Source organism: Melanostigma gelatinosum, assembly GCF_949748355.1.
Source record: "Melanostigma gelatinosum genome assembly, chromosome: 5".
Taxonomy (NCBI): domain Eukaryota; kingdom Metazoa; phylum Chordata; class Actinopteri; order Perciformes; family Zoarcidae; genus Melanostigma; species Melanostigma gelatinosum.
Genome location: NC_136638.1, coordinates 26,998,326 through 27,070,414, shown reverse-complemented (window position 1 = coordinate 27,070,414; position 72,089 = coordinate 26,998,326). Strand labels below are relative to the sequence as shown.

General features: G+C 40.5%; 4 protein-coding genes and 1 long non-coding RNA gene across 7 annotated transcripts in view; 3 read left to right on the top strand and 2 right to left on the bottom strand.

The window, feature by feature from the left end:
- Positions 1–4,488, top strand: part of LOC306777275 (NLR family CARD domain-containing protein 3-like) — a 41,196-nt gene extending 36,708 nt beyond the window's left edge. The window contains exons 7-8 of the mRNA XM_079268326.1: positions 871–1,044; positions 2,969–4,488. Coding sequence (XP_079124452.1) covers positions 871–1,044; positions 2,969–3,152 — 358 coding nt within the window. The 3' untranslated portion in view covers positions 3,153–4,488. The remainder of the gene's footprint in view (positions 1–870; positions 1,045–2,968) is intronic.
- A 2,735-nt stretch (positions 4,489–7,223) lies between these two features.
- LOC306777278 (vesicular integral-membrane protein VIP36-like) lies at positions 7,224–11,553 on the bottom strand. Of its 2 annotated transcripts, none has more exons than XM_079268331.1 (7): positions 11,269–11,553; positions 10,758–10,875; positions 9,907–9,986; positions 9,027–9,188; positions 8,749–8,863; positions 8,373–8,492; positions 7,224–7,983 (listed from the first exon to the last, which is right to left on the bottom strand). In XM_079268331.1, the coding sequence occupies exons 2-7, from the start codon at positions 10,849–10,851 to the stop codon at positions 7,823–7,825; spliced, it is 732 nt and encodes a 243-aa protein (XP_079124457.1). In that variant the 5' UTR covers positions 10,852–10,875; positions 11,269–11,553; the 3' UTR covers positions 7,224–7,822. The 2 variants fall into 2 exon arrangements, with proteins under 2 accessions (XP_079124457.1, XP_079124456.1); XM_079268330.1 differs by lacking the exon at positions 9,907–9,986 and adding an exon at positions 10,056–10,138 and having other exon boundaries at positions 11,269–11,551.
- A 1,809-nt stretch (positions 11,554–13,362) lies between these two features.
- Positions 13,363–57,889, top strand: LOC306777930 (uncharacterized protein; the record flags this gene model as incomplete). The annotated part of the gene is made up of 18 exons (XM_079269236.1): positions 13,363–13,447; positions 20,806–20,966; positions 23,174–23,948; positions 24,442–26,239; positions 26,340–26,513; positions 27,457–27,630; positions 29,405–29,564; positions 30,378–30,491; positions 34,707–34,822; positions 35,563–35,722; positions 39,274–39,381; positions 43,026–43,160; positions 45,599–45,733; positions 48,462–48,596; positions 50,577–50,690; positions 51,476–51,610; positions 53,570–53,712; positions 57,781–57,889. The coding sequence occupies exons 3-18, from the start codon at positions 23,183–23,185 to the stop codon at positions 57,887–57,889; spliced, it is 4,476 nt and encodes a 1,491-aa protein (XP_079125362.1). The 5' UTR covers positions 13,363–13,447; positions 20,806–20,966; positions 23,174–23,182.
- A 2,050-nt stretch (positions 57,890–59,939) lies between these two features.
- LOC306777282 lies at positions 59,940–63,735 on the top strand. The gene is made up of 3 exons (XR_013771973.1): positions 59,940–59,990; positions 61,910–62,083; positions 63,015–63,735. It is a non-coding gene; the product is annotated as an uncharacterized lncRNA (long non-coding RNA).
- A 1,790-nt stretch (positions 63,736–65,525) lies between these two features.
- LOC306777281 (vesicular integral-membrane protein VIP36-like) lies at positions 65,526–70,749 on the bottom strand. 2 transcript variants are annotated; one of them, XM_079268337.1, is made up of 7 exons: positions 70,502–70,749; positions 69,995–70,112; positions 69,146–69,225; positions 68,206–68,367; positions 67,928–68,042; positions 67,552–67,671; positions 65,526–67,162 (listed from the first exon to the last, which is right to left on the bottom strand). In XM_079268337.1, exons 2-7 carry the CDS (start codon positions 70,086–70,088, stop codon positions 67,002–67,004), a joined length of 732 nt encoding a protein of 243 aa, XP_079124463.1. In that variant the 5' UTR covers positions 70,089–70,112; positions 70,502–70,749; the 3' UTR covers positions 65,526–67,001. The 2 variants fall into 2 exon arrangements, with proteins under 2 accessions (XP_079124463.1, XP_079124462.1); XM_079268336.1 differs by lacking the exon at positions 69,146–69,225 and adding an exon at positions 69,293–69,375 and having other exon boundaries at positions 70,502–70,748.
- Positions 70,750–72,089: the final 1,340 nt, after the last annotated feature.

The window sequence follows — 72,089 nt, the reverse complement described above, 5'->3', positions numbered from 1 at the left end:
CTGAAGTCAAACCCCTCCCATCTGAGAGAACTGGATCTGAGTGGAAACAAGCTGAAGGATTCAGGAGTGAAGCTGCTGAGTGGTTTTCTGGAGAGTCCACATTGTAGACTGGAGACTCTGAGGTGGGTTCACTGTCTGCTGCTAGTGCAGCACCTTCATGTTTCATCAATAACTCTATTTGATTTATCTACGTATAGATCCATGAAGTGAGACATTTTCTGGTAATATGTTCCACTTCACATCAGCTGCCTCGTTGTCTGCATGTCATCCTCTACAATCATGAAATGTACAACTTGTCTGGCTTCATCCTGCTGTTGGATGGATTACTGAACAGGCCTACCGGGCACAGGCCCAGGGGCCCAAAGTGTCAGGGGCCCCCTGACCTTTACCTACTAAATGTCACTCAAAGAGACACAAAAAGACACAAACTGACTACAAAGAGACACTAAAAGTTACTTGGATATACTACACTATACTTGATAAATATACTACTTGAGAGACTCAATGTTCATCATTAAAAAAAGAAAGTTTAATTGAATCACACTTAAAGAACCAAACCTTTTATGAATTTTTAGGAAAATAACTGCTAAAGACTTTTTTTTTAACATTTCTGATGCTGACTTTTTCAGAGCATTTGGAATTTTTCAATATATTTTATGAATAATATTTTATTTTCTGATCCGCTCTGAAGAATCTGGATCAATACTGATCAATGGTTTTAAATGTCTTTACAGTGACAGGATTTTCACAAAATGTCTGTTTACAAAAGAAGATGAAACCAAAATGAAAGCCACTCATGTTCATGATGAAAATAATGATTCATTGTGTATCGATATAAGAAACTCTGTGTGTTGTTTTGTGTGTTTGCAGTCTGTCAGAGTGTGAGATCACAGAGGAAGGCTGTTCTTCTCTGGACTCAGCTCTGAAGTCAAACCCCTCCCATCTGAGAAAACTGGATCTGAGCTTCAACAAGCTGAAGGATTCAGGAGTGAAGCTGCTGAGTGGTTTTCTGGAGAGTCCACATTGTAGACTGGAGACTCTGAGGTGGGTTCACTGTCTGCTGCTAGTGCAGCACCTTCATGTTTCATCAATAACTCTATTTGATTTATCTACGTATAGATAGATAGAAAGACTTTATTTCAGACTCGGGGTCCATAGAAACAGATACATAAAAGTACAGACACAAACAATAAAAGTACAGAGGCCTAGCAATGCCTTATGAAGAGACAGCTGTACCAATGTCTCCACAGCTGGGACTGGCAGCGTGTGGTGCTAAACCTTATGTTGGTTAAAACAACTATGATCACATTTCAGAGTCATTCAGTCTACAGATGAATTTGTACATGAGATTTCTTGAAACAGTTTGGAAAGTGTTGACTCGTGCAGCCACAAACATTTCACCAGCACTACTCCATCTCGCTCTCTTGAACAGTATTCTCATGGCGTCATTGTACGCTACTTGAAGTCTCTGCAAACTCTTTGTTCTGTAGTTTGACCACAAGTGTGCAGTGTAGAGTGGAGTACAATATGCTCTGAACAGAGACATCTTCACTCCATCTGTACACACACCAAACTTGCGTGAGACGGTGTTTGCTTGTGCAGACATCATACCACATTGCCTGGAAATGTCGTTATCATCGGTCATGTGTTCTGTTAAAAAATGACCAAGATATTTGACTTCACTACAGACACCAAGATTATTGTCAGACAATTTGAAGTCAGGGAAGTTTAGACATTTGTCCTCTTTAGTTGGACAGATCAGGATAGCACTCTTACTGGCGTTGTATTTGATGTCATGTTCCACACCGTACACAGTACATATAGTGAGGAGCTGCTGAAGACCAGCGCTAGAAGGACCAAAGATCACCAGATCATCTGCATACATGATGTGATTAACCAGAGTATTACCCATCATGCACCAGTAGTACAGGCTTTCAGTTGCTTGGACAGATCATCAATATACAGATTAAACAGAACTTGTCTGACACCATTGCTAACCCCAAATGGGGCTGAGACACTTTCACCCCATTTTACTTGCATAGTCTGGTGCTCATACCAGTAAGCCAGAATTCTCACAATGTATGTGGGGACACCTCTTTGGCTCAGTTTAAAAAATCATTGACTGTGATTAACACGATCAAAAGCTTTGGAGGCATCAATAAAACACATAAGAAGTGATGAGTTTTGACCTCTGTATTTGTTTACAATGTCCTTTAAGGCATATACCGGTATACACAAGTCAGTGCCATGTTTGGCTTTAAAGCCCAACTGGTTATCTGTGGAGGTGATGAAGTCCTGTATTCTGTCCAGCAGAATTCTTTCCAGGACTTTTGACAGGACGCTGGCCAAAGCAATGGGCCTGTAATTCTCTAGGCTACATACTTTACCAGCTTTGTTTTTAATGACTGGCACTGAGAGAACAGACAGCATTGAGTCTGGTAACAAGCCGTGAACCATGAAGCCAGTAAAACAAACAGCGAGGAGAGGAGCTAACCTCGGACTAGCATATTGAAGGTGTTCAGCAGTAATATGGTCTGAACCACTTGCTCTGCCTTCAGACAGTTTATTGATAGCTTGGTGCAGCTCATATGATGTAAGTGCCATTGACTCATTACTCTCAGAACTGTCCACGCTATGCAAATCACTTTTGATGCAGTTAAATAAGGTGCTATAATGCTGTCGCCATAACTCAGCAACATATAGTATAGATCCATAAAGTGAGACATTTTCTGGTAATATGTTCCACTTCACATCAGCTGCCTCGTTTTACTATTAACTATTAAAGAAAGTAATATTTAAAAAAACATTTCTGATACAAACGTTTTTCAAAACATTTTGCTTTTCTTTTATATTGTTTTGTACAAAAGAAGATGAAACCAAAATGAAAGCCACTCATGTTTATGATGAAAATAATGATTCATTGTGTATCGATATAAGAAACTCTGTGTGTTGTTTTGTGTGTTTGCAGTCTGTCACGCTGTAAGATCACAAAGGAAGGCTGTTCTTCTCTGGACTCAGCTCTGAAGTCAAACCCCTCCCATCTGAGAGAACTGCATCTGAGCTGGAACAGATGCAGATGCTGTTGGGGTTCATATTTGTTGTCTGCCGCTTCAGCTCAAACTCCCGTGAGCTGGAATGAGGTAGAAAAATGAAACTTGGAACAATAACTGGAAATGATGTTCATGTGCTTCTCAAGACATATAACTCCGATCGGCCACATGGTGGCGCTGTAATTAACGTCTCAAAATGTGATTTTTGAAAAGCCACGCCCCTCACACCAGAAGTCATTGACTGGATATTTGATTTGTTTCATGATAATGTTCAACCACATTTGTAAAACTATTGTGAAAACGCTCAACAGGGGCACCACCAGTAGTAATGATGTGCACGCTGCTTTCAGCTATTTTAAGTACGTAGTAAAGTTAAACTGTCACTAAAATTCTGTTGAAATACGTTCACTATACAGTGTATAGTATGGTGAACGTATTCTACCGTCATTTTGAACAGAATTCAGCTGTTCACAGAGTCACAGGGTTAAAGAACTCCTACTCACAAAAAGAGGTTTTATTGTGAGCAGCAGGAGACTTGACTGTAATGTTGGTGTAGCCCCGCCCACCTATCAACTCGTATAAAAGCACCGCCTACTGACCAATCAGAGCTCAGTACGTGGATCGTTAGGAAATATTGAACCAATAAGAAGAAGTTAAGTCATAAAAGTAACAAAGTTCAAACTGCTGAATGCAGAAAGAACAGCTGGCAATAAATCACAGACTGTGAATGATGACATGAACAGATTCACAACATCACTGTCTCATCTAGAGCACAACATCTACTACATGTGTGTATTCTGCTACGTTAATGTGCTGCAGATGTATTCTGATGACATGAATGACGATATTTGAGTCTTATTCTTTCAGTTGTAACCCCGGCGCTGTGAAACAGACTTGGCTTGTTTTCTTTCGTTCTATTTCAGACTCATGAAGTCTTGATGCATTTAAGTTTTATTCTACTCTGTTGGCCAGCATTCGTTGGGTTTTAAAGAAGAGCTTCTCTTGTATTTTGAAGGTTGTTCAAAATGAATGCAGAAAAACCTGATTGACTATTTTATTCCACATTTTTATTTCTATTTTGAAATAATATCATGGTCATGAAGTCACAAAAGCTTTTTTGATTTTGATGATCAGGGGGTGTTCAGATGGTAGGCGCATTGTGTACTATTTAGGTCTATACTGTATTGTTTTGGGGAATTTATACTCTGAATAAATTGGAAAATGAATACAGAGTTATAAATTAAAAACATCTCTCACACACACACACACGCACACGCACACACACACACACACACACACACACACACACACACACACACACACACACGTTTCATTGCACTGGTTCGGCAGAGGATGAACATCAACCCTATGTCACCATCTTGTGGTTAAAAAAGACAGAACGTCATCGATAATCTCAATTTGTGCGATGATAGAAATATTATGTGAATACTGTAACACAAGTTGAAATAAAGTCCATGAAATATGTCAAGCTTTGTATAATAGTAATAATAATAATAACAGTTAATTATACTGAATTTGTATCATTAAAAGTGACTAAACTGAAGTATTGTTAATATCAAGAATAACAAGATATTGCATTATTTCTGATGAATGATATTGAATTCAAGAAAAACATCTGTGGACAGGATAACAACACAGTAATCTACCGTTAAATACTTTTAAATGAGACAACTCACATGGAACATATTTATTTACGTGAACACAAATCATAAATCTCACATTATTTCCCTCATAGAGGAAAAGGAGAGCTCGTGAAAGGAGACAGATCTAATCCACCAAACCACTTGACACACAGCAGCAGCTGAAGCACAAATGAAACATAATTAAACTCACAAAACGATCCTGAGCTCAGCAGTCTGAAGACTCATAAATCAGGTCACTTGTTTTTGATATTTCCCATGAAGACAATACTACAGGTCATTAAATATATGAACACAACAGTCATGTGTCCACCAATCACCTTGAACTAGACACCAACACGAGTCAACACGCTGATTAAACACCTGAAGAATATTAATGTTAATATACAAATAACAACACCAATAGTCCTACTGCAAACATGGATAGAGCACTTTTTAGAGGAGTGGGCGGGGCCTAAACAGCTGGAAAAATCACGACATAATGAAGCAGATTTGTAAAAAATAAAATAATTAATGCGTTTTCTGCAAAATGATCAGCAAACAATTTTTAAAAATGCTTGTTTTCTGAATAGAGTTGTTATTGATCAGGGCTATGCTATGCTAACAGTGTAGCTGCTACACCAACACTCAAAATAACTCAAGTTATTGTTTATACACATTTATATACATTGAGTTTCATCTGTTATACTAGAGTGGGTTGTTACGTATTTACTTTCAACCACCGGTGAAAACAAAGAAATAAACATTGTTCAACTAATGTGAATTAATACTTACTGTAGTATTTTCATTATGCTGTATATTTATACTGCAATACACTTCAGAGGAAAACAAGTTATTTACCTGACAGCTATGTGCAGACGTCATGTGATCTTATGAAATATTACATTGTTTTTGATAAACCCAACAGCTACATCAGAACACTGTTTACGTCATATTATGGCAATAAAAACCCATAAATATAACTTGTATTAGTTGCAGCACTTTAAAAAGGGGGCTCTCATCATCCTGACTTCTGATTTTGTCACTGAGGTATTTGTACCTGATAATACTTCAATAATCCAGTGTCTGTCATCATGAAAACAATTCACATTCAAATGGTTTCTTCATTTATTTTAATACATTATTTCTGCTGAGACGAGCTGTTTTAAGTCCCATCACCAAAAACAACCGACGTGGCAGAAAACAAATACAGAACGGCCTGAAGAACGCTGACTCAAGCTAAAAGAGTACGCTGCATTTCACCAACAATGAAAGCACAAGTGTGCCATCAAATCCTTACATTTACTTTTAGCATTTCTGAACCAAACGGGAACATTGTGGAAATAGAAGAACGAAACAACCCAAACACACTTAGAAAAACAACAAAGGCATATTCTGGATAAAAACGCTGCTCGAAAGACCCCAAAGAGAAAAGAAATAAAGAAGCATCAAACAATTCATATATATATATATATATATATATATATATATATATATATATATATATATATATATATATATATATATATATATATATATATATATATATATATATATATATATATTTATTAAGGAGAAGTTGTGCTCGTTAGTAAGAGCTTCACGAGTCGGCGTTCATATTTAACTGGTTTTAATCGATATATAATTACGTGACGGGAATTTGTTAAATTGATCCGTTTGCAGATCAATGCAGATTCACAACCTCTGTAACTCTGACGTCACAGTCTGTGAAGCGCTACACTCTCTGGCCATGTGGTGTCTGAGATTTACTCAGTTCAACTAAACAACCAGAGGATCTTTCAGGGCTGAGCAGAGGTGATGAATCACACAGATCCAGACGCATCACGACCTGAACTCATGAACTATAATGTGATCTGCTGTGTGATGTAGCGCCTCGGCTCCTTGCGCCCCAACGTCAATGTTTCATTTCATGAAACTATATGAAAACTACTTTGATGATGAATTATCATTAAATCGATCATCATCTGGTTCCAGCTACTCGAATGTGAATATTTTTCTCTGAGATGCAACGAAACCTCCGTCAGTTCGACAAAACAAGCACTTGGGTTCTTTGTACCGTATATATGTATATTTATATTTTATAATTTCTTGACATTTTCTGGACCAAATCATGAAGTGAGAAGCAGACGGTGGTCGGTTGCAGCAGTGGTGGTCTGTCTGTGCTCAGAGGTGACCTGAGTGAATAAACAGAAGAACTGTAGCATGAACAGAGAGCGTGAACACGGCGGAGACCAAGAACACAAAGATCTAACTCCATGAGTAGAACATAAGGGACAAAGACATCATAGCGCCGACGTGTGACTCAGGTGGTTCAATGAGAAACTCAGCTTCATGAGAATACGTCATTTAAAACCCTACAGAGCAAAGCATTCATTCTGTTCTATCGGCCATGTCTTACAGCAGAGCAGCAACTTGAATCCATTCTGTCATTTTAAAGTCACTGACAGACCAAATTGTGTTTTTTTTAAATGTCAAAATGAGAGCGACGGTAACACAGAAAGAGAAATAAACGTGTTTGGGAGGCGGCGATGGAGACCACAGGGGACGCAAACCCCCCAAAAAACAAGGCGGCCTGCAGCGACAAGTTCTATCATCATTTTCTTGGAGAAACGCTACGTTAGCCAATCACGTAACCGACAATCAGACCTGAAGACGCAACAGGAAGAAGTTATGTTTCACGTGTAGTCACTCAATAAGGCCTCCAGCTCAACGCGTCACACGCTAACGTGGACGTTTCCTGTTCCCACGACCTTTTCATCCGATGTTGTGTGTGAAGGTAAAACAGCCGAATTCACCATGTTGTAGCGTCACGTCTGCAGCAGAGGAACCAATAGAAACTCTTTAAAGTTTGTTTCGGACAGCAGGTCTATACTCTGACCCTGGAACTAAAGAAAACATGGAGGACAAAGACAGCATCATGACGGGCGCCACTAGTTCTTTGCACCTTCTCACCGACGTCACAAGTTACCACATCTCGCTCCACAACGCAGTGCTTCAAAAGATAGAAACATTTTGTACAATCTTCAGGAAAGAATTCACATTGAATGTGCCGTCGTCTGGAAACACTTCGTTCCCCGACAAACACCTCTCTGGGTGAGGTTCTCCTCTCCTCTAGTAGAACCTCTTGTTCCTCTCCTGTCTCTTCTGGAAAACCACGGCTCCCACCACGGCGCACACCACGATGCCCAGCAGAGCGCACAGCAGGAGCAGGAAGACCTTCCAGCCGGTGAGCGGCGTGCCGCGGAAGTTTCCGGTGGGATCGTCGATGTTGTCTACGAAGGACAAAAAGAAGAGTCCGTGTTCATTTTCATGTTCAATTCAGAAATGCTGCTCGTCTTCTTCTTTTAAATAAGTCCCAGAAACGTGTTTCAAAGAGTGTAATGAGCAGAAACATGATAATGAAACCTCGTACCAACATGAACTAAGATTCCTCCTTGTTGTTTCTTTCACTAACTTCTATCATTGTTTCCTGGTTGAGGCGCTGTGTTTTAAAGGGACAGTGCAGATGTTTCTACAGACAGCAGCACCAGCAAAGTACTGCTGTGGCCGCACGTTAGACACCTACAAATACCAACATCTGTTCAAGAGTACGCTATATTTACAACGTTTTCACTTCTGTATTTTGCTGTCAGAGAGAGAAGATCGGGGAACTTGAATCTACCTTTAGGGGACTTGAGGAGGCTGACGCTGGGCTCGATCTTGGTCCAGTCCAGGTTCTCCTCCTCGGGGGTGTGTTCCACCATCAGCTGGTAGAGCTTCATCGAGATGATGTCGTGGTTATCTGGAAAATAACAAACGATCAGTTTAGAAAATCGATATAAATGTCGAGACTTTATCATCTCAGATCATATTCAAGTGAATGTCTTTGTGAGTTTCTACTCGTAAATGTAAGAATGTACTCTCCTCCCCGAGCTCTTCATATAGATCGTGTTTTACCTACAATGGCCCTCAACAAACCTCTGCTTCAGAACTTCAGCCGTGGATATCATGACTTCTCTACTTCGGTTGTTCGTTGGTGTGCGAGTGTGTAAACTCACCAGACAGATCTCCCGTAGCTGCCGAGGCACCGAAGAAATATCCGGTAGGAAGACGAACGCCTCCGATGTCGATGCACTCCTTCCATTCGTTCTTGTCCTCCACATCAATCATCACCTGCAGGACAAAGACGGGACGTAAGAGACTTAAAGCTGCTGAGAATAGTCAGGAAAATGCTCCTTATGTGGAAAAAGGAGAAGCTGTCCTCGTTTGTGTCTGGATCACATGTTCTTGATTGGACTAAAGGAAGAGGAGCTCCTCATCGAGTGTCTCTACGTACCGTGAGTCTTCCTTTGGAGTAGCGGATGGCGAGGTACGTGTCGTGCTCTCGGTTCCGGATCTCAGCCGAGCAGCCTCCGAGCTCCGACGAGCGGCCGTCTTTGCCGTGGTCGTAGTTCACCGAGCCGTTGTTCACCATGGCCGAGATGAACGGGAAGGAGCGCTGGAGACGGGGAGCAAAGAGTCAACGCGTGTGGAAATAAAAGGCATCGTATGAACTCTTGAATGAAGAAGATGCACAAATGAATACAGGAAACAAAATATAAGAAGCCCACATGATACATGTCAGGACACACACACACACACACACACACACACACACACACACACACACACACACACACAGCAGGCTTTTTAAAGTCATATCTGAAGTTTTGGACGTCTGTTTGTATTTACTAAAAACAAAAACTCTGACATCACTACAATTTGACCTGACAGGTCTGAATTACTGTATTTTCTAAGTTACCAAAGAGACTTGTAATAAAGCAAACTACTTGTTCTGTCGGTATTAAGTCTCACTGTTCCTCCTACTTGACAAGCTTTGACTTGTGCATGTTAAAGTAAATCAGATGGGGATCTGTGCCGTGTGAGTGTAGATTATTAATCTGAGGATATGTCTCCCATGAGAGGTTAGACAGAACTGGACACGTTCAGCTGCAATGTGAAAGTATAAAGCATAATTCACAAGACAAAGTTCTGGTGAAACAGAAACAACCTCCTTTAAACACAATAACTTGTGTCATTAAAGTCGAGACAAACACGTGAAAATATGGCAAATGAATTCTGAGGGGTTTGCAAATGTTAACATGCTTAAAACGTTGTGACGACATGCCGATTCAAAGTTCAAGAACAACAGCGTGCTGACGAGTAAAACCACTCACATCCGTGGCGTCATCGTTAGAGTAAGTGTCTATAAAAACAGCCAGCCCGTGGAAGAGAGCATTGTTGGAAAACACAGGCCCTGAAAAGAAACAAGCCGGTCAATCGCCTCGAGCCGCACACACACACACACACACACACACACACTTACATCCATCCCATGGAGGTCATTGCGGAAGGTATCCACAAACAAAGCCAGGCCAAGAAACTGATCTTGGTTTCCAAACACAGGGCCTAGGATGGAGGCAGAGATGAGGCGACACATGAGCAGACGACAAGAGACACTTTCCTGTGGTCAGCAGTGAAGCTGAGAGGGTCGACACAAACATCTGGACGTGAAAGAATAAAACAGCTTTCTGATGGAGTGAGCACGATGAGCGTTCATTTTCACTTTAGATTTACTTTTCTCAGAGTTGCAGCGCTCTCACCTTTACCTCGTCATCATGCAGGTGAGCCGAGAGAACGCCGTCTCACTACATTAAGCTTTTAGTACTTCAGTAAATATGTATTACACGGTTTAGACTTTGTTCTAGAAGTTTCTTACATTGATCCGACAGAGAGCAGCCTCTTTGTTTTGATACACTTCGCTTTGCTGTAAATTATGATGTGACAGATTTCAACCAATGAGCTTCTTGAAGTCTTTTATTGTGGCGCAGCAGCAGGAAGTGCAATCCGACTTGTTTTTAATCTAAATATGACACGGGTAAGAAAAGGGGAACTGGGTCTGTGAAGAGCTGCAGGTGACAGGTGAGAATTGCATTTTGGGTAAATGCAAACTCTGACTCGTTGCTGCAAGAAGGACCAGCGTGACCTGAAGTGAGATCAAGCTGGGTGGGTTTAAGGTGAACGTTACCTGGATGAAGTCTGTCCTTCGTGTACCAGACAGCGAGGCCGTCGCCGTGGAGGTTCTTCTTTCCTGACCCATGAACTTTAAACTGCACGTGCATCTCCCAGTCCTTCAGGTAGCACGGCTGTAGACCAGAACCACAACAGGTTTCAGAGAGTATTGGATTTTATATTCCAGGACCCTGTCTGAATATAATATGCAAATGTGTATCAGGTATAAAATTAAACATATTTAATTACTGGGTTGCATATTTTTCACCTTCATCCACCAAACGTTAATGTCAGGTAACATATAACCTTTTATATTGTAATTATACATTATATTCTATTAGTTTTTTGTACATATCTTCCATTCAAAGAAAGAGAAAATATAAACATGAGACTGAATGTAGGTTGATGAAGAGAGCGTGGCTTAAACATGTGCTCTCAACCAAAGGCTGGAGTAGCTTGGACTTGTGTACAAATAAACACATCAGAGTCAGACGGGGACAGCAGCCATGTTTGTAGTCTTTCCTCACCACAGTGTTCCAGATGGATCCCTGCTTGCTCTTCTCATCCGGAGTGAGTCGGACGTACGAGCTCGTCACCAACGTGCTTCCCCAGAAGTCCCACTGACTGCTGGGGCTGCTGCCGACACCTGAGAGACCAACGCGTGAGAGGACCGGACACGATCAGAGGATTCCATGTTTCATCAAGTTGTTTCTGTTTGTTGAACAGATCCGGTACATAAACCGTGCTCAGTGTCCCACCTAACAAGGCCACAGGCCGGTGCATCCCTAGTTGTGAGTCTGATCTGCAGACGCTGAATTAAACAGACACACCTCCCTCCACGTGCACTTCTAAGGACACGTCCTGACAAACACTTCCGTATGCTGAAGGCGCTCTGCACGTGTTGTCATCAACACATATTTACACGATAATGCAATTCTTGCCTCGCCCTGAATAACTGAAACAGTTCAGCCCCCTGCAGCACACGGTGAGAGGAGTGCAGTGATAAAGCGGCTTCCGTTACAAACAACTTCCTGCTGAGACTCACCACAGAAGCACGAGCTGCCTCGTGGATCAGAGGTCTGCAAATGTAGTCGAATAATTGTAATGTGCACCTTTGCTCTGCCTGCACGCATACATTGCAAAATGACCACTGATATAGCAATTTAGAATTCACACTGTTACATTTCCACGTGTCAAAGTAATTGTACTATGTGCTCCTTTGCTCTGTTCACACGCTTACATTGCAGATTACCTACTGATAGAGCAATTTTCCCATCAACTGGAAATGTGACACCCATGTTCAGCTCAGTCTGCTCTACAAAACAGCCTTTTGGACCGTATACATCCTTAATGTACTACATCTCAGAGGTACATGTTGTACTTTATACTGTCCTACATCTCAGAGGTACATATTGTACTTTATACTGTCCTACATCTCAGAGGTACATGTTGTACTTTATACTGTCCTACATCTCAGAGGTACATATTGTACTTTATACTGTCCTACATCTCAGAGGTACATGTTGTACTTTATACTGTCCTACATCTCAGAGGTACATATTGTACTTTATACTGTACTACATCTCAGAGGTACATATTGTACTTTATACTGTACTACATCTCAGAGGTACATATTGTACTTTATACTGTACTACATCTCAGAGGTACATATTGTACTTTATACTGTACTACATCTCAGAGGTACATGTTGTACTTTATACTGTCCTACATCTCAGAGGTACATATTGTACTTTATACTGTACTACATCTCAGAGGTACATATTGTACTTTATACTGTACTACATCTCAGAGGTACATATTGTACTTTATACTGTCCTACATCTCAGAGGTACATATTGTACTTTATACTGTACTACATCTCAGAGGTACATATTGTACTTTATACTGTCCTACATCTCAGAGGTACATATTGTACTTTATACTGTACTACATCTCAGAGGTACAAGTTGTACTTTATACTGTACTACATCTCAGAGGTACATATTGTACTTTATACTGTACTAGATCTCAGAGGTACATATTGTACTTTATACTGTCCTACATCTCAGAGGTACATATTGTACTTTATACTGTCCTACATCTCAGAGGTACATATTGTACTTTATACTGTCCTACATCTCAGAGGTACATATTGTACTTTATACTGTCCTACATCTCAGAGGTACATATTGTACTTTATACTGTACTACATCTCAGAGTTACATATTGTACTTTATACTGTACTACATCTCAGAGGTACATATTGTACTTTATACTGTCCTACATCTCAGAAGTACATATTGTACTTTATACTGTACTACATCTCAGAGGTACATATTGTACTTCTTACTGTACTACATCTCAAAAGTACATATTGTACTTTTTACTGTACTACATCTCAGAGGTAATTATTGTACTTTGTACTTAGTGTGGTAAAGGATCTGAATACTTCTTACACCACTGAGTACAAGTCGCTCTTGTACTCAAGTGCAGTCCTCGAGAAAATATCCTTTAAATGTTACTTTTCTTTTGAAGAAAACGTTTGACAAAATATAACAGGTGTTTAAGTTTGAAAGAAAGGAACAGAGTGAGAGTTCCTCGTGGCTCCGCCCCGCTCAGCAGCAGCAGCAGCAGCAGCAGCAGCACGGAGGAATGTGACGGGTCTGTCGGTGCTCCAGGCCTCTCCTCTGCGGATCAAATCACAAGGTAAAGGTAAAGTGTGTTTCTGTGAGTTTAAATGAAGGTAAAGTGTGTTTCTGTGAGTTTAAATGAAGGTAAAGTGTGTTTCTGTGAGTATTAATGAAGGTAAAGTGTGTTTCTGTGAGTATTAATGAAGGTAAAGTGTGTTTCTGTGAGTTTAAATGAAGGTAAAGTGTGTTTCTGTGAGTTTAAATGAAGGTAAAGTGTGTTTCTGTGAGTATTAATGAAGGTAAAGTGTGTTTCTGTGAGTATTAATGAAGGTAAAGTGTGTTTCTGTGAGTTTAAATGAAGGTAAAGTGTGTTTCTGTGAGTATTAATGAAGGTAAAGTGTGTTGCTGTGAGTATAAATGAAGGTAAAGTGTGTTTCTGTGAGTATAAATGAAGGTAAAGTGTGTTTCTGTGAGTATTAATGAAGGTAAAGTGTGTTTCTGTGAGTATTAATGAAGGTAAAGTGTGTTTCTGTGAGTATTAATGAAGGTAAAGTGTGTTGCTGTGAGTATAAATGAAGGTAAAGTGTGTTTCTGTGAGTATAAATGAAGGTAAAGTGTGTTTCTGTGAGTATTAATGAAGGTAAAGTGTGTTTCTGTGAGTATTAATGAAGGTAAAGTGTGTTGCTGTGAGTATAAATGAAGGTAAAGTGTGTTTCTGTGAGTATAAATGAAGGTAAAGTGTGTTTCTGTGAGTATTAATGAAGGTAAAGTGTGTTTCTGTGAGTATAAATGAAGGTAAAGTGTGTTTCTGTGAGTATAAATGAAGGTAAAGTGTGTTTCTGTGACTTCTTCACATTTCCAGGCAGTGTAAATCTGTTTTTCAGTGAAAAGAGGAACAGAGAGAAACACTTCCTGGTGGTGAAACAGTTGAATCTTCTGCTGCTCAACATTTTGTAAGAGTTCAGAGCTGCTTCCGTCTCTGTTTCGTAACACAGCGATGATCGTGCATGTTTGTGAACTGAACGGATATGAGGAACTGCAGTGAGCGGTGAAAGACAAGACTGAGCATATGATCAATACAACAACAACAAAAACGCAACTCAAACTCGTTAAACTAAAAGAAGTCTGCCGGGTTTTTGCATTTAGATTCCTGAAGTTTTGTCTGAAACACAAACTGTTTCTGCTCAAACATTTCATTTAACTTAATTTATTTAACTGTTGTTGAAGCATTGAAATGATTTTTAACTTGTTTATCAACTCAAATATCTTCTGGTTTGTGATGTTATTTATTTTGTACATATTCTATGAACTTGGTCACTTTTATTCAGGAGGCCTTTGACCTCTCAATGTCTCCACTTCACTATTTAACACAAAATCAAATTACATTTAACATCTTCCTCACTATTATTCAGATCATCCTCCTCAGGTTGTACATTGTTGTTGTTTATTTTATTTTTGATTTGTCTGATTTTCTGATGGCTCATCACTGCAGCAGTCGAGTCTCAAGTCTCAGATTGAGAATGAAGGTAAAGTGTGTTTCTGTGAGTTTAAATGAAGGTAAAGTGTGTTTCTGTGAGTATAAATGAAGGTAAAGTGTGTTTCTGTGAGTATAAATGAAGGTAAAGTGTGTTTCTGTGAGTATAAATGAAGGTAAAGTGTGTTTATGTGAGTATAAATGAAGGTAAAGTGTGTTTCTGTGAGTATAAATGAAGGTAAAGTGTGTTGCTGTGAGTATAAATGAAGGTAAAGTGTGTTTCTGTGAGTATTAATGAAGGTAAAGTGTGTTTCTGTGAGTTTAAATGAAGGTAAAGTGTGTTTCTGTGAGTTTAAATGAAGGTAAAGTGTGTTTCTGTGAGTATTAATGAAGGTAAAGTGTGTTTCTGTGAGTATTAATGAAGGTAAAGTGTGTTTCTGTGAGTTTAAATGAAGGTAAAGTGTGTTTCTGTGAGTTTAAATGAAGGTAAAGTGTGTTTCTGTGAGTATTAATGAAGGTAAAGTGTGTTGCTGTGAGTATAAATGAAGGTAAAGTGTGTTTCTGTGAGTATAAATGAAGGTAAAGTGTGTTTCTGTGAGTATTAATGAAGGTAAAGTGTGTTTCTGTGAGTATTAATGAAGGTAAAGTGTGTTTCTGTGAGTATTAATGAAGGTAAAGTGTGTTGCTGTGAGTATAAATGAAGGTAAAGTGTGTTTCTGTGAGTATAAATGAAGGTAAAGTGTGTTTCTGTGAGTATTAATGAAGGTAAAGTGTGTTTCTGTGAGTATTAATGAAGGTAAAGTGTGTTGCTGTGAGTATAAATGAAGGTAAAGTGTGTTTCTGTGAGTATAAATGAAGGTAAAGTGTGTTTATGTGAGTATAAATGAAGGTAAAGTGTGTTTCTGTGAGTATAAATGAAGGTAAAGTGTGTTGCTGTGAGTATAAATGAAGGTAAAGTGTGTTTCTGTGAGTATTAATGAAGGTAAAGTGTGTTTCTGTGAGTTTAAATGAAGGTAAAGTGTGTTTCTGTGAGTTTAAATGAAGGTAAAGTGTGTTTCTGTGAGTATTAATGAAGGTAAAGTGTGTTTCTGTGAGTATTAATGAAGGTAAAGTGTGTTTCTGTGAGTTTAAATGAAGGTAAAGTGTGTTTCTGTGAGTTTAAATGAAGGTAAAGTGTGTTTCTGTGAGTATTAATGAAGGTAAAGTGTGTTGCTGTGAGTATAAATGAAGGTAAAGTGTGTTTCTGTGAGTATAAATGAAGGTAAAGTGTGTTTCTGTGAGTATTAATGAAGGTAAAGTGTGTTTCTGTGAGTATTAATGAAGGTAAAGTGTGTTTCTGTGAGTATTAATGAAGGTAAAGTGTGTTGCTGTGAGTATAAATGAAGGTAAAGTGTGTTTCTGTGAGTATAAATGAAGGTAAAGTGTGTTTCTGTGAGTATTAATGAAGGTAAAGTGTGTTTCTGTGAGTATTAATGAAGGTAAAGTGTGTTGCTGTGAGTATAAATGAAGGTAAAGTGTGTTTCTGTGAGTATAAATGAAGGTAAAGTGTGTTTCTGTGAGTATTAATGAAGGTAAAGTGTGTTTCTGTGAGTATAAATGAAGGTAAAGTGTGTTTCTGTGAGTATAAATGAAGGTAAAGTGTGTTTCTGTGACTTCTTCACATTTCCAGGCAGTGTAAATCTGTTTTTCAGTGAAAAGAGGAACAGAGAGAAACACTTCCTGGTGGTGAAACAGTTGAATCTTCTGCTGCTCAACATTTTGTAAGAGTTCAGAGCTGCTTCCGTCTCTGTTTCGTAACACAGCGATGATCGTGCATGTTTGTGAACTGAACGGATATGAGGAACTGCAGTGAGCGGTGAAAGACAAGACTGAGCATATGATCAATACAACAACAACAAAAACGCAACTCAAACTCGTTAAACTAAAAGAAGTCTGCCGGGTTTTTGCATTTAGATTCCTGAAGTTTTGTCTGAAACACAAACTGTTTCTGCTCAAACATTTCATTTAACTTAATTTATTTAACTGTTGTTGAAGCATTGAAATGATTTTTAACTTGTTTATCAACTCAAATATCTTCTGGTTTGTGATGTTATTTATTTTGTACATATTCTATGAACTTGGTCACTTTTATTCAGGAGGCCTTTGACCTCTCAATGTCTCCACTTCACTATTTAACACAAAATCAAATTACATTTAACATCTTCCTCACTATTATTCAGATCATCCTCCTCAGGTTGTACATTGTTGTTGTTTATTTTATTTTTGATTTGTCTGATTTTCTGATGGCTCATCACTGCAGCAGTCGAGTCTCAAGTCTCAGATTGAGAATGAAGGTAAAGTGTGTTTCTGTGAGTTTAAATGAAGGTAAAGTGTGTTTCTGTGAGTATAAATGAAGGTAAAATGTGTTTCTGTGAGTATAAATGAAGGTAAAGTGTGTTTCTGTGAGTATAAATGAAGGTAAAGTGTGTTTATGTGAGTATAAATGAAGGTAAAGTGTGTTTCTGTGAGTATAAATGAAGGTAAAGTGTGTTTCTGTGAGTATAAATGAAGGTAAAGTGTGTTTCTGTGAGTATTAATGAAGGTAAAGTGTGTTTCTGTGAGTATAAATGAAGGTAAAGTGTGTTTCTGTGAGTATTAATGAAGGTAAAGTGTGTTTCTGTGAGTATAAATGAAGGTAAAGTGTGTTTCTGTGAGTATAAATGAAGGTAAAGTGTGTTTCTGTGAGTATAAATGAAGGTAAAGTGTGTTTCTGTGAGTATAAATGAAGGTAAAGTGTGTTTATGTGAGTATAAATGAAGGTAAAGTGTGTTTCTGTGAGTATAAATGAAGGTAAAGTGTGTTTCTGTGAGTATAAATGAAGGTAAAGTGTGTTTCTGTGAGTATAAATGAAGGTAAAGTGTGTTTCTGTGAGTATTAATGAAGGTAAAGTGTGTTTCTGTGAGTATAAATGAAGGTAAAGTGTGTTTCTGTGAGTATAAATGAAGGTAAAGTGTGTTTCTGTGACTTCTTCACATTTCCAGGCAGTGTAAATCTGTTTTTCAGTGAAAAGAGGAACAGAGAGAAACACTTCCTGGTGGTGAAACATTTTGTAAGAGTTCAGAGCTGCTTCCGTCTCTGTTTCGTAACACAGCGATGATCGTGCATGTTTGTGAACTGAACGGATATGAGGAACTGCAGTGAGCGGTGAAAGACAAGACTGAGCATATGATCAATACAACAACAACAAAAACGCAACTCAAACTCGTTAAACTAAAAGAAGTCTGCCGGGTTTTTGCATTTAGATTCCTGAAGTTTTGTCTGAAACACAAACTGTTTCTGCTCAAACATTTCATTTAACTTAATTTATTGAACTGTTGTTGAAGCATTGAAATGATTTTAACTTGTTTATCAACTCAAATATCTTCTGGTTTGTGATGTTATTTATTTTGTACATATTCTATGAACTTGGTCACTTTTATACAGGAGGCCTTTGACCTCTCAATGTCTCCACTTCACTATTTAACACAAAATCAAATTACATTTAACATCTTCCTCACTATTATTCAGATCATCCTCCTCAGGTTGTACATTGTTGTTGTTTATTTTATTTTTGATTTGTCTGATTTTCTGATGGCTCATCACTGCAGCAGTCGAGTCTCAAGTCTCAGATTGTCTTTGAATGTATCGCAAAGAAGAAAATAGTTTGTGAAGAAAAGATAAGATATAACTTTATTAATCCAGAAGTATATTCTTTCATTAAAGATTACAGCAGAAGAAAAACAGTGGAATAAACAATAGAGTAACAATTATTAAGTGTAGAAGAAGTCATTCTGACACCTTTGGGAAAGAAGTAAAATACAAGAACAAAGGCAAGGCAAGTTTATTTGTGTAGCACATTTCAACAACAAGGTAATTCAAAGTGCTTCACATAAAACCATTAAAAGCATCAAAACACAAGGCAAAAGAAAAGGAGATTTCAAAAACAATTAAAAAACAGTGTAAGAAATAAAATGCAGGAGTAAAATGCAGAAATGCAGGAAATTGATGAATATATTAATTGAATGTGGTTCAATTAAAGGCAGCAGCAAACAGAAAAGTCTTCAATTTTGATTTAAATGAGCTGAGGGTCTCAGCAGACCTGCAGCTTTCTGGACTTTGTTCCAGATATGTGGAGCAGAACAACTGAACGCTGCTTCTCCATGTTTAGTTCTGACTCTGGGAACAGGAAGTAGACCGGTCCCAGACGACCTGAGGGGTCGGGATGGTTCACGATGTAACCAAGTGGAACTGACGGTGTAACTAGTGGGTCCGTCGTGAGTCCACCTGCTTTCTCTCCCACAACAAGCGGAGCCGTATGGTGAGGCCGCATACGTTGCGTCAGTAGCGCAGTGTCGGAGAGGCGTCAGTTACGGAGGGGACAGCGTGTGTTTGGGGGATGGCTGTTTCAGGTATATTCATTTTATGTATTTCATGTGCTGGGGAAATTCAGTATAATTAAGGGATATGTAAAGGTGTATTTGTGTTATTTTAGAGTTTCCTGAGCAGTGCACCCAACGGTAGCTGGGGGGGAATCCAAGTGGGGGTGGCTGGGTTGCTGAACAGGTGGGTGGAAGGATAATCTTTTGGGTTGGTTTTCTGGTTATTGGCAGTTATTGGTGAGTACTTATGTTTTTGTTTTCATTTCTTTTCTAGTTAGTGGGACGCTGCCTTGGTCTTTTTGTTTTGTTTATTTGGCTTTAAATTGTTTATCTATCTTATCGCCTGGTCTGTGGACTCCTCCTGCCTGCTAACCCAGCTGTCACTGGTTACTCCACATAGGTTGGACCAATAAAGCATTTATATTTTTATAACACTGCTTCCTGTGTGTATGTGCCTTTACGGTGTTGTGAACCGGATCTCTGTGGTAACTAGGTGCTACAATAAGGTAGCAGCAGATCAGAGATGTATTTTGGCCCTAAACCATTCAGTGCTTTGTAAACCAGCAGCAGGATTTTAAAGTCAATTCTTTGTTGGACAGGAAGCCAGTGCAAAGATTAAATGCAAGAGTAAAAATACAAAGTGCATCAGAAGTGATACTAACAGCAGTAACTAATGGAAACTAAAATAGAGAAGTCAGACTGAGCGAGATATTCAGAAAGTTATGTTGCTCATCGAAAGAAAAACAGCCAGTTCAGACACTCACAGACCTTCATCATCATCAACATGTTTAAAGATATTTATGCATTCAAACAAAACTAAAACTGAAGCTGAGTTCAGTTTCTGCAGACTGAAAGTCAGGAAATGAGTTTGGAAACTGATGTTTGAATGTTGTGAAAAAACACTGAATGATTCTTTACAAGTTGTTTTTAACGCTGAGGCGTCTCTGCTGGTCCCGTCTCTGCTGGTCCCGTCTCTGCTGGTTCTGACTCTGCTGGTCCAGACTCTGCTGGTCCTGACTCTGCTGGTCCTGACTCAGTTGGTCCTGACTCAGTTGGTCCCGACTCTGCTGGTTCTGACTCTGCTGGTCCTGACTCAGCTGTTTCTATCTTTGCTGGTCTTGAACATGATGCATACTGCTGATCCATTGATATGCATGTATATTCACATGAAAATGTCGCTGTGGATATTGACACAGATTTCAATATGTTCTAATCATTATTAGTAGTCGGGTGAGATCAATAACAAGACTAATAAATACATAAAGATTTGATCAACAGATACATTTCTCCAGAGAATAATATCCTCACATCCACCGTGTGAATAAAAGATTAAAGTCATATCTTCAATGACACTGCTCCAGGATCAGATCCAACATCCAGAGTGGTAGGCTGACATCTACCACCTCTGATAGGCTGACATCTACCACCTCTGATAGGCTGACATCTACCACCTCTGATAGGCTGACATCTACCACCTCTGACAGGCTGACATCTACCACCTCTGATAGGCTGACATCTACCACCTGTTGGACAGGTTTTGACGTTTCACTGGTTTTATTTTAGACTTGGACTCTGAAGTGATGAGGGTGTGACGGCGTCCTCAGATCAAATGGACACAGACACCAGGACTGACAGGAGGACATGAGCAGCTTCTTCTCTCCAGTGTTTCCTCCACACATGAAGGTGCAACGTGTCTGTAAACTGACCTGAAGTGAGTTCAGCAGGTGAGAATCCTACCAGAGGAATCTGTACATGTTTGATCATCAGGATCACTTTGATCTCTTTGTGTTGTTTCTCTGTTTAACTGAGAATAGAACGATGTTTCTAAAGATAGATTTGTTATCTGCAGTAGAACTTCTCTCTGAGATAAAGAACAATGAGTTTTAGAAATATAATGTTCATGTTTCTCAAGTAGTTTCAACAGAAGTTTGTAATCTGAGTGTCTGAACTGGTCTGACAGGTTGGATCAAGCTGAGTTTTTTTTAACTGTTAACACTCTGAATGTTCACAACACAACCATCTTAACAACCCTGACACACACTTGGTTTCACTAGTGGAGTCCTGTTTGCTCACTTCATGTCTCAACTGTCCCAGAGGACAGAACCCGTCCTCGAGGACCTGTGTGTGTGATGGTGTCGTAACAGTGGAAATGCTATAATAACCTGTAACATGTATGTAATAGACTGTAAATAAGTCACAGCATGTTAGCCGTCTTATGATCCTCCTGTTATACCTCAGAAAACATCCACAGGCCTGTAATTAATCCTCACATGTGCATTACGCAATCAAGCAACCTCCTTCATGCTCTCCTGAGAGAAACTCATTCCTATAAGCATCACTTCCTGTCACAGACCCTCTGCAGCACGCTCTATGTCAAACCCCTCTGGTGCTAACCACAGCTATTTACTGACAGTCCCTCTGAACCTCTGCTACCTCCTGCTCCTGACTATCAGCCGGTTCATTTGGGACTTTTAAACATCACATCTCTAAATAATGACTCGTTTTTATCTCAGTTTTACTTCATTTGAACATCTTGATTTGATGGTAAACTCTAAAGATCCAGTGATCACTTTAATAATCTACAGACTGTCCAGGCCTAACAGTGTTGTTATCAGAGTTACTGTCCCATGTTACATCAGCTGCTGTCACTTATTGTCTGATGAACAGCAGGACAACCTGGACTATCTCTGAAACCACAGGCACCACTTTCTTCTGTCACTCATCAAGTGTGTTTCTGTCTCATTCCATTGATTGAACTAAACTAGCAAAAGCTTCAATGCGTTTTAATTCAGTGTTCTATGTCTCATCTTGAACTCTTCAGTATTTGTTGTAATTAAAATAAATAATCAGATGTGAGCATTCTGACTGCATCAAACACTTTAACTCTTTGAGCGCTGCAGCGCGGTGGTAAAGCCCCCTGAGGTGAACTTGTGCTCTGTGACTTTGAGCTCCATCATTTCAATAGACTGAACACGATGCACACTGCTGATCCATTGATCTGCATGTAGAGCGCGTGTCTGAGAGCTTCATGTCATGTCTTTACTGACACTGCTCCAGGATCAGATCCAACATCCAGAGTGTCTCCAGTGTCTCATGTGAGCTGCACTTTGTATCTGAAACAGGAGCACTGAGTTTGATCCGAGTCCTTCAGTTTGATGGTCTGTTGGTGATAACATGAGATGTTCACGTGTTTCTTCTGCTTCTTCATCGTCATGTGATCTTCTGCTTATTTGACGGCTTCACACTGATTCTTTTGACTGTAAACTTTTAGAAGCTGCTGCTCAGAAATGTTACAACATGTAGGTTATAAATCAATATAGAAGAATGTGATTGAGGAACATGTTTCACCAAATCTTCATTCACAATAACACTTTTATAGATAAATACATGTAAACGTCACATTGTGTCTCATCAGTGAGACGTGCATGTGATCCAAGTTGCTGCTGCTTCATTGAATCTTTCTGAACTGAGCTGATCTTCATCTCTTTAGATGGTTAGTTAGCATCATCTAGTGGACAGAGAGGAGAACTACATCAGCTCACCTGTGATGTGTCTGATTGGCTCGCTGTGAGGACGTGTTATAAAGGAAAGGAAGGACTCAGTGAACACTTGATTTGATTTAAGAAAGCATAACACAGATTACAATAACCGTCTCCAACACTCAACAACACAACATGAGTCAGCTGCAGGTGAGGGAGAGGAATGAGGAAATACAAACACCTCTGATAGGCTGACATCTACCACCTGTTGGACAGGTTTTGACGCACTGTCCTCACATGTGCATTACGCAATCAATCAACCTCCTTCATGCTCTCCTTTAAGTGGCTGATTGTCAGTAAATATGTACAGCATGATCATTATTCTTTCATCACATGACTTTAAAATGTAAGAATAATAGTATTTTGAAACAATGTCTTTTGTATCTTGACAGAGAGGACAGATGGAGACACCTAAAGAGGTCCTCTTGGACACTTTGCAGAAGTTAGAAGACGTCCAGTTTAAAAAATTCAAGTGGTTTTTGGAGGCGGTCATAGAAGACTTCCCAGCAATCCCAAAGAGTCGACTGGAGAATGCAGACCGGATGGACACAGTGGATCAGATGGTCAACAACTACTGCATAGACAATATTATTAAAGTGGCCCGAATAGTTTTAGTGAAGATTGGTGAGAATGATCTCGTGACGAGTTTATCAAGTTTATCTAAAGAGCTCTTGGACACTTTGGAGGCGTTAGGAGAAGTCCAGTTTAAAAAATTCAAGTGGTTTTTGCAGAAGCAAGAGTACCTAGAAGACTTCCCAACAATCCCAAAGAGTCAACTGGAGAATGCAGACCGGATGGACACAGTGGATCAGATGGTCAAGAAATACAGCAGAGACACTATGAAAGTGACCCGAATAGTTTTAGTGAAGATGCGTGAGAATGATCTCGTGAAGAGTTTATCAAGTTTATCTAAAGAGCTCTTGGACACTTTGGAGGAGTTAGGAGACGTCCAGTTTAAAGAATTCAAGTGGTTTTTGGAGGAGGTCATAGAAGACTTCCCAGCAATCCCAAAGAGTCAACTGGAGAATGCAGACCGGATGGACACAGTGGATCAGATGGTCAAGAAATACAGCAGAGACACTATGAAAGTGACCCAAATAGTTTTAGTGAAGATGCGTGAGAATGTTCTAGAGAAGAGTTTATCAAAAACCAAATCAGAACCCAAAGGTAAGTCATGGTATGAACACAAAGATCAAACTTACATCTCACAAAGACTTTAAACGTAAAACAGCGAGTTGCACTTTGGCTTTCAGAAGAAGCTACCAAACACACGTCCACCGGAGAAAATACATTGAAAATTTCAGAAAAGTCAACGAAATAAAGGCAGACAATCCTGTTTCTGTTGCCTCTAATGTTTAGAAGTAGCACACTGGTGTGACTGTAAGATGCTGTTTGGACGTCATTAATTCCCTCTGTAATGAAGTAATAAACCTTCTGGTTATTTGCGGACCACAGAGTTCATGCACACATGAAGCACAACATGTCAGTTGATGTTAAATGATACAAAGTCATTCTACAATCGTTGACCTATTCAGAGCCTTTAGTTATCAAATGAGATAAATATATTTCATTGATACAGAAATGTGTACACTTGTTAGAAATGACTCACATTCACTGAAACAACCCCTCATTGATTTTTATCTTTGTTTTATTCATCCAGATGTTCTGGAGTGTCAGCAGAAACTCAAATCCAACTTTCAAAAGAAGTTCCAGAGTGTGTTTGAGGGAATCGCTAAATTAGAAAAGAAAACCCTTCTGAATGAGATCTACACAGAGCTCTACATCACAGAGGGAGGGACTGCAGGGGTCAATGATGAACATGAGGTCAGACAGATTGAAACAGCATCCAGCAAACCAGACAGACCAGAAACAACCATCAGACAAGAAGACCTCTTTAAAGCCTCACCTGGAGGAGAGGAACCAATCAGAACAGTGATGACAAAGGGAGTGGCTGGCGTTGGGAAAACAGTCTTAACACAGAAGTTCACTCTGGACTGGGCTGAAGGCAAAGCCAACCAGGACATAGAGTTCATCTTTCCATTCACTTTCAGAGAGCTGAATGTGCTGAAACAGAAAAAGTACAGCTTGGTGGAACTTGTTCATCACTTCTTCAGTGGAACCAAAGAAGCAGGAATCTGCAGCTTTGAAAAGTTCCTGGTTCTGTTCATCTTTGACGGTCTGGATGAGTTTCGACTTCCTCTGGACTTCAACAACACTGACATCCTGACTGATGTTACAGAGTCCACCTCAGTGGATGTGCTGCTGACAAACCTCATCAGGGGGAAACTGCTTCCCTCTGCTCGCCTCTGGATAACCACACGACCTGCAGCAGCCAATCAGATCCCGACTGAGTGTGTTGACATGACTACAGAGGTCAGAGGGTTCACTGACCCACAGAAGGAGGAGTACTTCAGGAAGAGATTCAGTGATGAGGAGAAGGCCAGCAGGATCATCTCCCACATCAAGACCTCACGAAGCCTCCACATCATGTGCCACATCCCAGTCTTCTGCTGGATCACTGCTGGAGTTCTGAAGAAGGTGTTGAAGACCAGAGAGGGAGGAGAGCTGCCCAAGACCCTGACTGAGATGTACATCCACTTCCTGGTGGTTCAGTCCAAACGGAAGAAGGTCAAGTATGATGGAGGAGCTGAGACAGATCCACACTGGAGTCCAGAGAGCAGGAAGATGACTGAGTCTCTGGGGAAACTGGCTTTTGAACAGCTGCAGAAAGGCAAACTGATCTTCTATGAATCCGACCTGACAGAGTGTGGCATCGATATCGCAGCAGCCTCAAAGTGCTCAGGAGTGTTCACACAGATCTTTAGGGAGGAGAGTGGACTGTACCAGGACACGGTGTTCTGCTTCGTCCATCTGAGTGTTCAGGAGTTTCTGGCTGCTCTTCATGTCCATCTGACCTTCATCAACTCTGGTGTCAACCTGATGGCAAAAACACAACCAAGAACCCATTGGCCTAAAGTATTGAGAGCAAAACCTAAGCTAACACATCTCTACCAGAGTGCTGTGGACAAGGCCTTACAGAGTCCAAATGGACACCTGGACTTGTTCCTCCGCTTCCTCCTGGGTCTTTCACTGGAGACCAATCAGAAACTCCTACAAGGTCTGCTGACACAGACAGGAAGTAGCTCACAGACCAATCAGCAAACAGTCCAGTACATCAAGAAGAAGATCAGCGAGAATGTGTCTCCAGAGAAAAGCATCAATCTGTTCCACTGTCTGAATGAACTGAATGATGGTTCTCTAGTGGAGGAGATCCAACAGTCCCTGAGTTCAGGACGTCTCTCCACAGATGAACTGTCTCCTGCTCAGTGGTCAGCTCTGGTCTTCATCTTACTGTCATCACAAAAAGATCTGGACGAGTTTGACCTGAAGAAATACTCTGCTTCAGAGAAGGCTCTTCTGAGGCTGCTGCCAGTGATAAAAGCCTCCAACAAAGCTCTGTATGCGGATACACTACGGATACATTACCATTACTAAATATGTTTGATATTTGACTTTGATTAAACATTATGTTTGTGTTGATCCCTGTTCCTCCCCTAGGCTGAGTGACTGTAACCTCTCACAGAGAAGCTGTGGAGCTCTGTCCTCCATCCTCAGCTCCCAGTCCTCTAGTCTGAAAGAGCTGGACCTGAGTAACAACAACCTGCAGGACTCAGGAGTGAAGCAGCTCTCTGCTGGACTGGCGAGTCCACATTGTACACTTGAAACTCTCAGGTCAGGATCAGGTGATTTACTACAAAGATGAGGAAGTGGTCTAAGTGTCAGATCTACTAAGTTCATGGTGGTGTTACCAACATGTTACTGTGGGATAACAATGTCTGCTAGTGTCTCTGCTAATATGCTGTTACGTTCCCCTTTTTGGCATCTAAGGGATGCGGGGAGTAACGGTGTTTATTTCCCGGGGAAAGAGACTGAGCAATGATGACGGTTTAACAAAAAGAGTATTTATTGTAAAAAGGCTAGCTGCTTGCACAGCAGCAAAAGAAAACTACTTCCTGATAGAAAGAAAGCGACACTATACACACAACAGCCCACACGGCTGGAACAAAGGTGCAACACACACGCAGCTCCACCACTACGCGTTGCCCAAGGGTTGTCAGCTCACACGCACAGCCTCACTACTGTGGTCTGCCCAAGAGGTTGTTCTTCAGGAGTTCCTCTCCTCTTATCCAACGCTGATCGCGATTGTCCGCAGCCGCGTCCAATCAGCCGCTGCAGCTTGCATCCGGGACAGAGGGTGGCACTCGAGAAGACAGAGGGAAAACAGAGGGAGAGCACAAGCACAACACGGCACGTAACATATGCGTTAGGAAATAATGGTGTAAACTGAATGGTGAACTGGTCACTATCCTGCTCGGGATCAAAGTGTTGGATGACTTGTCCAACCAACATGAACATCCTTTGGCCCACCTGCTTTCAGGGAACCAGGACGGTTTAAGTCGTGCTTTTAGTTTGTTAGAGCGATCTACTACACTGGAATAACTTATTTCACTGTAATGATGATTTTAAATGTCTTTATAGTGACAGGATTTTCACAAAATGTCTGTTTACAAAAGAAGATGAAACCAAAATGAAAGCCACTCATGTTCATGATGAAAATAATGATTCATTGTGTATCGATATAAGAAACTCTGTGTGTTGTTTTGTGTGTTTGCAGTCTGTCAGACTGTGAGATCACAGAGGAAGGCTGTTCTTCTCTGGGCTCAGCTCTGAAGTCAAACCCCTCCCATCTGAGAAAACTGGATCTGAGTGGAAACAACCTGAAGGATTCAGGAGTGAAGCTGCTGAGTGGTTTTCTGGAGAGTCCACATTGTAGACTGAAGACTCTGAGGTGGGTTCACTGTCTGCTGCTAGTGCAGCACCTTCATGTTTCATCAATAACTCTATTTGATTTATCTACGTATAGATCCATGAAGTGAGACATTTCCTGGTAATATGTTCCACTTCACATCAGCTGCCTCGTTGTCTGCATGTCATCCTCTACAATCATGAAATGTACAACTTGTCTGGCTTCATCCTGCTGTTGGATGGATTACTGAACAGGCCTACCGGGCACAGGCCCAGGGGCCCAAAGTGTCAGGGGCCCCTGACCTTTACCTACTAAATGTCACGCAAAGAGACACAAAAAGACACAAACTGACTACAAAGAGACACGAAAAGTTACTTGGATATACTACACTATACTTGATAAATATACTACTTGAGACTCAATCAGGGTTCCCACGCTTGCCTTGAAAATAATTTCCATGCTACCTCCTGATTTTCCAGGTACCATATTAAGTGATGATCTATAGGCCCCTGAAGCTTTCCGCCCCCATCCGCGCCCCCCTCCCCTCACACACACAACCCCCTAGGACACCTGACTACTTACTTGATTTAAAAGATGTGCCAGTCAAGTCTACATTGTAAATGCTTAGAGATTATGTCTTATTGATAATATCAATGCATGAAATAATGCAACAAGCTGTAGATGAACAACAAACTTGTTTTGTAGACCCAGACAGCCAGAACCTCACTGCACCGACTGTCTCCTAAAAATTACGTTCCCCCAAAACTAAAATGCATTCTCAATTACGTTTGACCAAAAACATATTTTCTCCCTGATTACGTTTATGTTTGATTTATTACATTGACGTATTACAAATACGTTTCTAATCAACATTTTAACACCACCGCCGCCTCTCCTTCTCCCGATTACGCGGTCAGAATACGACCACAACACGCCGCCTGTCTCCGGCAGAAACGCGCTCATCAGGCCGAGCAACGATGAACATTACGCGGCTACAATACCTCCACAAAGGCCCGCGTGTAAAATCCGGGAGTATTTGTAACACGTCAAACACAAACGTAATCAGGGAGAAAATACGTTTGTAGTCCAACGTAATTGAGAATGAATTTTAGTTTTGGGGGAACGTAATTTTTAGGAGACAGGACTGCACCATTACATTTTTCCTCTCGCGCACCCCACTTTGGGAATCCCTGCTCTACAACATGGGATCATCCATTTCTATCTACAGTAAAAGCTGTTGACATGTAAAGGGTTTTTATAAACTCATCTTAATTCTGTGCTCAATAGTTTCATTTTATTACTATTTTACAAATCATCCAATTCAGGACAACTGTTTCAATTTCCATGTAAGTGTTAACTTTTGCTCAGTTTCGATGACTTTTCCAAACCTGGAAAATGAAAAAATAAATTCCATGTTTTCCATGTTTTCCAGGTACCGTGGGAACCCTGTCAATGTTCATCATTAAAAAAAGAAAGTTTAATTGAATCACACTTAAAGAACAAAACCTTTTTTGAATTTTTAGGAAAATAACTGCTAAAGACTTTTTTTAACATTTCTGATGCTGATTTTTTCAGAGCATTTGGTATTTTTCAACATATTTTATGAATAATATTTCATTTTCTGATCCGCTCTGAAGAATCTGGATCAATACTGATCAATGGTTTTAAATGTCTTCACAGTGACAGGATTTTCACAAAATGTCTGTTTACAAAAGAAGATGAAACCAAAATGAAAGCCACTCATGTTTATGATGAAAATAATGATTCATTGTGTATCGATATAAGAAACTCTGTGTGTTGTTTTGTGTGTTTGCAGTCTGTCATGCTGTGAGATCACAGAGGAAGGCTGTTCTTCTCTGGACTCAGCTCTGAAGTCAAACCCCTCCCATCTGAGAAAACTGGATCTGAGTGGAAACAACCTGAAGGATTCAGGAGTGAAGCTGCTGAGTGGTTTTCTGGAGAGTCCACATTGTAGACTGGAGACTCTGAGGTGGGTTCACTGTCTGCTGCTAGTGCAGCACCTTCATGTTTCATCAATAACTCTATTTGATTTATCTACGTATAGATCCATGAAGTGAGACATTTTCTGGTAATATGTTCCACTTCACATCAGCTGCCTCGTTGTCTGCATGTCATCCTCTACAATCATGAAATGTACAACTTGTCTGGCTTCATCCTGCTGTTGGATGGATTACTGAACAGGCCTACCGGGCACAGGCCCAGGGGCCCAAAGTGTCAGGGGCCCCCCTGACCTTTACCTACTAAATGTCACTCAAAGAGAACAAAAAGTGAATTGAATATACGAGACTGTACTATACTTGATGAATATACTTTATATACTATACTTGAGAGACTCAATGGTAATCATTAAAAAAATAATGTTTAATTTAATCACACTTAAAGAACCAAACCTTTTTTAATTTTAGGAAAATAACTGATGAAGTAATTTAAAAAAATAACATTTCTGATGCTGACTTTTTTCACAGCATTTTATATTTTTCAATATATTTTCTTGATAATACTAATAATAATAATTTATTTTCTGATCCGCTCTGAAGAATCTGGATCAATACTGATCAATGGTTTTAAATGTCTTTACAGTGACAGGATTTTCACAAAATGTCTGTTAACAAAAGAAGATGAAACCAAAATGAAAGCCACTCATGTTCATGATGAAAATAATGATTCATTGTGTATCGATATAAGAAACTCTGTGTGTTGTTTTGTGTGTTTGCAGTCTGTCAGACTGTGAGATCACAGAGGAAGGCTGTTCTTCTCTGGGCTCAGCTCTGAAGTCAAACCCCTCCCATCTGAGAAAACTGCATCTGAGTAGAAACAAGCTGAAGGATTCAGGAGTGAAGCTGCTGAGTGGTTTTCTGGAGAGTCCACATTGTAGACTGGAGACTCTGAGGTGGGTTCACTGTCTGCTGCTAGTGCAGCACCTTCATGTTTCATCAATAACTCTATTTGATTTGTCTACGTATAGATAGATAGAAAGACTTTATTTCAGACTCGGGGTCCATAGAAACAGATACATAAAAGTACAGACACAAACAATAAAAGTACAGAGGCCTAGCAATGCCTTATGAAGAGACAGCTGTACCAATGTCTCCACAGCTGGGACTGGCAGCGTGTGGTGCTAAACCTTATGTTGGTTAAAACAACTATGATCACATTTCAGAGTCATTCAGTCTACAGATGAATTTGTACATGAGATTTCTTGAAAGAGTTTGGAAAGTGTTGACTCGTGCAGCCACAAACATTTCACCAGCACTACTCCATCTCGCTCTCTTGAACAGTATTCTCATGGCGTCATTGTACGCTACTTGAAGTCTCTGCAAACTCTTTGTTCTGTAGTTTGACCACAAGTGTGCAGTGTAGAGTGGAGTACAATATGCTCTGAACAGAGACATCTTCACTCCATCTGTACACACACCAAACTTGCGTGAGACGGTGTTTGCTTGTGCAGACATCATACCACATTGCCTGGAAATGTCGTTATCATCGGTCATGTGTTCTGTTAAAAAATGACCAAGATATTTGACTTCACTACAGACACCAAGATTATTGTCACACAATTTGAAGTCAGGGAAGTTTAGACATTTGTCCTGTTTAGTTGGACAGATCAGGATAGCACTCTTACTGGCGTTGTGTTTGATGTCATGTTCCACACCGTACACAGTACATATAGTGAGGAGCTGCTGAAGACCAGCGCTAGAAGGACTAAAGATCACCAGATCATCTGCAGACATGATGTGATTAACCAGAGTATTACCCATCATGCACCAGGATTACAGGCTTTCAGTTGCTTGGACAGATCATCAATATACAGATGAAACAGAACTTGTCTGACACCATTGCTAACCCCAAATGGGGCTGAGACACTTTCACCCCATTTTACTTGCATAGTCTGGTGCTCATACCAGTAAGCCAGAATTCTCACAATGTATGTGGGGACACCTCTTTGGCTCCGTTTATAAAATAATTGGCTGTGATTAACACGATCAAAAGCTTTGGAGGCATCAATAAAACACATAAGAAGTGATGAGTTTTGACCTCTGTATTTGTTTACAATGTCCTTTAAGGCATATACCGGTATACACAAGTCAGTGCCATGTTTGGCTTTAAAGCCCAACTGGTTATCTGTGGAGGTGATGAAGTCCTGTATTCTGTCCAGCAGAATTCTTTCCAGGACTTTTGACAGGACGCTGGCCAAAGCAATGGGCCTGTAATTCTCTAGGCTACATACTTTACCAGCTTTGTTTTTAATGACTGGCACTGAGAGAACAGACAGCATTGAGTCTGGTAACAAGCCGTGAACCATGAAGCCAGTAAAACAAACAGCGAGGAGAGGAGCTAACCTCGGACTAGCATATTGAAGGTGTTCAGCAGTAATATGGTCTGAACCACTTGCTCTGCCTTCAGACAGTTTATTGATAGCTTGGTGCAGCTCATATGATGTAAGTGCCATTGACTCATTACTCTCAGAACTGTCCACGCTATGCAAATCACTTTTGATGCAGTTAAATAAGGTGCTATAATGCTGTCGCCATAACTCAGCAACATATAGTATAGATCCATAAAGTGATACATTTTCTGGTAATATGTTCCACTTCACATCAGCTGCCTCGTTTTACTATTAACTATTAAAGAAAGTAATATTTAAAAAAACATTTCTGATACAAACGTTTTTCAAAACATTTTGCTTTTCTTTTATATTGTTTTGTACAAAAGAAGATGAAACCAAAATGAAAGCCACTCATGTTCATGATGAAAATAATGATTCATTGTGTATCGATATAAGAAACTCTGTGTGTTGTTTTGTGTGTTTGCAGTCTGTTACGCTGTGAGATCACAGAGGAAGGCTGTTCTTCTCTGGACTCAGCTCTGAAGTCAAACCCCTCCCATCTGAGAAAACTGCATCTGAGCTTCAACAAGCTGAAGGATTCAGGAGTGAAGCTGCTGAGAGGTTTTCTGGAGAGTCCACATTGTAGACTGGAGACTCTGAGGTGGGTTCACTGTCTGCTGCTAGTGCAGCACCTTCATGTTTCATCAATAACTCTATTTGATTTATCTACGTATAGATCCATGAAGTGAGACATTTTCTGGTAAGTTTTAGGAAAATAACGATTAAAGTAATATTTAAATAAAACTATTTCTGATACTAACTTTTTTCAAAACATTTAACTTCCTACTCTACACATAATGGGGTAATGATCACTTCCAACAGTAGAATGCTTCCATACCTCCCACACAAATACCTGCAATGACCGTGATGCCATTGTCAGGTCTAAACTTGACTCATTACCTGACTTGTAATTCATTCTTGTGAACCTCCCATCATTTAAACATACAAGTTCCAAGGAGTCCATCACCTCCTCTCCTATCAATCCATTCCTATCAGTCTTATCCACTCCCCAGAGAGTGCTATGTGCATTCAAATCACCACACCAAATGACCCTTCTTCTGTCTGGTCCCTTTATTGCCTCTCATGCTTCTAATTCCAATCGTTGACACAGATTGTAGAAATTCACCTCTAACCACACTTCAACAACTACATATTCCAGGTCTTTCCCTTTTTCTGTTTCTCTGTAATGAATTCCTTTCCTAACAAAGGTAGCACATCCTCCCCATTACCCCGTTCTCTATCCCTTCTTATGCACACACATCCCTGAATCACTAAATCTGAGTTTAGTTTAAGCCATGTCTCTTCAACACATATTATATCTGGTTTATATTCTAACCCATGAAGAAAAGCTTTCAATTCTTGGCCATTTGCCAACAGACTGCTTGCATTCCACTGCAGAATTAACATCACGACTAGTCCTGTGAACGTGTTTCTTTGTTTAACTGTTCCTGTTTTTTAAGCTCTTCCTGAACAGCCATCCCAGTTATCCCATGAATATTTAGATATCTTGCTGCACTCTTTACTGTTGTTTCAATCTTCTCAGATCTCCCTTTTGCTTGGAATGTGCAGTTAAATACTTCAGCCATGAAATACACAAAGCTCTCCTTATTTACTATCAATATATTCCCATCTCCCCTTTGACTCTTTGTCACAAGTTGTTCATTTGACTGTTGAGACGGTTCCTTCCTTGATATATCTCCCCCCCCCTCCACTCTACTCTCCCTCTGAACCATCTTTGCTGCTTCTGCATATGATATGTTCATTTTCACGTTCAGCTGCTGCACTTCCACTGCCTTCTTTCTCACTTCACACCCACCATAGGCCGCACCATGTGCACCTCCGCAATTTGCACATTTGAGCTCTGTCCCGTCCTCACATTTCCCATACTCATGTTCCCCTCCACATTTTCCACACTTTTGTTTCCCTTTGCACGCTGCTGCAATATGTCCATATTTTTGCCATTTGAAACACCTCAAAGGTGGACATAAGCTCTTACATTATAACTCATATATCCCACAGTGACTATCAGGCAAGTCTTAGAGTCTGCATGTCATCCTCTACAATCATGAAATGTACAACTTGTCTGGCTTCATCCTGCTGTTGGATGGATTACTGAACAGGCCTACCGGGCACAGGCCCAGGGGCCCAAAGTGTCAGGGGCCCCCCTGACCTTTACCTACTAAATGTCACTCAAAGACACACAAAGTGAATTGAATATACGAGACTGTACTATACTTGATGAATATACTTTATATACTATACTTGAGAGACTCAATGGTAATCATTAAAAAAATAATGTTTAATTTAATCACACTTAAAGAACCAAACCTTTTTTAATTTTAGGAAAATAACTGATGAAGTAATTTAAAAAAATAACATTTCTGATGCTGACTTTTTTCACAGCATTTTATATTTTTCAATATATTTTATTGATAATACTAATAATAATAATTTATTTTCTGATCCGCTCTGAAGAATCTGGATCAATACTGATCAATGGTTTTAAATGTCTTTACAGTGACAGGATTTCCACAAAATGTCTGTTTACAAAAGAAGATGAAACCAAAGTGAAAGCCACTCATGTTCATGATGAAAATAATGATTCATTGTGTATCGATATAAGAAACTGTGTGTTGTTTTGTGTGTTTGCAGTCTGTCAGACTGTGAGATCACAGAGGAAGGCTGTTCTTCTCTGGGCTCAGCTCTGAAGTCAAACCCCTCCCATCTGAGAGAACTGTATCTGAGAGGAAACTACCTGAAGGATTCAGGAGTGAAGCTGCTGAGTGGTTTTCTGGAGAGTCCACATTGTGGACTGGAGACTCTGAGGTGGGTTCACTGTCTGCTGCTAGTGCAGCACCTTCATGTTTCATCAATAACTCTATTTGATTTATCTACGTATAGATCCATGAAGTGAGACATTTTCTGGTAATATGTTCCACTTCACATCAGCTGCCTCGTTGTCTGCATGTCATCCTCTACAATCATGAAATGTACAACTTGTCTGGCTTCATCCTGCTGTTGGATGGATTACTGAACAGGCCTACCGGCCACAGGCCCAGGGGCCCAAAGTGTCAGGGGCCCCCTGACCTTTACCTACTAAATGTCACTCAAAGAGAACAAAAAGACACAAACTGACTACAAAGAGACACTAAAAGTTACTTGGATATACTCCACTATACTTGATGAATATACTACTTGAGAGACTCAATGTTCATCATTAAAAAAAGAAAGTTTAATTGAATCACACTTAAAGAACCAAACCTTTTTTGAATTTTTAGGAAAATAACTGCTAGACTTTTTTTTAACATTTCTGATGCTGACTTTTCAGAGCATTTGATATTTTTCAATATATTTTATTAATAATTAATTTTCTGATCCGCTCTGAAGAATCTGGATCAATACTGATCAATGGTTTTAAATGTCTTTACAGTGACAGGATTTTCACAAAATGTCTGTTTACAAAAGAAGATGAAACCAAAATGAAAGCCACTCATGTTCATGATGAAAATAATGATTCATTGTGTATCGATATAAGAAACTCTGTGTGTTGTTTTGTGTGTTTGCAGTCTGTCACGCTGTGAGATCACAGAGGAAGGCTGTTCTTCTCTGGGCTCAGCTCTGAAGTCAAACCCCTCCCATCTGAGAGAACTGAATCTGAGCTTCAACAAGCTGAAGGATTCAGGAGTGAAGCTGCTGAGTGGTTTTCTGGAGAGTCCACATTGTAGACTGGAGACTCTGAGGTGGGTTCACTGTCTGCTGCTAGTGCAGCACCTTCATGTTTCATCAATAACTATTTGATTTATCTACGTATAGATCCATGAAGTGAGACATTTTCTGGTAATATGTTCCACTTCACATCAGCTGCCTCGTTGTCTGCATGTCATCCTCTACAATCATGAAATGTACAACTTGTCTGGCTTCATCCTGCTGTTGGATGGATTACTGAACAGGCCTACCGGGCACAGGCCCAGGGGCCCAAAGTGTCAGGGGCCCCCTGACCTTTACCTACTAAATGTCACTCAAAGAGACACAAAGTCTACTGTGGTAGTGGGCGTGGTCTGTGCTCGGCTGCAGGGGAGAGATCTGTGGAGTGGTTCAGGCGCCAGTGTAGCCGACTCCGTGTTACTCGCGGGTCCTCAACACACCACACCGTCTTCAGCAGTTGAGGTTTACTCAAACGTATTTTATTTACAAACTTAAACAAAACTTCACACTGCCGTGTGCGCTCTCCTGCTGCCCGGCTCCTCGGAGCGCACACAGGCCAGTGTGCATCAATCAGTCTGACTCTCGTGGGCTGGTGTTCCTCTTCCTCTGTGTCTCACCGGCCACCAGAGCTCCAGCCTGCTGCTGCTGAAGAGGAATGAGGGATAATTAGCAACCGGTTACAGCTGTGCCAATTAACCCTGGCACTGTTCCCCTGAACCACTCCCACAGATCTCTTCCCTGCAGCTGAGCACATACCACGCCCACTACACAACTACAAAGAGACACTAAAAGACTACAAAGAGACACTAAAAGACTACAAAGAGACACTAAAAGACTACAAAGAGACACTAAAAGACTACAAAGAGACACTGGAAGACTACAAAGAGACACTAAAAGACTACAAAGAGACACGAAAAGACTACGAAGAGACACTGAAAGACTACAAAGAGACACTAAAAGACTACAAAGAGACACTAAAAGACTACAAAGAGACACTAAATGACTACAAAGAGACACTAAAAGACTACAAAGAGACACTGAAAGACTACAAAGAGACACTAAAAGACTACAAAGAGACACGGAAAGACTACGAAGAGACACTGAAAGACTACAAAGAGACACTAAAAGACTACAAAGAGACACTAAACGACTACAAAGAGACACGAAAAGACTACGAAGAGACACTAAAAGACTACAAAGAGACACTAAAAGACTACAAAGAGACACTAAAAGACTACAAAGAGACACTAAAAGACTACAAAGAGACACTGAAAGACTACAAAGAGACACTAAAAGACTACAAAGAGACACTAAAAGACTAAAAAGAGACACTAAATGACTACAAAGAGACACTAAAAGACTACAAAGAGACACTAAAAGACTACAAAGAGACACTAAAAGACTACAGATAGATACTGAAAGACTACAAAGAGACACTAAAAGACTACAAAGAGACACTAAAAGACTACAGATAGACACTGAAAGACTACAAAGAGACACTAAATGACTACAAAGAGACACTAAAAGACTACAAAGAGACACTAAATGACTACAAAGAGACACTAAATGACTACAAAGAGACACTAAATGACTACAAAGAGACACTAAATGACTACAAAGAGACACTAAAAGACTACAAAGATACACTAAATGACTACAAAGAGACACTAAATGACTACAAAGAGACACTAAAAGACTACAAAGATACACTAAATGACTACAAAGAGACACTAAATGACTACAAAGAGACACTAAAAGACTACAAAGAGACACTAAAGACTACAAAGAGACACTAAAAGACTACAAAGAGACACTAAAAGACTACAAAGAGACACTAAAAGACTACAAAGAGACACTAAAAGACCACAAAGAGACACGAAAAGACCACAAAGAGACACTAAAAGACTACAAAGAGACACTAAAAGACCACAAAGAGACACGAAAAGACCACAAAGAGACACTAAAAGACTACAAAGAGACACTAAAAGACCACAAAGAGACACGAAAAGACCACAAAGAGACACTAAAAGACTACAAAGAGACACTAAAAGACCACAAAGAGACACGAAAAGACCACAAAGAGACACTAAATGACTACAAAGAGACACTAAATGACTACAAAGAGACACTGAAAGACTACAAAGAGACACTAAATGACTACAAAGAGACACTAAATGACTACAAAGAAACACTAAACGACTACAAAGAGAAACTAAAAGACTACAAAGAGACACTAAAAGACTACAAAGAGACACTAAATGACTACAAAGAGACACTAAAAGACTACAAAGAGACACTAAATGACTACAAAGAGACACTAAATGACTGTTGTTAGGGTTTTAAACAGAAGGATGCGAGGCTTCAGCAGGCTGCAGGGAGATTTCGGCTTCAAGCTTCCTACTGCACACGCGCATCAGAAAAACGGAACTGGATCCGGTTTCAAAATTAAACAATATTTAATGTACTACACAAAGTTCACTTACAAACGGAATGAACTATCAATAGTAATGTTCTCGAGAACAGAGACCACACGCACGCATCTCACTCACAGGTCTGAATCCAGGTGCTGAAAAACGAGAGCAGATGTGGTCTGAGGAATTCTCTCCAGAACAGTCTCTTATGTGCCCCGACAGTTGGAAATGTCAAACAGTCATAAAACATCTGAATGATCCTCCGTGGCGATTAGTGATTGGCTCCATTTGACTTCTGTCTCCTCCCATTATCGATACATCTTCTCTCCTCGCAAAACATCTGTCTTGACTCCACCTCTGGTCAGCTTGTCCTCCCCACTGACCACATCCTCCATTTGCTGCATGTCTCATTCAGAATCCCTGTCTGACCCTCAAACTATTCTTAGTGCTTTAATACCTTTAGTGACTCTACTTTTATGATTTAATACATTCAATGAGTTAATACACTGTAACACATAATATCTTCTATGAGCAAGAATATTGTAAACATATTGTGACTGACATATTATTATTGTGACACTTCTACTCATCACTAGGGGGTTATTGAATCGTACTTATAATGCGTTTAATACTGAAATTCTCCACACTACAAAGAGACACTAAAGAGACTAAGAGACAAAAAAAGTCCACAAAGTGGCACAAAAAGACGACAAAGAGACAAAAGTTACTTGAATATACTACAATACACTTGATAAATATACTATGTATACTATACTTGATAGACTCAATGTTCATCATTAAAATAAAGTTAAATTGAATCACACCAAACCTTTTTTTTATAATGTTTTGGAAAAAATTTCAGAGCATTTGGTATTTTTCAATATATTTTATTAATAATAATTTATTTTCTGATCCGCTCTGAAGAATCTGGATCAATACTGATCAATGGTTTTAAATGTCTTTACAGTGACAGGATTTTCACAAAATGTCTGTTTACAAAAGAAGATGAAACCAAAATGAAAGCCACTCATGTTCATGATGAAAATAATGATTCATTGTGTATCGATATAAGAAACTCTGTGTGTTGTTTTGTGTGTTTGCAGTCTGTCAGAGTGTGAGATCACAGAGGAAGGCTGTTCTTCTCTGGGCTCAGCTCTGAAGTCAAACCCCTCCCATCTGAGAAAACTGCATCTGAGCTTCAACAAGCTGAAGGATTCAGGAGTGAAGCTGCTGAGTGGTTTTCTGGAGAGTCCACATTGTAGACTGGAGACTCTGAGGTGGGTTCACTGTCTGCTGCTAGTGCAGCACCTTCATGTTTCATCAATAACTCTATTTGATTTATCTACGTATAGATCCATGAAGTGAGACATTTTCTGGTAATATGTTCCACTTCACATCAGCTGCCTCGTTGTCTGCATGTCATCCTCTACAATCATGAAATGTACAACTTGTCTGGCTTCATCCTGCTGTTGGATGGATTACTGAACAGGCCTACCGGGCACAGGCCCAGGGGCCCAAAGTGTCAGGGGCCCCCCTGACCTTTACCTACTAAATGTCACTCAAAGAGACAAAGTCTACTGTGGTAGTGGGCATGGTCTGTGCTCGGCTGCAGGGGAGAGATCTGTGGAGTGGTTCAGGCGCCAGTGTAGCCGACTCCGTGTTACTCGCGGGTCCTCAACACACCACACCGTCTTCAGCAGTTGAGGTTTACTCAAACGTATTTTATTTACAAACTTAAACAAAACTTCACACTGCCGTGTGCTCTCTCCTGCTGCCCGGCTCCTCGGAGCGCACACAGGCCAGTGTGCATCAATCAGTCTGACTCTCGTGGGCTGGTGTTCCTCTTCCTCTGTGTCTCACCGGCCACCAGAGCTCCAGCCTGCTGCTGCTGAAGAGGAATGAGGGATAATTAGCAACCGGTTACAGCTGTGCCAATTAACCCTGGCACTGTTCCCCTGAACCACTCCCACAGATCTCTTCCCTGCAGCTGAGCACAGACCACGCCCACTACACAACTACAAAGAGACACTAAAAGACTACAAAGAGACACTAAAAGACTACAAAGAGACACTAAAAGACTACAAAGAGACACTGGAAGACTACAAAGAGACACTAAAAGACTACAAAGAGACACGAAAAGACTACGAAGAGACACTGAAAGACTACAAAGAGACACTAAAAGACTACAAAGAGACACTAAAAGACTACAAAGAGACACTAAATGACTACAAAGAGACACTAAAAGACTACAAAGAGACACTAAAAGACTACAAAGAGACACTGAAAGACTACAAAGAGACACTAAAAGACTACAAAGAGACACGAAAAGACTACGAAGAGACACTGAAAGACTACAAAGAGACACTAAAAGACTACAAAGAGACACTAAAAGACTACAAAGAGACACTAAAAGACTACAAAGAGACACTAAAAGACTACAAAGAGACACTGAAAGACTACAAAGAGACACTAAAAGACTACAAAGAGACACTAAAAGACTAAAAAGAGACACTAAATGACTACAAAGAGACACTAAATGACTACAAAAAGACACTAAAAGACTACAAAGAGACACTAAATGACTACAAAGAGACACTAAAAGACTACAAAGAGACACTAAAGACTACAAAGAGACACTAAAAGACTACAAAGAGACACTAAAAGACTACAAAGAGACACTAAAAGACTACAGATAGACACTGAAAGACTACAAAGAGACACTAAAAGACTACAAAGAGACATTAAAAGACTACAGATAGACACTGAAAGACTACAAAGAGACACTAAAAGACTACAAAGAGACACTAAAAGACTACAGATAGACACTGAAAGACTACAAAGAGACACTAAATGACTACAAAGAGACACTAAAAGACTACAAAGAGACACTAAATGACTACAGATAGACACTGAAAGACTACAAAGAGACACTAAAAGACTACAAAGAGACACTAAAAGACTACAGATAGATACTGAAAGACTACAAAGAGACACTAAAAGACTACAAAGAGACACTAAAAGACTACAGATAGACACTGAAAGACTACAAAGAGACACTAAATGACTACAAAGAGACACTAAAAGACTACAAAGAGACACTAAATGACTACAAAGAGACACTAAATGACTACAAAGAGACACTAAATGACTACAAAGAGACACTAAAAGACTACAAAGATACACTAAATGACTACAAAGAGACACTAAATGACTACAAAGAGACACTAAAGACTACAAAGAGACACTAAAAGACTACAAAGAGACACTAAAAGACTACAAAGAGACACTAAAAGACTACAAAGAGACACTAAAAGACCACAAAGAGACACGAAAAGACCACAAAGAGACACTAAAAGACTACAAAGAGACACTAAAAGACCACAAAGAGACACGAAAAGACCACAAAGAGACACTAAAAGACTACAAAGAGACACTAAAAGACCACAAAGAGACACTAAAAGACTACAAAGAGACACTAAAAGACCACAAAGAGACACGAAAAGACCACAAAGAGACACTAAATGACTACAAAGAGACACTAAATGACTACAAAGAGACACTGAAAGACTACAAAGAGACACTAAATGACTACAAAGAGACACTAAATGACTACAAAGAGACACTAAATGACTACAAAGAGACACTAAAAGACTACAAAGAGACACTAAATGACTACAAAGAGACACTAAATGACTGTTGTTAGGGTTTTAAACAGAAGGATGCGAGGCTTCAGCAGGCTGCAGGGAGATTTCGGCTTCAAGCTTCCTACTGCACACGCGCATCAGAAAAACGGAACTGGATCCGGTTTCAAAATTAAACAATATTTAATGTACTACACAAAGTTCACTTACAAACGGAATGAACTGTCAATAGTAATGTTCTCGAGAACAGAGACCACACGCACGCATCTCACTCACAGGTCTGAATCCAGGTGCTGAAAAACGAGAGCAGATGTGGTCTGAGGAATTCTCTCCAGAACAGTCTCTTATGTGCCCCGACAGTTGGAAATGTCAAACAGTCATAAAACATCTGAATGACCCTCCGTGGCGATTAGTGATTGGCTCCATTTGACTTCTGTCTCCTCCCATTATCGATACATCTTCTCTCCTCGCAAAACATCTGTCTTGACTCCACCTCTGGTCAGCTTGTCCTCCCCACTGACCACATCCTCCATTTGCTGCATGTCTCATTCAGAATCCCTGTCTGACCCTCAAACTATTCTTAGTGCTTTAATACCTTTAGTGACTCTACTTTTATGATTTAATACATTCAATGAGTTAATATACTGTAACACATAATATCTTCTATTAGCAAGAATATTGTAAACATATTGTGACTGACATATTATTATTGTGACACTTCTACTCATCACTAGGGGGTTATTGAATCGTACTTATAATGCGTTTAATACTGAAATTCTCCACACTACAAAGAGACACTAAAGAGACTAAGAGACAAAAAAAGTCCACAAAGTGGCACAAAAAGACGACAAAGAGACAAAAGTTACTTGAATATACTACAATACACTTGATAAATATACTATGTATACTATACTTGATAGACTCAATGTTCATCATTAAAATAAAGTTAAATTGAATCACACCAAACCTTTTTTTTATAATGTTTTGGAAAAAATTTCAGAGCATTTGGTATTTTTCAATATATTTTATTAATAATAATTTATTTTCTGATCCGCTCTGAAGAATCTGGATCAATACTGATCAATGGTTTTAAATGTCTTTACAGTGACAGGATTTTCACAAAATGTCTGTTAACAAAAGAAGATGAAACCAAAATGAAAGCCACTCATGTTCATGATGAAAATAATGATTCATTGTGTATCGATATAAGAAACTCTGTGTGTTGTTTTGTGTGTTTGCAGTCTGTCAGAGTGTGAGATCACAGAGGAAGGCTGTTCTTCTCTGGGCTCAGCTCTGAAGTCAAACCCCTCCCATCTGAGAAAACTGGATCTGAGCTTCAACAAGCTGAAGGATTCAGGAGTGAAGCTGCTGAGTGGTTTTCTGGAGAGTCCACATTGTAGACTGGAGACTCTGAGGTGGGTTCACTGTCTGCTGCTAGTGCAGCACCTTCATGTTTCATCAATAACTCTATTTGATTTATCTACGTATAGATCCATGAAGTGAGACATTTTCTGGTAATATGTTCCACTTCACATCAGCTGCCTCGTTGTCTGCATGTCATCCTCTACAATCATGAAATGTACAACTTGTCTGGCTTCATCCTGCTGTTGGATGGATTACTGAACAGGCCTACCGGGCACAGGCCCAGGGGCCCAAAGTGTCAGGGGCCCCCTGACCTTTACCTACTAAATGTCACTCAAAGAGACACAAAGTCTACTGTGGTAGTGGGCGTGGTCTGTGCTCGGCTGCAGGGGAGAGATCTGTGGAGTGGTTCAGGCGCCAGTGTAGCCGACTCCGTGTTACTCGCGGGTCCTCAACACACCACACCGTCTTCAGCAGTTGAGGTTTACTCAAACGTATTTTATTTACAAACTTAAACAAAACTTCACACTGCCGTGTGCTCTCTCCTGCTGCCCGGCTCCTCGGAGCGCACACAGGCCAGTGTGCATCAATCAGTCTGACTCTCGTGGGCTGGTGTTCCTCTTCCTCTGTGTCTCACCGGCCACCAGAGCTCCAGCCTGCTGCTGCTGAAGAGGAATGAGGGATAATTAGCAACCGGTTACAGCTGTGCCAATTAACCCTGGCACTGTTCCCCTGAACCACTCCCACAGATCTCTTCCCTGCAGCTGAGCACAGACCACGCCCACTACACAACGACAAAGAGACACTAAAAGACTACAAAGAGACACTGAAAGACTACAAAGAGACACTGAAAGACTACAAAGAGACACTAAAAGACTACAAAGAGACACTAAAAGACTACAAAGAGACACTAAAAGACTACAAAGAGACACTGAAAGACTACAAAGAGACAATAAAAGACTACAAAGAGACACTAAAAGACTACAAAGAGACACTAAAAGACTAGAAAGATACACTAAAAGACTACAAAGAGACACTAAAAGACTACAAAGAGACACTAAAAGACTACAAAGAGACACTGAAAGACTACAAAGAGACACTGAAAGACTACAAAGAGACACTAAAAGACTACAAAGAGACACTAAAAGACTACAAAGAGACACTAAAAGACTACAAAGAGACACTAAATGACTACAAAGAGACACTAAATGACTGTTGTTAGGGTTTTAAACAGAAGGATGTGAGGCTTCAGCAGGCTGCAGGGAGATTTCGGCTTCAAGCTTCCTACTGCACACGCGCATCAGAAAAACGGAACTGGATCCGGTTTCAAAATTAAACAATATTTAATGTACTACACAAAGTTCACTTACAAACGGAATGAACTATCAATAGTAATGTTCTCGAGAACAGAGACCACACGCACGCATCTCACTCACAGGTCTGAATCCAGGTGCTGAAAAACGAGAGCAGATGTGGTCTGAGGAATTCTCTCCAGAACAGTCTCTTATGTGCCCCGACAGTTGGAAATGTCAAACAGTCATAAAACATCTGAATGACCCTCCGTGGCGATTAGTGATTGGCTCCATTTGACTTCTGTCTCCTCCCATTATCGATACATCTTCTCTCCTCGCAAAACATCTGTCTTGACTCCACCTCTGGTCAGCTTGTCCTCCCCACTGACCACATCCTCCATTTGCTGCATGTCTCATTCAGAATCCCTGTCTGACCCTCAAACTATTCTTAGTGCTTTAATACCTTTAGTGACTCTACTTTTATGATTTAATACATTCAATGAGTTAATACACTGTAACACATAATATCTTCTATAAGCAAGAATATTGTAAACATATTGTGACTGACATATTATTATTGTGACACTTCTACTCATCACTAGGGGGTTATTGAATCGTACTTATAATGCGTTTAATACTGAAATTCTCCACACTACAAAGAGACACTAAAGAGACTAAGAGACAAAAAAAGTCCACAAAGTGGCACAAAAAGACGACAAAGAGACAAAAGTTACTTGAATATACTACAATACACTTGATAAATATACCATGTATACTATACTTGATAGACTCAATGTTCATCATTAAAATAAAGTTAAATTGAATCACACTTAAAGAACCAAACCTTTTTTGAATTTTTAGGAACATAACTGCTAAAGACTTTTTTTAACATTTCTGATGCTGACTTTTTCAGAGCATTTGGTATTTTTCAATATATTTTATTAATAATAATAATAATTTATTTTCTGATCCACTCTGAAGAATCTGGATCAATACTGATCAATGGTTTTAAATGTCTTTACAGTGACAGGATTTTCACAAAATGTCTGTTTACAAAAGAAGATGAAACCAAAATGAAAGCCACTCATGTTCATGATGAAAATAATGATTCATTGTGTATCGATATAAGAAACTCTGTGTGTTGTTTTGTGTGTTTGCAGTCTGTCAGACTGTGAGATCACAGAGGAAGGCTGTTCTTCTCTGGGCTCAGCTCTGAAGTCAAACCCCTCCCATCTGAGAAAACTGCATCTGAGCTTCAACAAGCTGAAGGATTCAGGAGTGAAGCTGCTGAGTGGTTTTCTGGAGAGTCCACATTGTAGACTGGAGACTCTGAGGTGGGTTCACTGTCTGCTGCTAGTGCAGCACCTTCATGTTTCATCAATAACTCTATTTGATTTATCTACGTATAGATCCATGAAGTGAGACATTTTCTGGTAATATGTTCCACTTCACATCAGCTGCCTCGTTGTCTGCATGTCATCCTCTACAATCATGAAATGTACAACTTGTCTGGCTTCATCCTGCTGTTGGATGGATTACTGAACAGGCCTACCGGGCACAGGCCCAGGGGCCCAAAGTGTCAGGGGCCCCCCTGACCTTTACCTACTAAATGTCACTCAAAGAGACACAAAGAGACACAAACTGACTACAAAGAGACACTAAACGTTACTTGGATATACTCCACTATACTTGATGAATATACTACTTGAGAGACTCAATGTTCATCATTAAAAAAAGAAAGTTTAATTGAATCACACTGTTGGGATCTAAAGGAGCGTGTTTGGGTTATCAGCATTTAAGAAACTGAATTCTTGACATCAATAGAATTATTGATGTATGTAACAATTATTAATGATTATTAATAAAAACGGGGCACCACCCTGCGAACAGGGACCAATAACCAAACGATAAAACTAAGTCTCATAATTAGTAGTCACTCATAATGTCAATAGTCTGCGTATGACTATACATTCAGTGACAGTGAAGGGTTTTAAGTTCGAGCACAGGCTACTACATACAGTCTTATCAAATACATATGCACAAGTAATCACAGACGACTGCTCCTGAATGTATAACAGAGTTTATTAAATCAAAATAATAAATGATCAGATCAATTAATATTGCAACCAACAAACGTTATCATACAATTTTATATGCCTAAACTAAAGAATGAATAAAATGGATGAGGGTGTATGTCTGTGTGTGTATGTGTGTGTGGGTGAACAGGAAGGAGAGTTTTACAGCTACCGCTAAAAACTACAAAGATGGCGGCGTCGAGTGACGCGGGCCAAAAGGGGAGGGGCCTTAAGAACTACAGCTAGAAACTACAAAGATGGCGGAGTCGAGTGACTCGGACAAAATGGCGGTGAGACTGCTGTATGTAATCACGTGTGCCGATGCAGCACGTGTGTTGTGAGGCGATCGTTTCAACGGGGGTTTCCCCGGGGCAGAGATAAGAAAGAGAGAGCAAAGGTGGGGGTCACGAATCAAGCTTCTGCGTGCGGTCCGCGTTGTAGTGATAATGGGGGTCGCCGTATCGTATACAACGTGCCGTTGTCGGTAGAACTGCCAGCAGTTATGTACGATAGCCGAGATTCCACACTTCACTCACAGAGCTGATTTAATGAGGAGAGAATACTACACGAAGTGTAGTAAAACAAATGAAAAGAAATCAAATAAATCCCAAGCAAACAGTCATAGTTGATACACAAATACAGCGGAACTTCTCTGTTCCGTAATGATTGCGCAATATCTCAATATCACGCGACAGTAACTTAAACACACAAAAACACGGGAATATCAACATATAAATGAATGACCTGAATTAAACTTACGTTAATTTAAGCTAAGCTATGCCCAAATGCCAAGAATCTTACTTGTCGATGCTTCGTTGCAACGTTGAAGTGTTCGTGAGCAAAGCGGTCCGTTTTCCTCGTCGGGAAGGGGGACAGGGGGGAGCTTGCGGGTCGGCGCGGCTTTGCAGCGGGCGCTGTGTGTCGTACGGCGTTTGCTGGTGCGGCTTCGGTCCGTCGGCGTGGCTCTGGAGCAAACGCAGGTCCGATCTGTACTCGCTGCAGGGAGGACAGTTAACTTCGGATGAGACGACGTGTCTGCGCGTCTTGCCGGGAATCCTCGGTCACGAGAGGAGCGAGGCTTCGTCGGGCTCCTCTGTGCCGGTTTGTGCACAAAATAAAAAGAAAAGCGGAGAACGGATCGCTGATGCGGGTTCGTCTCGCGGGCTGAGTGGAGCCGTACTCAACGTGGAACACTGTCGTTTCGTCCAGCGAAATGGCTCGTGACCTGTCAGGGTTTGATGAGGGTTTGAGGGGCTTCCTCGTGGCAAAGTTGGTTCTTCTGTGGCCTGGACGGGGGTGTCCGATCGAAGAGAGCGTGGTGTGCCTCCTGTTAACCCCGGAGGGAAAATTGGAAAAAAGCTTTGAGTTGGGGGAAGCAGATAGTTTTATAGAACAGGGGTCGAACCACAGGGGTCCTGGGTTCGCCTGGCCTTCGGCCAATGAGATTGGACCATAGTTTTTTGGGGGGAGGGGGAATTCACACCTGAGTGTGAAATTCCACCCAGAGGAGGCTTGCTCTCATCAAACTACAAATCAGGATGAAACCTTTGCTTGAAACAGTGAAGGCCTGATTCTCTTTGTCCACAGCACATGTTGAAACCATCTGGTCAGAGCCCAACAACACTTAAAGAACCAAACCTTTTTTGAATTTTTAGGAAAATAACTGCTAAAGACTTTTTTTAACATTTCTGATGCTGATTTTTTCAGAGCATTTGGAATTTTTCAATATATTTTATGAATAATATTTTATTTTCTGATCCGCTCTGAAGAATCTGGATCAATACTGATCAATGGTTTTAAATGTCTTTACAGTGACAGGATTTTCACAAAATGTCTGTTTACAAAAGAAGATGAAACCAAAATGAAAGCCACTCATGTTCATGATGAAAATAATGATTCATTGTGTATCGATATAAGAAACTCTGTGTGTTGTTTTGTGTGTTTGCAGTCTGTCAGGCTGTGAGATCACAGAGGAAGGCTGTTCTTCTCTGGGCTCAGCTCTGAAGTCAAACCCCTCCCATCTGAGAAAACTGCATCTGAGCTTCAACAAGCTGAAGGATTCAGGAGTGAAGCTGCTGAGTGGTTTTCTGGAGAGTCCACATTGTAGACTGGAGACTCTGAGGTGGGTTCACTGTCTGCTGCTAGTGCAGCACCTTCATGTTTCATCAATAACTCTATTTGATTTATCTACGTATAGATAGAAAGACTTTATTTCAGACTCGGGGTCCATAGAAACAGATACATAAAAGTACAGACACAAACAATAAAAGTACAGAGGCCTAGCAATGCCTTATGAAGAGACAGCTGTACCAATGTCTCCACAGCTGGGACTGGCAGCGTGTGGTGCTAAACCTTATGTTGGTTAAAACAACTATGATCACATTTCAGAGTCATTCAGTCTACAGATGAATTTGTACATGAGATTTCTTGAAACAGTTTGGAAAGTGTTGACTCGTGCAGCCACAAACATTTCACCAGCACTACTCCATCTCGCTCTCTTGAACAGTATTCTCATGGCGTCATTGTACGCTACTTGAAGTCTCTGCAAACTCTTTGTTCTGTAGTTTGACCACAAGTGTGCAGTGTAGAGTGGAGTACAATATGCTCTGAACAGAGACATCTTCACTCCATCTGTACACACACCAAACTTGCGTGAGACGGTGTTTGCTTGTGCAGACATCATACCACATTGCCTGGAAATGTCGTTATCATCGGTCATGTGTTCTGTTAAAAAATGACCAAGATATTTGACTTCACTACAGACACCAAGATTATTGTCAGACAATTTGAAGTCAGGGGAGTTTAGACATTTGTCCTCTTTAGTTGGACAGATCAGGATAGCACTCTTACTGGCGTTGTATTTGATGTCATGTTCCACACCGTACACAGTACATATAGTGAGGAGCTGCTGAAGACCAGCGCTAGAAGGACTAAAGATCACCAGATCATCTGCATCCATGATGTGATTAACCAGAGTATTACCCATCATGCACCAGTAGTACAGGCTTTCAGTTGCTTGGACAGATCATCAATATACAGATGAAACAGAACTTGTCTGACACCATTGCTAACCCCAAATGGGGCTGAGACACTTTTACCCCATTTTACTTGCATAGTCTGGTGCTCATACCAGTAAGCCAGAATTCTCACAATGTATGTGGGGACACCTCTTTGGCTCTGTTTAAAAAATAATTGACTGTGATTAACACGATCAAAAGCTTTGGAGGCATCAATAAAACACATAAGAAGTGATGAGTTTTGACCTCTGTATTTGTTTACAATGTCCTTTAAGGCATATACCGGTATACACAAGTCGGTGCCATGTTTGGCTTTAAAGCCCAACTGGTTATCTGTGGAGGTGATGAAGTCCTGTATTCTGTCCAGCAGAATTCTTTCCAGGACTTTTGACAGGACGCTGGCCAAAGCAATGGGCCTGTAATTCTCTAGGCTACATACTTTACCAGCTTTGTTTTTAATGACTGGCACTGAGAGAACAGACAGCATTGAGTCTGGTAACAAGCCGTGAACCATGAAGCCAGTAAAACAAACAGCGAGGAGAGGAGCTAACCTCGGACTAGCATCTTGAAGGTGTTCAGCAGTAATATGGTCTGAACCACTTGCTCTGCCTTCAGACAGTTTATTGATAGCTTGGTGCAGCTCATATGATGTAAGTGCCATTGACTCATTACTCTCAGAACTGTCCACGCTATGCAAATCACTTTTGATGCAGTTAAATAAGGTGCTATAATGCTGTCGCCATAACTCAGCAACATATAGTATAGATCCATAAAGTGAGACATTTTCTGGTAATATGTTCCACTTCACATCAGCTGCCTCGTTTTACTATTAACTATTAAAGAAAGTAATATTTAAAAAAACATTTCTGATACAAACGTTTTTCAAAACATTTTGCTTTTCTTTTATATTGTTTTGTACAAAAGAAGATGAAACCAAAATGAAAGCCACTCATGTTCATGATGAAAATAATGATTCATTGTGTATCGATAAAAGAAACTCTGTGTGTTGTTTTGTGTGTTTGCAGTCTGTCAGGCTGTGAGATCACAGAGGAAGGCTGTTCTTCTCTGGGCTCAGCTCTGAAGTCAAACCCCTCCCATCTGAGAAAACTGTATCTGAGCTTCAACAAGCTGAAGGATTCAGGAGTGAAGCTGCTGAGTGGTTTTCTGGAGAGTCCATATTGTAGACTGGAGACTCTGAGGTGGGTTCACTGTCTGCTGCTAGTGCAGCACCTTCATGTTTCATCAATAACTCTATTTGATTTATCTACGTATAGATCCATGAAGTGAGACATTTTCTGGTAATATGTTCCACTTCACATCAGCTGCCTCGTTGTCTGCATGTCATCCTCTACAATCATGAAATGTACAACTTGTCTGGCTTCATCCTGCTGTTGGATGGATTACTGAACAGGCCTACCGGGCACAGGCCCAGGGGCCCAAAGTGCCAGGGGCCCCCTGACCTTTACCTACTAAATGTCACTCAAAGAGACACAAAAAGACACAAACTGACTACAAAGAGACACTAAAAGTTACTTGGATATACTACACTATACTTGATAAATATACTACTTGAGAGACTCAATGTTCATCATTAAAAAAAGAAAGTTTAATTGAATCACACTTAAAGAACCAAACCTTTTTTGAATTTTTAGGAAAATAACTGCTAAAGACTTTTTTTAACATTTCTGATGCTGATTTTTTCAGAGCATTTGGAATTTTTCAATATATTTTATGAATAATATTTTATTTTCTGATCCGCTCTGAAGAATCTGGATCAATACTGATCAATGGTTTTAAATGTCTTTACAGTGACAGGATTTTCACAAAATGTCTGTTTACAAAAGAAGATGAAACCAAAATGAAAGCCACTCATGTTCATGATGAAAATAATGATTCATTGTGTATCGATATAAGAAACTCTGTGTGTTGTTTTGTGTGTTTGCAGTCTGTCAGGCTGTGAGATCACAGAGGAAGGCTGTTCTTCTCTGGGCTCAGCTCTGAAGTCAAACCCCTCCCATCTGAGAAAACTGCATCTGAGCTTCAACAAGCTGAAGGATTCAGGAGTGAAGCTGCTGAGTGGTTTTCTGGAGAGTCCACATTGTAGACTGGAGACTCTGAGGTGGGTTCACTGTCTGCTGCTAGTGCAGCACCTTCATGTTTCATCAATAACTCTATTTGATTTATCTACGTATAGATAGAAAGACTTTATTTCAGACTCGGGGTCCATAGAAACAGATACATAAAAGTACAGACACAAACAATAAAAGTACAGAGGCCTAGCAATGCCTTATGAAGAGACAGCTGTACCAATGTCTCCACAGCTGGGACTGGCAGCGTGTGGTGCTAAACCTTATGTTGGTTAAAACAACTATGATCACATTTCAGAGTCATTCAGTCTACAGATGAATTTGTACATGAGATTTCTTGAAACAGTTTGGAAAGTGTTGACTCGTGCAGCCACAAACATTTCACCAGCACTACTCCATCTCGCTCTCTTGAACAGTATTCTCATGGCGTCATTGTACGCTACTTGAAGTCTCTGCAAACTCTTTGTTCTGTAGTTTGACCACAAGTGTGCAGTGTAGAGTGGAGTACAATATGCTCTGAACAGAGACATCTTCACTCCATCTGTACACACACCAAACTTGCGTGAGACGGTGTTTGCTTGTGCAGACATCATACCACATTGCCTGGAAATGTCGTTATCATCGGTCATGTGTTCTGTTAAAAAATGACCAAGATATTTGACTTCACTACAGACACCAAGATTATTGTCAGACAATTTGAAGTCAGGGAAGTTTAGACATTTGTCCTCTTTAGTTGGACAGATCAGGATAGCACTCTTACTGGCGTTGTATTTGATGTCATGTTCCACACCGTACACAGTACATATAGTGAGGAGCTGCTGAAGACCAGCGCTAGAAGGACTAAAGATCACCAGATCATCTGCATCCATGATGTGATTAACCAGAGTATTACCCATCATGCACCAGTAGTACAGGCTTTCAGTTGCTTGGACAGATCATCAATATACAGATGAAACAGAACTTGTCTGACACCATTGCTAACCCCAAATGGGGCTGAGACACTTTCACCCCATTTTACTTGCATAGTCTGGTGCTCATACCAGTAAGCCAGAATTCTCACAATGTATGTGGGGACACCTCTTTGGCTCCGTTTAAAAAATAATTGACTGTGATTAACACGATCAAAAGCTTTGGAGGCATCAATAAAACACATAAGAAGTGATGAGTTTTGACCTCTGTATTTGTTTACAATGTCCTTTAAGGCATATACCGGTATACACAAGTCGGTGCCATGTTTGGCTTTAAAGCCCAACTGGTTATCTGTGGAGGTGATGAAGTCCTGTATTCTGTCCAGCAGAATTCTTTCCAGGACTTTTGACAGGACGCTGGCCAAAGCAATGGGCCTGTAATTCTCTAGGCTACATACTTTACCAGCTTTGTTTTTAATGACTGGCACTGAGAGAACAGACAGCATTGAGTCTGGTAACAAGCCGTGAACCATGAAGCCAGTAAAACAAACAGCGAGGAGAGGAGCTAACCTCGGACTAGCATCTTGAAGGTGTTCAGCAGTAATATGGTCTGAACCACTTGCTCTGCCTTCAGACAGTTTATTGATAGCTTGGTGCAGCTCATATGATGTAAGTGCCATTGACTCATTACTCTCAGAACTGTCCACGCTATGCAAATCACTTTTGATGCAGTTAAATAAGGTGCTATAATGCTGTCGCCATAACTCAGCAACATATAGTATAGATCCATAAAGTGAGACATTTTCTGGTAATATGTTCCACTTCACATCAGCTGCCTCGTTTTACTATTAACTATTAAAGAAAGTAATATTTAAAAAAACATTTCTGATACAAATGTTTTTCAAAACATTTTGCTTTTCTTTTATATTGTTTTGTACAAAAGAAGATGAAACCAAAATGAAAGCCACTCATGTTTATGATGAAAATAATGATTCATTGTGTATCGATATAAGAAACTCTGTGTGTTGTTTTGTGTGTTTGCAGTCTGTCATGCTGTGAGATCACAGAGGAAGGCTGTTCTTCTCTGGGCTCAGCTCTGAAGTCAAACCCCTCCCATCTGAGAGAACTGGATCTGAGCATCAACAAGCTGAAGGATTCAGGAGTGAAGCTGCTGAGTGGTTTTCTGGAGAGTCCACATTGTAGACTGGAGACTCTGAGGTGGGTTCACTGTCTGCTGCTAGTGCAGCACCTTCATGTTTCATCAATAACTCTATTTGATTTATCTACGTATAGATCCATGAAGTGAGACATTTTCTGGTAATATGTTCCACTTCACATCAGCTGCCTCGTTGTCTGCATGTCATCCTCTACAATCATGAAATGTACAACTTGTCTGGCTTCATCCTGCTGTTGGATGGATTACTGAACAGGCCTACCGGGCACAGGCCCAGGGGCCCAAAGTGTCAGGGGCCCCCTGACCTTTACCTACTAAATGTCACTCAAAGAGACACAAAAAGACTACAAAGAGAAACTAAAGACTCCAAAGAGACAAAAGTTACTTGAATATACTACACTACACGTGATAAATATACTGTGTATTAATGTTGCACGGTGTATCGATACTAAAAAGGTACCGCGGTACCCGTAAGTTAAAAACGATACGATTTTGCATATTTTTAGTGTCGATACTTCATTAAAATAGCGCGGTCAGAGCTCACTCACTGTTCCGCTCCCTGTCATGCTGCCTGCACGCATTGACTGCAAGGGGGCGGGGCTACCCAGCGCTCACACAGCAACAGGCAGCATCACTCACAGCAGTGATGCTGGGGAAACATGGCCTCACGTGCAGGAGCTGTTACCGACCGTCCTCGGCTTGTTGGAAAGAAAGATGCCAGAAGTGAAATCTGGAAGTGCTTTGGCTACATTGCACAGTGAAGGAAAGCCCACTGACCTACAGAGACCCGTCTGCAAAACGTGTTTCAAAGCCACAGACCAAGTGAGGCAACACGTCTAACATGGCAAAGCACCTTTCAGACAGACACCCCCAACTTTTCAAAGCAAATGTGATGATAAACATGAACACCCTCAAGCTCACCCATAGACAGCTAACACGAGTAGCCTTAGCCTAGTTTGATGACAAGCCTCTATGATCATGAGGTCACAATGCACACAAACGTGCACTAAATGAAACACAATTGATGCAAAATGGCTCCATGCTGGTGGAGCCTGAGGGTGGATCTTGAGCTAATTATTATTATTTTGAGTTCAGGAAAAATAATTATTCCATGAATTGAGATAAAATATGAAGTGAAAATATCAAACTCACTGTGCAAGTAAATGAAGCATTGTTGATCCACCCACTCCCACAGACAGTCAGACAGATGCCAGCAGAGTCAGCAGCAACACAGAGACAGAGTTCCCTTCAGCTGTGTTTGAAAGCAGCGGAATTATGAGAGAGGCTCAAAAGAGAGAGGCGAAGAGGTTAAACATTAATATTAATGCCATTTGTTAAGTGTTCAAAACGCTGCGCAGGAACAAGCTGGTAAAGGGAACCGTACAGATGTTTTATTTATTACTATTATAGATAAATATACCAGTATCGTATTTGTGGTTTTGTATCGAATTCTGGTATCGTATCGTAAGTATCGGTGTCGTGATACTTATGGCAGGTATCGTATCGAAGTCATAATTTTGGTATCGTGACAACCCTACTATGTACACTATACTTGATAGACTCAATGTTCATCATGAAAAGAAAGTTTAATTGAATCACACTGAAAGAACCAAACCTTTTTTTAAGTCATTTTTAGGAAATAATTTCAGAGCATTTGGTATTTTTCAATATATTTTATTCACAATAATAATAATGTTTTATTTTCTGATCCGCTCTGAAGAATCTGGATCAATACTGATCAATGATTTTAAATGTCTTTACAGTGACAGGATTTTCACAAAATGTCTGTTTACAAAAGAAGATGAAACCAAAATGAAAGCCACTCATGTTCATGATGAAAATAATGATTCATTGTGTATCGATATAAGAAACTCTGTGTGTTGTTTTGTGTGTTTGCAGTCTGTCAGGCTGTGAGATCACAGAGGAAGGCTGTTCTTCTCTGGACTCAGCTCTGAAGTCAAACCCCTCCCATCTGAGAGAACTGCATCTGAGTGGAAACAAGCTGAAGGATTCAGGAGTGAAGCTGCTGAGTGGTTTTCTGGAGAGTCCACATTGTAGACTGGAGACTCTGAGGTGGGTTCACTGTCTGCTGCTAGTGCAGCACCTTCATGTTTCATCAATAACTCTATTTGATTTATCTACGTATAGATCCATGAAGTGAGACATTTTCTGGTAAGTTTTAGGAAAATAACGATTAAAGTAATATTTAAATTAAACTATTTCTGATACTAACTTTTTTCAAAACATTTAACTTCCTACTCTACAGAAAATGGGGTAATGATCACTTCCAACAGTAGAATGCTTCCATACCTCCCACACAAATACCTGCAATGACCGTGATGCCATTGTCAGGTCTAAACTTGACTCATTACCTGACTTGTAATTCATTCTTGTGAACCTCCCATCATTTAAACATACAAGTTCCAAGGAGTCCATCACCTCCTCTCCTATCAATCCATTCCTATCAGTCTTATCCACTCCCCAGAGAGTGCTATGTGCATTCAAATCACCACACCAAATGACCCTTCTTCTGTCTGGTCCCTTTATTGCCTCTCATGCTTCTAATTCCAATCGTTGACACAGATTGTAGAAATTCACCTCTAACCACACTTCAACAACTACATATTCCAGGTCTTTCCCTTTTTCTGTTTCTCTGTAATGAATTCCTTTCCTAACAAAGGTAGCACATCCTCCCCATTACCCCGTTCTCTATCCCTTCTTATGCACACACATCCCTGAATCACTAAATCTGAGTTTAGTTTAAGCCATGTCTCTTCAACACATATTATATCTGGTTTATATTCTAACCCATGAAGAAAAGCTTTCAATTCTTGGCCATTTGCCAACAGACTGCTTGCATTCCACTGCAGAATTAACATCACGACTAGTCCTGTGAACGTGTTTCTTTGTTTAACTGTTCCTGTTTTTTAAGCTCTTCCTGAACAGCCATCCCAGTTATCCCATGAATATTTAGATATCTTGCTGCACTCTTTACTGTTGTTTCAATCTTCTCAGATCTCCCTTTTGCTTGGAATGTGCAGTTAAATACTTCAGCCATGAAATACACAAAGCTCTCCTTATTTACTATCAATATATTCCCATCTCCCCTTTGACTCTTTGTCACAAGTTGTTCATTTGACTGTTGAGACGGTTCCTTCCTTGATATATCTCCCCCCCTCCCCCTCCACTCTACTCTCCCTCTGAACCATCTTTGCTGCTTCTGCATATGATATGTTCATTTTCACTTTCAGCTGCTGCACTTCCACTGCCTTCTTTCTCACTTCACACCCACCATAGGCCGCACCATGTGCACCTCCGCAATTTGCACATTTGAGCTCTGTCCCGTCCTCACATTTCCCATACTCATGTTCCCCTCCACATTTTCCACACTTTTGTTTCCCTTTGCACGCTGCTGCAATATGTCCATATTTTTGCCATTTGAAACACCTCAAAGGTGGACATAAGCTCTTACATTATAACTCATATATCCCACAGTGACTATCAGGCAAGTCTTAGAAATCCATCAACACTGACAAACTCTCAACCCTTTCTCCTCCTCTTCTTGCTTGCAGATGTTTAATCCCCATCATTTTTCCACCTCTTATACTGTATCTCAACTCCTCCACTGGGATACCATATACAACGCCTCTCACAAAGGGCCCATCACTTGTCTTCTTAGCGTTCCAACCACCATGTTGCACACTTTTTCAGCTTCATTGATTTCTCTCTCTGCTCCTCGTCCTTACACTTGATCAACAAGCCTCCATCACCCAGCACCTTCGCCATCAACATTTCACCAACTTTCTCCTTCAACCCGTGAGTCAGCGCCACCGGACTAACTTTCCTAAAATCATTTCCTTCCCTGAATCTCAAAATGACTTTGAACCGCTCATTCTCAACAGTCTTCCTCCTCATCACCCTGCCTTCCTCTCTCCCTTCCAAACTACTACCAGATACACTACTACGCTTCCTGGCTCGTTTATTGTTCCCTACTTCAGTCCAGTTATTGTAATCCATATCCTCACTCCCACCCTCTCCATCACTATTCCCTCCCATCCTTAGTCCAGTCACAGATCAGTTTATGCACAATCCGCTGAAACTACTTCTCCAAGCTCTCCGTCCGTGAGTTACTTCCTCGAGAGCGTCGATTCACACCAATACGTCACCTTCCTGCTTTTCCGGCCACCAGAGCTCCAGCCTGCTGCTGCTGAAGAGGAATGAGGGATAATTAGCAACCGGTTACAGCTGTGCCAATTAACCCTGGCACTGTTCCCCTGAACCACTCCCACAGATCTCTTCCCTGCAGCTGAGCACAGACCACGCCCACGACACAACTACAAAGAGACACTAAAAGACTACAAAGAGACACTGAAAGACTACAAAGAGACACTAAAAGACTACAAAGAGACACTAAAAGACTACAAAGAGACACTAAAAACTACAAAGAGACACTAAAAGACTACAAAGAGACACTAAAATACTACAAAGAGACACTAAAAGACTACAAAGAGACACTAAAAGACTACAAAGAGACACTGAAAGACTACAAAGAGACACTAAAAGACTACAAAGAGACACTGAAAGACTACAAAGAGACACTAAAAGACTACAAAGAGACACTAAAAGACTACAAAGAGACACTGAAAGACTACAAAGAGACACAAAAAGACTACAAAGAGACACTAAAAGACTACAAAGAGACACTAAAAGACTACAAAGAGACACTAAAAGACTACAAAGAGACACTAAAAGACTACAAAGAGACACTAAAAGACTACAAAGAGACACTACACAACTACAAAGAGACACTAAAAGACTACAAAGAGACACTAAAAGACTACAAAGAGACACTAAAAGACTACAAAGAGACACTGAAAGACTACAAAGAGACACTAAAAGACTACAAAGAGACACTAAAAGACTACAAAGAGACACTGAAAGACTACAAAGAGACACAAAAAGACTACAAAGAGACACTAAAAGACTACAAAGAGACACTGAAACACTACAAAGAGACACTAAAAGACTACAAAGATACACTAAAAGACTACAAAGAGACACTAAAAGACTACAAAGAGACACTGAAAGACTACAAAGAGACACAAAAAGACTACAAAGAGACACTAAAAGACTACAAAGAGACACTGAAACACTACAAAGAGACACTAAAAGACTATAAAGAGACAGTAAAAGACTACAAAGAGACACTAAAAGACTACAAAGAGACACTGAAAGACTATAAAGAGACACTGAAAGACTACAAAGAGACACTAAAAGACTACAAAGAGACACTAAAAGACTACAAAGAGACACTAAAAGACTACAAAGAGACACTAAAAGACTACAAAGAGACACTAAATGACTACAAAGAGACACTAAAAGACTACAAAGAGACACTAAAAGACTACAAAGAGACACTAAATGACTACAAAGAGACACTAAAAGACTACAAAGAGACACTAAAAGACTACAAAGAGACACTAAAAGACTACAAAGAGACACTAAAAGACTACAAAGAGACACTGAAAGACTACAAAGAGACACTAAAAGACTACAAAGAGACACTAAAAGACTACAAAGAGACACTGAAATACTACAAAGAGACACTAAAAGACTACAAAGAGACACTAAAAGACTACAAAGAGACACTAAAAGACTACAAAGAGACACTAAAAGACTACAAAGAGACACTAAAAGACTACAAAGAGACACTGAAAGACTACAAAGAGACACTAAAAGACTACAAAGAGACACTGAAAGACTACAAAGAGACACTAAATGACTACGAACAGACTGAAAGTTACTTGAATATCCTACTATACTTGAGACTCAATGTTTATCATTAAAAAAAGTTTAATTGAATCACACCAAACCTTTTTTTAAATAATCTTTCGGAAAAGATTTCAGAGCATTTGGTATTTTTCAATATATTTTATGAATAATAATTTATTTTCTGATCCGCTCTGAAGAATCTGGATCAATACTGATCAATGGTTTTAAATGTCTTTACAGTGACAGGATTTTCACAAAATGTCTGTTTACAAAAGAAGATGAAACCAAAATGAAAGCCACTCATGTTTATGATGAAAATAATGATTCATTGTGTATCGATATAAGAAACTCTGTGTGTTGTTTTGTGTGTTTGCAGTCTGTCAGACTGTGAGATCACAGAGGAAGGCTGTTCTTCTCTGGGCTCAGCTCTGAAGTCAAACCCCTCCCATCTGAGAAAACTGGATCTGAACTACAACAAGCTGAAGGATTCAGGAGTGAAGCTGCTGAGTGGTTTTCTGGAGAGTCCACATTGTAGACTGGAGACTCTGAGGTGGGTTCACTGTCTGCTGCTAGTGCAGCACCTTCATGTTTCATCAATAACTCTATTTGATTTATCTACGTATAGATAGAAAGACTTTATTTCAGACTCGGGTCCATAGAAACAGATACATAAAAGTACAGACACAAACAATAAAAGTACAGAGGCCTAGCAATGCCTTATGAAGAGACAGCTGTACCAATGTCTCCACAGCTGGGACTGGCAGCGTGTGGTGCTAAACCTTATGTTGGTTAAAACAACTATGATCACATTTCAGAGTCATTCAGTCTACAGATGAATTTGTACATGAGATTTCTTGAAACAGTTTGGAAAGTGTTGACTCGTGCAGCCACAAACATTTCACCAGCACTACTCCATCTCGCTCTCTTGAACAGTATTCTCATGGCGTCATTGTACGCTACTTGAAGTCTCTGCAAACTCTTTGTTCTGTAGTTTGACCACAAGTGTGCAGTGTAGAGTGGAGTACAATATGCTCTGAACAGAGACATCTTCACTCCATCTGTACACACACCAAACTTGCGTGAGACGGTGTTTGCTTGTGCAGACATCATACCACATTGCCTGGAAATGTCGTTATCGTCGGTCATGTGTTCTGTTAAAAAATGACCAAGATATTTGACTTCACTACAGACACCAAGATTATTGTCAGACAATTTGAAGTCAGGGAAGTTAAGACATTTGTCCTCTTTAGTTGGACAGATCAGGACAGCACTCTTACTGGCGTTGTGTTTGATGTCATGTTCCACACCGTACACAGTACATATAGTGAGGAGCTGCTGAAGACCAGCGCTAGAAGGACTAAAGATCACCAGATCATCTGCATACATGATGTGATTAACCAGAGTATTACCCATCATGCACCAGTAGTACAGGCTTTCAGTTGCTTGGACAGATCATCAATATACAGATTAAACAGAACTTGTCTGACACCATTGCTAACCCCAAATGGGGCTGAGACACTTTCACCCCATTTTACTTGCATAGTCTGGTGCTCATACCAGTAAGCCAGAATTCTCACAATGTATGTGGGGACACCTCTTTGGCTCCGTTTAAAAAATAATTGACTGTGATTAACACGATCAAAAGCTTTGGAGGCATCAATAAAACACATAAGAAGTGATGAGTTTTGACCTCTGTATTTGTTTACAATGTCCTTTAAGGCATATACCGGTATACACAAGTCAGTGCCATGTTTGGCTTTAAAGCCCAACTGGTTATCTGTGGAGGTGATGAAGTCCTGTATTCTGTCCAGCAGAATTCTTTCCAGGACTTTTGACAGGACGCTGGCCAAAGCAATGGGCCTGTAATTCTCTAGGCTACATACTTTACCAGCTTTGTTTTTAATGACTGGCACTGAGAGAACAGACAGCATTGAGTCTGGTAACAAGCCGTGAACCATGAAGCCAGTAAAACAAACAGCGAGGAGAGGAGCTAACCTCGGACTAGCATATTGAAGGTGTTCAGCAGTAATATGGTCTGAACCACTTGCTCTGCCTTCAGACAGTTTATTGATAGCTTGGTGCAGCTCATATGATGTAAGTGCCATTGACTCATTACTCTCAGAACTGTCCACGCTATGCAAATCACTTTTGATGCAGTTAAATAAGGTGCTATAATGCTGTCGCCATAACTCAGCAACATATAGTATAGATCCATAAAGTGAGACATTTTCTGGTAATATGTTCCACTTCACATCAGCTGCCTCGTTTTACTATTAACTATTAAAGAAAGTAATATTTAAAAAAACATTTCTGATACAAACGTTTTTCAAAACATTTAGCTTTTCTTTTATATTGTTTTGTACAAAAGAAGATGAAACCAAAATGAAAGCCACTCATGTTCATGATGAAAATAATGATTCATTGTGTATCGATATAAGAAACTCTGTGTGTTGTTTTGTGTGTTTGCAGTCTGTTACGCTGTGAGATCACAGAGGAAGGCTGTTCTTCTCTGGGCTCAGCTCTGAAGTCAAACCCCTCCCATCTGAGAGAACTGGATCTGAGAGGAAACAACCTGAAGGGTTCAGACGTGAAGCTGCTGTCTGATCTTAAGAAGAGTCCACATTGTAGACTGGAGACTCTGAGGTCAGTAGAGGGTTGGAGTCAAACACAGATCCACAGGCTTCAGTATCTATCCAGACACTCGTCGGCTGCTTTACTACAGCTGTATGAACCCAAAACAAACAGATTCAGCTGTGATTTAAGTTCAACAAACATTCAAAGGATGCTGAAATAACGATGTGATGATGTTGATTTGTAAAAAGTCTGAATTCATGCTTTGTCAGGTCTGTCCACAAGATGACAAGCAAACAACTGTTAAAATGGTTGTTTTCTGAATGGAGTCTGGATCAATAGATGCTATGCTATGCTAACATCGTAGCTGCTCCATCATCTCGGTGTAAATAGGTCAGCGTGGTTATTGTTTGTACCGTAGACAGTCTGTGGTTCATACTCATACATTCATACACATCGTCTGGTCTCTGTATGAGGTATCGTAGAGCTCTGGGTGAACACAGACGGATTCAATATGTTTATCCTCCATTTCTGATTCAACAGCGTCAGGACGTCAGCGATGAAGGAGGAGAATCTCAACGCTGAACGGCTTTAACGACACAGCCTCACGTGCATCTCTTACTCCATTGGAAATATTTAAATTTGCATCGCGTCTTTCGCCTCATTGGCTCAAATGTACGTCTATTAGTGACTTTGCATTTACTTTGTATGTAATCGCGTCACTGAAACATCAGCGTGAGCAGTGAACACCTCTCTGGTTCTGCAGTCATGATGCGTTCAGGACTCTCAGCACTTTATTTCAGTGGAACCTGCAGAGTCAACAGACTGGAGGCCCAACGTGTCTGCAGGTGTGTGAGCTTGGAGCTCAGTGTAGGTTAACATGAGAGCTGAGAGGAAGCTGCTCTTTCTACTGGATGTGCTGCGTCACTGACTGACGGCTGATGAAGGGAGTCTCTGTAAACACTCATTCATCTCTTCTCTTGTCTTCTTCTTCTCTCATCAGATGGAAGTGGTCTCCGTCAGCTGAGTCCTGATGATCCAGAGAGCATCTGGAGACTGGAGACTGCTCCATCACCTCCACCTGGATTTTATTTAGTGTACCAAACACCAGAAGACTTTTAAAGACTAAAGTCTGACTCCCTCTCACATATACAGACATTGGGCCTCATATAACAACAGATGTACTCTTGTTTAGGGCTCGAGGACCTTTTGAAATTCAGATTATTTTTGTTGGGGTTCATATTTGTTGTCTGCCGCTTCAGCTCAAACTCCCGTGAGCTGGAATGAGGTAGAAAAATGAAACTTGGAACAATAACTGGAAATGATGTCCATGTGCTTCTCAAGACATAGAACTCCGATCGGCCACATGGTGGCGCTGTAATTAACGTCACAAAATGTGATTTTTGAGAGCTTTTTTGATTTTGATGACCAGGGGGTGTTCAGATGGTAGGCGCATTGTGTACTATTTAGGTCTATACTGTATTGTTTTGGGGAATTTATACTCTGAATAAATTGGAAAATGAATACAGAGTTATAAATTAAAAACATCACACACACACACACACACACACACACACACACACACACACACACACACACACACACACACACACACACACACACACAGAGGATGAACATCAACCCTATGTCACCATCTTGTGGTTAAAAAAGACAGAACGTCATCGATAATCTCAATTTGTGCGATGATAGAAATATTATGTGAATACTGTAACAAAAGTTGAAATAAAGTCCATGAAATATGTCAAGCTTTGTATAATAGTAATAATAATAACAGTTAATTTTACTGAATTTGTATCATTAAAAGTGACGAAACAGAATTATTGTTAATATCAAGAATAACAAGATATTGCATTATTTCTGATGAATGATGTTGAATTAAAGAAAAACATCTGTGGACAGGATAACAATACAGTAATTTACCGTTAAATGCTTTTAAATGAGACAACTCACATGGAACATATTTATTTACGTGAACACAAATCATAAATCTCACATTATTTCCCTCATAGAGGAAAAGGAGAGCTCGTGAAAGGAGACAGATCTAATCCACCAAACCACTTGACACACAGCAGCAGCTGAAGCACAAATGAAACATAATTAAACTCACAAAACGATCCTGAGCTCAGCAGTCTGAAGACTCATAAATCAGGTCACTTGTTTTTGATATTTCCCATGAAGACAATACTACAGGTCATTAAATATATGAATACAACAGTCATGTGTCCACCAATCACCTTGAACTAGACACCAACACGAGTCAACACGCTGATTAAACAACTGAAGAATATTAATGTTAATATATAAATAACAACACCACTAATAGTCCTACTGCAAACATGGATACGAGCACTTTTTAGAGGAGTGGGCGGGGCCTAAACAGCTGGAAAAATCACTCCATAATGAAGCAGATTTGTAAAAAATAAAATAATTAATGCGTTTTCTGCAAAATGATCAGCAAACAATTTTTAAAAATGCTTGTTTTCTGAATAGAGTTGTTATTGATCAGGGCTATGCTATGCTAACAGTGTAGCTGCTACACCAACACTCAAAATAACTCAAGTTATTGTTTATACACATTTATATACATTGAGTTGCATCTGTTAGCTACTAGAGTGGGTTGTTACGTATTTACTTTCAACCACCGGTGAAAACAAAGAAATAAACATTGTTCAACTAATGTGAATTAATACTTACTGTAGTATTTTCATTATGCTGTATATTTATACTGCAATACACTTCAGAGGAAAACAAGTTATTTATCTGACAGGTATGTGCAGACGTCATGTGCTCTTATGAAATATTACATTGTTTTTGATAAACCCAACAGCTACATCAGAACACTGTTTACGTCATATTATGGTAATAAAAACCCATAAATATAACTTGTATTAGTTGCAGCACTTTAAAAAGGGGGCTCTCATCATCCTGACTTCTGATTTTGTCACTGAGGTATTTGTACCTGATAATACTTCAATAATCCAGTGTCTGTCATCATGAAAACAATTCACATTCAAATGGTTTCTTCATTTATTTTAATACATTATTTCTGCTGAGACGAGCTGTTTTAAGTCCCATCACCAAAAACAACCGACGTGGCAGAAAACAAATACAGAACGGCCTGAAGAACGCTGACTCAAGCTAAAAGAGTACGCTGCATTTCACCAACAATGAAAGCACAAGTGTGCCATCAAATCCTTACATTTACTTTTAGCATTTCTGAACCAAACGGGAACATTGTGGAAATAGAAGAACGAAACAACCCAAACACACTTAGAAAAACAACAAAGGCATATTCTGGATAAAAACGCTGCTCGAAAGACCCCAAAGAGAAAAGAAATAAAGAAGCATCAAACAATTCATATATATATATATATATATATATATATATATATATATATATATTTATTAAGGAGAAGTTGTGCTCGTTAGTAAGAGCTTCACGAGTCGGCGTTCATATTTAACTGGTTTTAAACGATATATAATTACGTGACGGGAATTTGTTAAATTGATCCGTTTGCAGATCAATGCAGATTCACAACCTCTGTAACTCTGACGTCACAGTCTGTGAAGCGCTACACTCTCTGGCCATGTGGTGTCTGAGATTTACTCAGTTCAACTAAACAACCAGAGGATCTTTCAGGGCTGAGCAGAGGTGATGAATCACACAGATCCAGACGCATCACGACCTGAACTCATGAACTATAATGTGATCTGCTGTGTGATGTAGCGCCTCGGCTCCTTGCGCCCCAACGTCAATGTTTCATTTCATGAAACTATATGAAAACTACTTTGATGATGAATTATCATTAAATCGATCATCATCTGGTTCCAGCTACTCGAATGTGAATATTTTTCTCTGAGATGCAACGAAACCTCCGTCAGTTCGACAAAACAAGCACTTGGGTTCTTTGTACCGTATATATGTATATTTATATTTTATAATTTCTTGACATTTTCTGGACCAAATCATGAAGTGAGAAGCAGACGGTGGTCGGTTGCAGCAGTGGTGGTCTGTCTGTGCTCAGAGGTGACCTGAGTGAATAAACAGAAGAACTGTAGCATGAACAGAGAGCGTGAACACGGCGGAGACCAAGAACACAAAGATCTAACTCCATGAGTAGAACATAAGGGACAAAGACATCATAGCGCCCACGTGTGACTCAGGTGGTTCAATGAGAAACTCAGCTTCATGAGAATACGTCATTTAAAATCCTACAGAGCAAAGCATTCATTCTGTTCTATCGGCCATGTCTTACAGCAGAGCAGCAACTTGAATCCATTCTGTCATTTTAAAGTCACTGACAGACCAAATTGTGGTTTTTTTAAATGTCAAAATGAGAGCGACGGTAACACAGAAAGAGAAACAAACGTGTTTGGGAGGCGGCGATGGAGACCACAGGGGACGCAAACCCCCCAAAAAACAAGGCGGCCTGCAGCGACAAGTTCTATCATCATTTTCTTGGAGAAACGCTACGTTAGCCAATCACGTAACCGACAATCAGACCTGAAGACGCAACAGGAAGAAGTTATGTTTCACGTGTAGTCACTCAATAAGGCCTCCAGCTCAACGCGTCACACGCTAACGTGGACGTTTCCTGTTCCCACGACCTTTTCATCCGATGTTGTGTGTGAAGGTAAAACAGCCGAATTCACCATGTTGTAGCGTCACGTCTGCAGCAGAGGAACCAATAGAAACTCTTTAAAGTTTGTTTCGGACAGCAGGTCTATACTCTGACCCTGGAACTAAAGAAAACATGGAGGACAAAGACAGCATCATGACGGGCGCCACTAGTTCTTTGCACCTTCTCACCGACGTCACAAGTTACCACATCTCGCTCCACAACGCAGTGCTTCAAAAGATAGAAACATTTTGTACAATCTTCAGGAAAAAATTCACATTGAATGTGCCGTCGTCTGGAAACACTTCGTTCCCCGACAAACACCTCTCTGGGTGAGGTTCTCCTCTCCTCTAGTAGAACCTCTTGTTCCTCTCCTGTCTCTTCTGGAAAACCACGGCTCCCACCACGGCGCACACCACGATGCCCAGCAGAGCGCACAGCAGGAGCAGGAAGACCTTCCAGCCGGTGAGCGGCGTGCCGCGGAAGTTTCCGGTGGGATCGTCGATGTTGTCTACGAAGGACAAAAAGAAGAGTCCGTGTTCATTTTCATGTTCAATTCAGAAATGCTGCTCGTCTTCTTCTTTTAAATAAGTCCCAGAAACGTGTTTTAAAGAGTGTAATGAGCAGAAACATGATAATGAAACCTCGTACCAACATGAACTAAGATTCCTCCTTGTTGTTTCCTTCACTAACTTCTATCATTGTTTCCTGGTTGAGGCGCTGTGTTTTAAAGGGACAGTGCAGATGTTTCTACAGACAGCAGCACCAGCAAAGTACTGCTGTGGCCGCACGTTAGACACCTACAAATACCAACATCTGTTCAAGAGTACGCTATATTTACAACGTTTTCACTTCTGTATTTTGCTGTCAGAGAGAGAAGATCGGGGAACTTGAATCTACCTTTAGGGGACTTGAGGAGGCTGACGCTGGGCTCGATCTTGGTCCAGTCCAGGTTCTCCTCCTCGGGGGTGTGTTCCACCATCAGCTGGTAGAGCTTCATCGAGATGATGTCGTGGTTATCTGGAAAATAACAAACGATCAGTTTAGAAAATCTATATAAATGTCGAGACTTTATCATCTCAGATCATATTCAAGTGAATGTCTTTGTGAGTTTCTACTCGTAAATGTAAGAATGTACTCTCCTCCCCGAGCTCTTCATATAGATCGTGTTTTACCTACAATGGCCCTCAACAAACCTCTGCTTCAGAACTTCAGCCGTGGATATCATGACTTCTCTACTTCGGTTGTTCGTTGGTGTGCGAGTGTGTAAACTCACCAGACAGATCTCCCGTAGCTGCCGAGGCACCGAAGAAATATCCGGTAGGAAGACGAACGCCTCCGATGTCGATGCACTCCTTCCATTCGTTCTTGTCCTCCACATCAATCATCACCTGCAGGACAAAGACGGGACGTAAGAGACTTAAAGCTGCTGAGAATAGTCAGGAAAATGCTCCTTATGTGGAAAAAGGAGAAGCTGTCCTCGTTTGTGTCTGGATCACATGTTCTTGATTGGACTAAAGGAAGAGGAGCTCCTCATCGAGTGTCTCTACGTACCGTGAGTCTTCCTTTGGAGTAGCGGATGGCGAGGTACGTGTCGTGCTCTCGGTTCCGGATCTCAGCCGAGCAGCCTCCGAGCTCCGACGAGCGGCCGTCTTTGCCGTGGTCGTAGTTCACCGAGCCGTTGTTCACCATGGCCGAGATGAACGGGAAGGAGCGCTGGAGACGGGGAGCAAAGAGTCAACGCGTGTGGAAATAAAAGGCATCGTATGAACTCTTGAATGAAGAAGATGCACAAATGAATACAGGAAACAAAATATAAGAAGCCCACATGATACATGTCAGGACACACACACACACACACGCACACACACACACACACACACACACACACACACACACACACACACACACACACACACACACACACAAACACACACACACACACACACACACACACACCAGGCTTTTTAAAGTCATATCTGAAGTTTTGGATGTCTGTTTGTATTTACTAAGAACAAAAACTCTGACATCACTACAATTTGACCTGACAGGTCTGAATTACTGTATTTTCTAAGTTACCAAAGAGACTTGTAATAAAGCAAACTACTTGTTCTGTCGGTATTAAGTCTCACTGTTCCTCCTACTTGACAAGCTTTGACTTGTGCATGTTAAAGTAAATCAGATGGGGATCTGTGCCGTGTGAGTGTAGATTATTAATCTGAGGATATGTCTCCCATGAGAGGTTAGACAGAACTGGACACGTTCAGCTGCAATGTGAAAGTATAAAGCATAATTCACAAGACAAAGTTCTGGTGAAACAGAAACAACCTCCTTTAAACACAATAACTTGTGTCATTAAAGTCGAGACAAACACGTGAAAATATGGCAAATTAATTCTGAGGGGTTTGCAAATGTTAACATGCTTAAAACGTTGTGACGACATGCCGATTCAAAGTTCAAGAACAACAGCGTGCTGACGAGTAAAACCACTCACATCCGTGGCGTCATCGTTAGAGTAAGTGTCTATAAAAACAGCCAGCCCGTGGAAGAGAGCATTGTTGGAAAACACAGGCCCTGAAAAGAAACAAGCCGGTCAATCGCCTCGAGCCGCACACACACACACACACACACACACACTTACATCCATCCCATGGAGGTCATTGCGGAAGGTATCCACAAACAAAGCCAGGCCAAGAAACTGATCTTGGTTTCCAAACACAGGGCCTAGGATGGAGGCAGAGATGAGGCGACACATGAGCAGACGACAAGAGACACTTTCCTGTGGTCAGCAGTGAAGCTGAGAGGGTCGACACAAACATCTGGACATGAAAGAATAAAACAGCTTTCTGATGGAGTGAGTACGATGAGCGTTCATTTTCACTTTAGATTTACTTTTCTCAGAGTTGCAGCGCTCTCACCTTTACCTCGTCATCATGCAGGTGAGCCGAGAGAACGCCGTCTCACTACATTAAGCTTTTAGTACTTCAGTAAATATGTATTACACGGTTTAGACTTTGTTCTAGAAGTTTCTTACATTGATCCGACAGAGAGCAGCCTCTTTGTTTTGATACACTTCGCTTTGCTGTAAATTATGATGTGACAGATTTCAACCAATGAGCTTCTTGAAGTCTTTTATTGTGGCGCAGCAGCAGGAAGTGCAATCCGACTTGTTTTTAATCTAAATATGACACGGGTAAGAAAAGGGGAACTGGGTCTGTGAAGAGCTGCAGGTGACAGGTGAGAATTGCATTTTGGGTAAATGCAAACTCTGACTCGTTGCTGCAAGAAGGACCAGCGTGACCTGAAGTGAGATCAAGCTGGGTGGGTTTAAGGTGAACGTTACCTGGATGAAGTCTGTCCTTCGTGTACCAGACAGCGAGGCCGTCGCCGTGGAGGTTCTTCTTTCCTGACCCATGAACTTTAAACTGCACGTGCATCTCCCAGTCCTTCAGGTAGCACGGCTGTAGACCAGAACCACAACAGGTTTCAGAGAGTATTGGATTTTATATTCCAGGACACTGAATATAATATGCAAATGTTTATCAGGTATAAAATTAAACATATTTAATTACTGGGTTGCATATTTTTCACCTTCATCCACCAAACGTTAATGTCAGGTAACATATAACCTTTTATATTGTAATTATACATTATATTCTATTAGTTATTTGTACATATCTTCCATTCAAAGAAAGAGAAAATATAAACATGAGACTGAATGTAGGTTGATGAAGAGAGCGTGGCTTAAACATGTGCTCTCAACCAAAGGCTGGAGTAGCTTGGACTTGTGTACAAATAAACACATCAGAGTCAGACGGGGACAGCAGCCATGTTTGTAGTCTTTCCTCACCACAGTGTTCCAGATGGATCCCTGCTTGCTCTTCTCATCCGGAGTGAGTCGGACGTACGAGCTCGTCACCAACGTGCTTCCCCAGAAGTCCCACTGACTGCTGGGGCTGCTGCCGACACCTGAGAGACCAACGCGTGAGAGGACCGGACACGATCAGAGGATTCCATGTTTCATCAAGTTGTTTCTGTTTGTTGAACAGATCCGGTACATAAACCGTGCTCAGTGTCCCACCTAACAAGGCCACAGGCCGGTGCATCCCTAGTTGTGAGTCTGATCTGCAGACGCTGAATTAAACAGACACACCTCCCTCCACGTGCACTTCTAAGGACACGTCCTGACAAACACTTCCGTATGCTGAAGGCGCTCTGCACGTGTTGTCAACACATATTTACACGATAATGCAATTCTTGCCTCGCCCTGAATAACTGAAACAGTTCAGCCCCCTGCAGCACACGGTGAGAGGAGTGCAGTGATAAAGCGGCTTCCGTTACAAACAACTTCCTGCTGAGACTCACCACAGAAGCACGAGCTGCCTCGTGGATCAGAGGTCTGCAAATGTAGTCGAATAATTGTAATGTGCACCTTTGCTCTGCCTGCACGCATACATTGCAAAATGACCACTGATATAGCAATTTAGAATTCACACTGTTACATTTCCACGTGTCAAAGTAATTGTACTATGTGCTCCTTTGCTCTGTTCACACGCTTACATTGCAGATTACCTACTGATAGAGCAATTTTCCCATCAACTGGAAATGTGACACCCATGTTCAGCTCAGTCTGCTCTACAAAACAGCCTTTTGGACCGTATACATCCTTAATGTACTACATCTCAGAGGTACATGTTGTACTTTATACTGTCCTACATCTCAGAGTTACATATTGTACTTTATACTGTCCTACATCTCAGAGGTACATATTGTACTTTATACTGTCCTACATCTCAGAGGTACATATTGTACTTTATACTGTACTACATCTCAGAGGTACATATTGTACTTTATACTGTCCTACATCTCAGAGGGACATATTGTACTTTATACTGTCCTACATCTCAGAGGTACATGTTGTACTTTATACTGTCCTACATCTCAGAGGTACATATTGTACTTTATACTGTCCTACATCTCAGAGGTACATATTGTACTTTATACTGTCCTACATCTCAGAGGTACATATTGTACTTTATACTGTCCTACATCTCAGAGGGACATATTGTACTTTATACTGTCCTACATCTCAGAGGTACATGTTGTACTTTATACTGTCCTACATCTCAGAGGGACATATTGTACTTTATACTGTCCTACATCTCAGAGGTACATATTGTACTTTATACTGTCCTACATCTCAGAGGTACATATTGTACTTTATACTGTACTACATCTCAGAGGTACATATTGTACTTTATACTGTCCTACAACTCAGAGGTACATGTTGTACTTTATACTGTCCTACATCTCAGAGGTACATATTGTACTTTATACTGTCCTACATCTCAGAGGTACATATTGTACTTTATACTGTCCTACATCTCAGAGGTACATGTTGTACTTTATACTGTACTACATCTCAGAGGTACATGTTG

Excerpts from the sequence above, each read along its gene's own strand:
- LOC306777278 (XM_079268330.1), bottom strand. The coding sequence starts at position 10,851 with ATGCACGTGCAGTTTAAAGTTCATGGGTCAGGAAAGAAGAACCTCCAC. Across the intron at positions 10,139-10,757 it reads GAAGGACAGACTTCATCCAG|GCCCTGTGTTTGGAAACCAA; the intron begins GTAACGTTCACC and ends CCTCCATCCTAG. Across the intron at positions 8,864-9,026 it reads ACTCCAAAGGAAGACTCACG|GTGATGATTGATGTGGAGGA; the intron begins GTACGTAGAGAC and ends TTTGTCCTGCAG.
- LOC306777281 (XM_079268336.1), bottom strand. The coding sequence starts at position 70,088 with ATGCACGTGCAGTTTAAAGTTCATGGGTCAGGAAAGAAGAACCTCCAC. Across the intron at positions 68,368-69,292 it reads ATGACCTCCATGGGATGGAT|CGCTCCTTCCCGTTCATCTC; the intron begins GTAAGTGTGTGT and ends CCCCGTCTCCAG. Across the intron at positions 67,672-67,927 it reads AGCTACGGGAGATCTGTCTG|ATAACCACGACATCATCTCG; the intron begins GTGAGTTTACAC and ends GTTATTTTCCAG.